General features: G+C 47.3%; 1 long non-coding RNA gene across 2 annotated transcripts; it reads right to left on the reverse strand.

Moving 5' to 3' along the window:
- Nucleotides 1–9,929: 9,929 nt before the first annotated feature.
- Nucleotides 9,930–44,509, reverse strand: LOC139317463 (uncharacterized). Of its 2 annotated transcripts, none has more exons than XR_011600456.1 (3): nt 44,427–44,509; nt 14,606–14,732; nt 9,930–10,204 (listed from the first exon to the last, which is right to left on the reverse strand). It is a non-coding gene; the product is annotated as an uncharacterized lncRNA (long non-coding RNA). The 2 variants fall into 2 exon arrangements; XR_011600457.1 differs by lacking the exon at nt 44,427–44,509 and adding an exon at nt 44,189–44,298.
- Between the last annotated feature and the right edge of the window lie 27,580 nt (nt 44,510–72,089).

Here is a 72,089-nt window from a genome sequence, read left to right on the forward strand (position 1 = left end):
GAGAAAGTCAGTGGCATTTTTGTCTAAAATGTTAGATCCTGCCTGTTAAGGATTTCCAGTTTGTGTTCAAGCAGTGGCAGCTATGGCAGTGTTAATGAAGGAAAGCAGAAAGTTGACTTTTGGAGGAGCCCTAGTGCTCCTAGTTAATTTGTTTATAGATGGGAAGAGAAAGTGGTAGCAGGTAAGAGAAGACATTTAAGTAAGTTGGTTTGCACAGGCTTGTGAAATCAAGCTTTGAATTTATTTGAAGCTTGGAAGCCAGGAGGGCAGCGGCAGAAAGAACTGAATGTTTAGTGTTAGGTGAGAAGTACTAGTTAAAGAAAATGTGAGCAGTAGAAAGAGAAGGTAGGGCTACTTTAGTGTGAGACCATTTCAATGCATTTGAGTTGATTTCATTAGACTAACTTAAGTGGGGAGACTTAGATATTTATTGGTGATAGTGGGTCACTTGACTGGATGGGTTGAGGCTTATCCAGCCATGAGAGCCACTCAGCAGTAGTCACCAAAATTAACAGATAATACCTATATTATACCTATACCTATATATACCTATATAGTAGAAGTAGAAGCTATAGACAGCAACCAAGAGACTCATTTTATTGCAAAAGTGCTTCAATTAATAATGGAGGCAGTGGGAATGTCATGTTCCATGGAATGCAAAATCATCTCTGCTGTGAACCAAATCTTTACCCTTGCCTTGCCTTGCCAAATGATGTTTGGATTACCACGTTTGGACAGAATGGGGGAAATTCCACAATATGAAACTAAAGACATGTTTGTAAAGAACTGTATACTTGGCCTCTATTCTTCTTTATCTTACCTCAGAATCAAAGGACTCCTAGCTCAAACCCTACCTCTCGATTTTGCTGTTCATAAGTTCCAGCCTGGTGATTGGGTCCTGATAAAACCTGATGTGAGGACAAACTTAGCCAAGCCTGGGACAGGTCCTACCAAGTCCTGCTGACTACTGAAACAGCAGTCCAACCTAAAGACAAAGGGTGGACCGTGTAAAAGGACCAGTGGAAGAACTTAAAGAGTGGCAAATGATTCCTGAAGAAGACCTGCTGAGAATAAACTTTTCCAAAAACTGCTGTGGTCATTGTGGTATGAATGGGTTTTGTTTGTGATTTTTCTTGTTGCAGGAGTAGCAACTTTTTGGACTTTCCAGCCTGAGTGGTGGCCTCTCTTATTCCGTCTGAAGATCCCAACAGCAGCTGTGCAACTTCACTCTCCAGATTGTGTTGGTCCCGTGATTGTAACTGTATCACTGAATGTTATTGTTACTCTTGTTGTAATTGTGAACTTATACACACCTGTGGGGAATAATAGGACACTGTGCTTATGTAAATGTGCAAGGGATTGCTCCCCATAGAAACTCTATTCTTATGTATATATCTATCCTACACTGGAGAATTGAGACATTGAATCAGGTCAATCTGACTTGAACACAGTAGTCCTAGGAGATAGTGATATCATGATCCCTGAAGATATAGATATCAATTCTATATTTGATTTAATGCAATGGTTCAATATTTGGGACTAATTTTCTTATGCATAGGACTAATATGAGGAGAATATAATGCAATGATCAGTGTGAAAAATCATTTTACATGTAAGGGTGTTTTCTTTGCTTATTGTTACTTTTCAGTCTGGAATTAACCTGACACAACCTAGTAACCCATTTGAAAATATACCTAGACTGAGTGGGTTATGGACGGATGTGGTAACTCTTAATTGGCATGCTCCAGATGGCTTATATTGGATAAATGGAAAATTTGCCTATGTGCAATTGCCTAGCCGATGGTATGAAGCATGTGTATTAGGAACTGTGAAATCTATTTTTCTTCCTTTTTCTACTGACAATACAACAAGGTGAAAAACTGGGTATACCTATTTATGTGGATGTAGGCCATAGAAAGATGAGTGGCCTCCAGAAATAATAGTTCAGGTATACGGACCAGCCACCTGGGCAAAAGATGGTATAGAACTCCCTTTATATGCTGAATAGAATTGTAAGGTTACAGCCAATGACTGCAATGATACCTAATACAACTGCTAGTGCTCTAAATTTCTTAGTTAAACAGCACTCTCTGTTTAAAACAACACTCTGTTGAAAACAGCAATATCCCAGAATAGACTTGCTGTTCACTATTTCTTAGCAAAAGTAGGTGTGTAAGGAAAAATTATTTCCACAAATTTTGTTTGCAAAATTGATGATTGTTAATCCTTGGAGGTTTCCTTCTTCTCCCTTGTCTCATTCCTTTAATCCAAAGAATAGTCACATGATTCCCGCGATGGAAAGCATTCCATCATTTAAATAAAAAGTGTGGAATGAAGGGAAACAATAATAAGGATATGATATACTGGTATACTAGATTCTGTAACCATTAGGTTCTTGTAATACACATATGCCTTTGTATTTGTATCACATATATTATGCCTTTATATTTGTATCTCCTGTAACAAACATATTCTGTTATTAGGCCTGTAATGTATCTGGTATTTGTCAGACATATGTCCCTGCCATTTGACCTGAACCCATATTAATCTTCTCCCTGTTTCTTCCTTGTGCCATCTAAGAGCATGGTACTATCTCAGTCTTAATTTATGTTGATCTGGATAGACTCCTACTTTCCAGGGCCAGGGGGCCTAAGTGGCCAATTGAGTAAACAAAGAAATGCTCAAGATGACTAATTGGGAAGTTTCTATTCCCCCTTGCAGGGCAACAAGGAATGCATGGGCCTGGATTGGGAGGCCAGAGTTGGGTACTAAGCTGACGTCTCTGAGGGTATAAAAGGACACCATACCTTCCCCAAGGTGTGGCTATCTCCTCGCATGCATTGTATCTGTATGTTCTGGATATAGTCCCACCCAGTATTTTGTTTTTGGCCATAAATAAAATCTGTTTTTTTTGCAAGCCTCGTCTTGAGTCTCTCTCTTTGGCATTCTGGTGACTCAAGTGTATTTTGGGACCTTACAATTCTTTATCACTTTTTTTTGGTATATGTTTTATTTGTAGTTTTCCTTTAGCAACCAACATATTTTGTGGACAGTGTAATGACTGGGTCGATACATTTTTTACACAGTGCTAACAGTAATAATTACCGTATTTTTCAGAGTATAAGACGCACCGAAGTATCTTAATTTTGGGGGAGGAAAACAAGAAAAAAAGAATTCTACCTCTGCCTACCAGCATTTAAGGTGGCGCTGTTTTACGCCGCCCTCCTCCTCCTCCTCCTGCAAGAAAGAGGTGCCTCAGAGACTCTCTGGGAAAGAGGGCGTCGATTACTGAGAAGTTCTTTTCCGGAAAACTTATCGGGGTGCTCCTGCGAACCGCAGGGACTACTCACTATCTCCGAAGAGACCCCTCGCATGCTCTGGGGGGAGGGTCGGGGCACAGCCTGAGGAACGAGCCTCTTTGGGATGGTCTGGGGGAGGGGGAATCTGCCCAGCGGCTTTGGCGAACAAGGCAGGCCCCATGGTTCGCGGCTGGTCCCCCCCTGGCTGCTCAGCAGGCAGCTCAGGGCAGACAATGGCCACAATGACTTCACTCCCCAGCAATGTGAGGAGCTGCCACCGCCGCCACCACCTAAGCCCTCTCCGTGCCCAGGAGCCCCTAAAGCAAAACGTCCCTCCAGGCACCACCGCCCATTGGCCCAATGCAATTCACAGAGCTGCATTTCAGGTGGGGGCCAGTTCCCCTGCAATGTGCTTTGGGGAACCAGGGAGGAAAGCATTTTCAGGTGGCAGCGCCAGCCGCACACCATGTTTGTAGATTCGGGGAGGAAAGTGCTTTGCATAGCAGGGAATGGGAGTGGGGGGTTGATCGGTTGTTTGAAGGGGAGGGGGAAGATGCATGCTCTTAACTTTGCACATGACGTGGTCAGTGTTGGAGGAGGAGAGGTGGAGGAGCTGGGGGGGCTGATGCTCTGCCCCTCTGCCCCCCCCTCAGGCTGCCCCGGATAAGATCTCCACCATCAAGCGGGTCTCAGAGTACGTAGCCGACTACTTCTACAAGGAATCCCCAATGGGGATTCCTCGGGTTGCACCCCTATGACTTTGTCTCATTTGTCAGTTTCATCCCTCCTCCTTTCTGTGTTTTCCTCGCACCTTCCCCAGCACTGTTTTTGGAGCTGCCTCTGGAGAGGCGAGGTGCGACCCGAGGAATCCCCATTGGCAGTCGGATGGCAGACACTCCCCCCTTGCCGAACAGCCAAGGAGGGGGCCCTGCCGCTGCCTTTCAGCCTCCCGGCATCCTTCCCCTTCCTCAGTGAAAGCCCTCTGCAAGGACTGCGTGGTGGAGAGGTGCCGGGTGCTTCAGCTGAAGAGCAGGCTTAGTGAGTACTACAAAGCCGTCTGCAACCTCCTCAAAGCAGCGGTCAAGGGGTGAGCGGCTCCCGCATGCCCCATTTTTGGATTGGGGGAGGGGAAAAGCCTGCCTCATCCAGGATGGACCCCCCCCACCTGTCAGCCTGGGTCCTCCCCAGTATCTCTTGTAGAAGTAGTCAGCTACGACCTCCGAGACCTGGTGATCTTATTCGGGGCAGCTTGAGAGTGGGGGGGGGGGGGGGGGGCAGAGGGCCAGATCATCAGCACCCCCAGCTCCTCCACCTCTCCTCCTGCAACACCGACCACGGCGCGTGCAAAGTTAAGAGCGTGCATCTTCCCCCTCCCTTTCAAACGACCAATCAACCCCCCACTCCCATTCCCTGCTATGCAAAGCACTTTCCTCCCCGAATCAACAAACACAGCGTGCGGCTGGCGCTGCTACCTGAAAATGCTTTCCTCCCTGGTTCCCTGAAGCACTCTCTCAGCCTGTCAGAGCTGACTTGGCTGGAACTTTGGGGGTCGTTTTGAAGATCCTCGACCCCAGGACCTGTCAGGGGAGCTCCCGGCCAGCACGGAGAGGGTTTTCTTTCCCTCCGTGACTGAGCCGAGGGGAAGGGGCGATGCGTGGAGCGCCAGGCTGATCAGCTGGGCGTCGGCAGCGTCGGCAGCGTTTTTTCACAGCCGGAGCCATCAATTAGTGGGAGCGGCGCTGTGCCGGGGGGCGCCCGCCGCGCGGCAAGTTTCGAAGCCCGGGGGGGTTGCCCGAAGTGCTACACGATGTGTCGGGCACCCCCTGAAGACCTCTGGGACGTCGCCAGGCTCTTTGGGGGCTGGCAACGATGGCGCGGTGGTGGCGGCGATGGCGGTTGCTGTGGAGGCTAGCTGGCGGTCAGACGGCGCTGGGGACCCCCCCCCCTTTTGGAGTAGGAGCTGGGGGGGCAACAAACCAACAGGTCTGGGAGACCTGCAACCACGGTTGGGCGGAAAAGACCCGGAGCGATTTTCTGGGCCTCGGGAGGCCTCAATTTGTGGTTGTGCGGGGGGCGGGGGGCTTGAGAAAGCCGCCCCATTTCTGCCCCATTTCTCTCTCCTCCAGCGTTCCCTTTTAGAACTGGGCCCACCTGGACCAACTGTCAGCCTGTGGGACTCATTGGCGCTATGCCCTATTATTATTACTATTCTGAATCCCCCTGACTCTGGAGAGGGCTATTTCCATCTGAACGGGAGACCGGTACATGGCTGCATCCCGTCAGCTGAGGGGGCTAGACATTTGCCTGACCACCGTGAGAGGGTGGCCAGGTGTCAGAGCCCCTGGGGGCTGAACCGGGATGCTTTCTACATATATGCACTTTACCAGCTTTCTACACATATGCACTTTACCAGCGAGGGGACTTTACCAGCGAGGGGACTTTACCATCGGTCTTTACCACCGGACAAAACGCCGTGAGAGGGCGATTTTTGGACCTGACCCCCGGACGCTGTCTATATGCATCGGTTCATTGCTGCCACCCCACCACAAGAGGGGGTTGCCCAGCTGACCTAACCACCGTGAGAGGGTGGTTAGATCTATTTCTCCCTTGGAACTGTGGTCGTCCTGGCTTTGGACTATGTCCTCTGTTGTGAGGGGACAGGGGACCTGGTCCTATAAATATGTCTCTGAGACCCCCCATTCCTTTGTCTTCTCCTCGGTCCTTTATATACACCCTCAGGATATGGTCATGTTACCCATTATGATTAATGTACTCAGCAGCGGAGCTTCTTGGTCTGCGAGACACCCCCCTCTCATAGGCTTGGCCCTCCATTCTATCGAGGGCCAATCTCGATGACGGGCTCTGGAGTCCCGAGAGGTGACATGCCGCAAAGAGGGGGCTGCGGGGTTTTTTAAAATTGTCCTTGTTTAAACTTTTAAGGGGTTCTGGGAGGGGGGAGGGGGGTGGGATTGGAATTAGGATTGTGGGTTTGGGGGATAACCCACTAGGGGGAGAGTCGGGCTTGGCCAGGACGTTCGGCGGGGGGTGGTGGGGGATCCGGAGGGGGTCGAGCTGGTCCAGACTATGCTTTCACCATCGGTACTGTGTGTGGGAGGGGTAGATATGGCGGGAGCAGGGGGCCATATCATGTCAAGGGAGCACGCACCCGCTGTCTTCAAGCGGTAGAGTGCTCCGGCCCCCAAGGCTCCACCCGTTCTCCAGGTAGTACAGACCTTCAGGGCCCGGGCCTTCGTCTGATGTTGTGCAACGCCAGGTCTGTAGTAAATAAAGCCCCCCTCATCTGTGATCTTGTTTACGAGGGGGGAGCGGACCTGGCGGGTATTACGGAGACCTGGTTGGGCCCAGAGGGAGGGGTCCCTCTGGTAGAAATGTGTCCACCAGGTTTCCACGCATTCCATCAGCCAAGGTCACAGGGGAGGGGCGGGGGAGTAGCGGTTATTATTAGAGAAGGCCTTAGGCCGAGGGAGACCACTGTACCTCAGACAGCTGGTTGTGAGTCCCTCCTTGTGAAGTGGGGCCACGGGGTTCAGATGGGTTTGCTGATCACGTACCTGGCTCCCTGCCACGTGGCGGCAGCCCTGCCCGAGCTACTCAACGTTATTGCCGCGGTGGCGGTTGATACCCCCAGACTTATGGTCATGGGGGATTTCAACCTGCCATCCGTGGGTGAGGCGTCTGAGGTGGCTCGGGAGTTCATGGCTTCCATGACGGCCATGGACCTGACCCAACTAATTCATGGCCCTACGCACACTGGGGGAAACACACTGGACTTGGTTTTTGTCTCTGGACAGTGGTTGAGTGATCTCGAGATAGGGGATATAGTCATCGAGCCCTTGTCATGGTCAGATCACTCGCTCCTTCGCCTTGACCTTCGAACCGCAGCACCCCGCCGCAGGGAGGCGGAACCGGTAAGATGGTACCGCCCCAGGCGCCTGATGGAACCTGATAGGTTCCAGATGGAGCTTGGGCCAATCCCGGAGGTTCTGGCTCACGCCTCATCTGGGGACCTAGTGGCCGCCTGGGATAGGGCGGCTGCTGGAGCCCTGGATCGAGTCGTGCCTTTGCGGCCTCTGACCCGGCGCCGATCTCGCCTGGCTCCTTGGTTTACCGAGGAGCTGAGGGAGATGAAGCGCCGGAAAAGACGCCTAGAGAGCTGTTGGAGGGCTAGTCTTTCTGAATCTGACCGAACACTGGTAAGATCTCATATTAGGAGTTACCTAGTGGCGATAAAAGCAGCAAAATGTACTCATTTTACTGCTCTTATTGCATCATCAGATAATCGCCCGGCCACCCTGTTTAGGGTGACCCGCTCCCTGCTCCACCAGGAAGTGCGGGAGGACCCCTTGGAGGGAAGAGCCGAGGATTTTGTTCAGTATCTGTATGACAAAATCACTCAGATTCGGGCAGGTCTGGACTCTGACGGGATAGATCCAGCGAGGGTGACGGAGACAGGTCTTGAGACTGTTATCTGGGATGAGTTTGATCCTGTGACCCCAGATGATGTGGACAGGATTCTGGGTAGATTGAACGCGACCACATGTTTGTTGGACCCGTGTCCCTCCTGGTTAGTGCTGGCTTCCCGGGAGGTGACGCGAGGCTGGCTCCAGGGGATTATAAATGCTTCGTTGGGTGAGGGTGTCTTTCCCGCCGCCTTGAAAGAGGCGGTGGTAAGGCCTCTCCTCAAGAAGCCTTCCCTGGACCCGGCAGTATTGGCTAATTATCGTCCAGTCTCCAACCTTTGCTTCGTTGCAAAGGTTGTTGAGAGTGTGGTTGCGCGACAGCTACCCCAGTACCTGGATGAAGCGTCGTATCTAGATCCGTTCCAGTCGGGCTTCAGGCCTGGGTACAGCACGGAAACGGCATTGGTCGCGTTGGTTGATGATCTCTGGAGGGCTCGGGACAGGGGTTGTTCCTCTGTCCTGGTCCTGTTAGACCTCTCAGCGGCTTTTGATACCATCGACCATGGTATCATGCTGCACCGGCTGGAAGGGTTGGGGGTGGGAGGCACCGTTTTACGGTGGTTCTCCTCCTTTCTCTCTGACCGGTCGCAGTCTGTGTTGACAGGGGGGCAGAGATCGACCCCGAGGCCCCTTATATGTGGGGTGCCGCAGGGATCAGTTCTCTCGCCCCTTCTGTTCAACATTTATGTAAAGCCGCTGGGCGAGATCATCCGTGGTTTCGGGGTGAAGTACCATCTGTACGCTGATGACACCCAGCTGTACATCTCCACCCCGGACCACCCCAACGATGCCCTTGAAGTGATGTCCCAGTGCCTGGAGGCCGTACGGATCTGGATGGGGAGAAACGGGCTCAGGCTCAACCCATCCAAGACCGAGTGGCTGTGGTTCCCGACGTCCCGATATAGTCAGCTGGCGCCATCGCTGGCTATTGGGGGCGAATCATTGGCCCCCACGGAAAGGGCTCGTAACTTTTTTTTTTTTTTTTTTTAATTTGATTTATATGACGCCCTTCTCCGGAGACTCAGGGCGGCTTACAATGCTTTAAGCAATAGCCTTCATTCTTTTGTATATTTTATACAAAGTCAGCTTATTGCCCCCACAAACTGGGTCCTCATTTCACCTACCTTAGAAAGGATGGAAGGCTGAGTCAACCTTGAGCCTTGGAGAGATTCGAACCAGCAGAAATTGCAGGCAGCTGTGTTAATAACAGGGTGCACTAAACCCTTGTACTATCAAGGCTCTTGTACTTGGGCGTCCTCCTGGACTCTGTCCTCCTGGACGGCTGTCTTTAGAAGAGCACTTGACGGCTGTGACCGGGAGGATTTTTCATCAGGTTCGCCTGATTCGCCAGTTGCGTCCCTTTCTAGATCGGGACTCGTTACGCACAGTCACTCATGCCCTCGTCACCTCTCGTCTGGACTATTGTAATGCTCTCTACATGGGGTTCCCCTTGAGGTGCACCCGGAGGCTCCAACTGGCGCAGAGTGCGGCCGCGCGGGTGGTTATGGGAGCAACATGGAGCTCCCATGTAACACCACTCCTGCGCGAGCTGCACTGGCTCCCGGTGGTCTTCCGGGTGCGCTTCAAGGTTCTGGTTACCACCTTTAAAGCGCTCCATGGCTTGGGACCTGGTTACTTACGGGACCGCCTACTACCATCAACAGCCTCCCACCGACCAGTACGCTCCCACAGAGAGGGGCTCCTCCAGGTGCCGTCGGCCAAACAATGTCGGCTGTCGGCCCCTAGGGGGAGAGCCTTCTCTGTGGGGGCACCGACGATCTGGAATGAGCTCCCCCCAGAGATACGGAGGATTCCGGATCTGCGCACCTTCCGCCGTGAGTTGAAGACACTTTTATTTCATCAAGCTGGCCTCGCCTAAATCTTCTCCCTTTTAAGTGTAAATTCTAAATTTTTAATGGATTTTAAAATATGGGTATTTTAAATTATGGGTATTAATTCAGCCAAATTTATTTAATTCATTTTATTCGATTTTAAATTTTGTATATCTATGTGTTTTATTTCATGGCTGTGCACCGCCCTGAGTCCTCCGGGAGTAGGGCGGTATAGAAATTCAATAATAAATAAAATAAATAAATAAAATAAAATAAAACTACAATAAAGCCAACACTACACAACCACAATGGTAGCTGGAGCTGTGTCTTTATTTCATCCGTTACAGGCAAGCCACAGAACTCGGTGAAAATGCAAAAGACATGTGAAGTCAGTGCTGGGAGCAGCCGCCAGTGTTCAGCCAAGAGGTGTATGGGCTCTTTGGCGTCTCCCACATTCCAGGACATGTGCTGGTAGGTCACACCTCTGCCAGGTATTGCTGCCTTTGCCTCCGCTACTCCTGCGTTGTCCCCCCAATTGTGGCGAGCCTGAGGACTGGCCTCGATAGGCGGCTCCCCTCTACCAGGGATCCACCTGGAAGACAGAACAAAGATACATTAGCCCACGTGCACTGGCACGTGCCCTGTGCCCCCCCCGGCTTGTCTGGATGACAGCGGTGGAATCGCCGTAAACGTCTGTTGGTGTTCACATCCCTGCCGGGTACCCAGGATGCATCAGTGACTGGGTACCCCTTCCACTGGACCAGATACTGCAGTTTGCCCTGATGCAATCGCAAATCGAGAATGCCATCTATCTCATAGTGATCCCCTCCCACGGCTCTGGGAAGGCTTGGTATGGGTCTCATTTTATGAGATTCTATGGGCTTCAGCAAACTGCTATGAAATACAGGGTGTATGCGGCCCAGAAGGGATGGGAGCTTCAATTTTACTGTTACAGGGTTGATTACTCGAATAATCGGGAATGGGCCCAGGTATTTTGGTCCTAATTTTTTGCAGGGCACCCTTAATTTGATATATTTGGTTGAGAGGTATACCATATCCCCGACCTTAAAGGGTTTTGGCATTACCCGTTTTTTGTCGGCTTGTTTGTTATACATTTCAACTGCTTTCTGTAATGCCTTTTTGACTGAACCCCAGACATCAGGTATTGTGTCAGCCCACTCCTCGGGGTTTTGGGGGTCATTGCTCCACTCAGATATGGCTACGAATTCAATCCCGTTAACTACCCGAAAGGGGGTGAATCCAGTACTCCCATGAACCACATTATTATATGCCACCTCCGCAAAGGGAAGGAGGCAAGCCCAGGTTTTCTGTTGGTAGTCGACGTAGCATCTCAAGTAGCGTTCAATCATGGCGTTAGCTCTTTCAACCACTCCATTGGTGCTAGGATGGAATGCAGAGCTTAGCCCCTGGGAGGAGCCAATCAGCTGGATGAAATCACGCCAAAATCTGGTGGTAAATTGAACCCCTCTGAGATGATACGTCGAGGTATACAAGGACCCCCCAGTATAGGTGTTCATGCAGCACCTCATTGATGAGCTGCATGAACACCGCCGGGGCCCCTTGCAGCCCAAACAGCATCACCTGGAACTGGTGGCTCCCTAACGGACAGTTGAACGTGGTTTTCCACTCATCACCCGGTCGGATTCTGACCCGATAATACACCTCCCGTAAGTCTAACTTGGTAAAAAACTGGCCCTTCGCAAGGGTCGCTAACAGGTCTTTCATCAATGGTAAGGGGTAGAGATGTTCCACACAAACGCCATTGAGACCATGGAAATCAACACAAAGACGTAACCCGCCATCTTTTTTTCCCCAAAACAGTACAGGTGCGGCTAATCAGGACCTACTGGGCTTAATAAAACCCCTCGCCAGGTTCTTATCTATATACCTCCTTAACTCGGTCATTTCTTGTAGCGTCATCAAATACATCCAGGGTTTTGGTAACCTTGCCCCAAGTATCAACTCAATGGTGCAGTATGTGGGCCTATGAGGGGGCAAGTTCTTGCATTCTGCCTCACTGAATACATCCACCAGATCAGCATAAACCTGAGGGAATGTGAGGTCCTGGGTGGCTTGACACACAGGCTTATCACAGGTTACAGACCCCTCCGCCCACCCCCGTTTGTGTGGTGGTGGATTGGGGCCAGTGGCTATCCGTTGTTTCCAGAACACCCCCCCCCCCCCACCATATCGTGGGACCCCATTTGTCCATCCATGCTAAGCCTAATATCAGGGATTCATTCATTGTGGCTACTACAATGAATCTATTTATTTATTTATTTATTCAACTTGTATGCCGCCTTTCTCCGAAGACTCAAGGCGGCTTACAATGCATTTAAAAACCATATATAAAAACATTAAAAATTAAAACATTAAAAACAATTAAAACCCATTCACACCATTCATGGCCGGATCTCACCAGATCACAACAGCGAGATCAACAGGCCCAGGCCTGCAGGAAAAGCCGGATGAGTTCGCAAGAATTGGATGAGTTCCCAATGTTCCCCTATCTCTAGCCGGACCGGCTCCATGACATGGGTAGCTGGCGCCCCCCCCCCAAAGAATTGAGCCGTCTACCTGCTCAAATCTAATGGGCCTCGCCAGTCTTCTTACCCCTATACCCAGCTCATCCACTATCTTTTGATTGATGAGACACCGAGTACACCTTGAGTCAAGTAACGCCCCGTATCGGGCCCCTTTTTGTGTGTGTAACTCCCTTATCATAACTGGGATGGTGAAAGGCTGAATTCGTTTGGTTACCATTGGATCCTCGGATTCATCGTCATCACTGTTGTATGCCACCAGTGGTGCCTTTGCCGTTGCTGGGGAACCCTCCTGCTGGGTCATTGGGATGGTGTTCACTGGCGTTGTGTGAACTACCCCTCGAGTCCATTTGGGAGATTGAACCCGAACTCTTCACAAGCGTTCCTGCAGGCGCAGGGGGTTTTGATAGCTGTTGTGGACCCGGCATTGTACATTCCGCCGCCCTATGACCCAAGAGGTTGCACCGAAAGCAATGTAACGATGGCCGGCTGGGCTGTGCCGTGGAAGTCGAGGTGCCAGGACCTGGACAGGCCATGCTCTGGGTCACGGGCCGGTCAGTGGCCTTCCGCGGTCCAGGACCCACCTCCCCTCTGGGCTGGAATTCCCGCAACTCAGTGTCCAAGTCCACGGCCGCGTGAAACCAGTCTTGTAGTCGATGCGGGAGACCCCAGTATACGCAAGCCTGCTGGATATCGCGGTCCGGGCCACGTTGAAATTGCTGCACCAGCATACATTCTGGCCAAGTGCGCAGTCTACTGGCGAGTTGACGGAATTCACAAACATATTCCCTCGCTGGCCAGCCCCGTTGCCTCACTGCCATTAACTCCCCCTCTACTTGTTGGGTACGGGAGCCATCCTCGAAATGGGCCCTCAATGCCTCCAGGAATAGGCCCGGGTCTGCTAACTCCTTGGCGTGTTCTGAGTGGAGGTCAGCTACCCATTCTGCAGCTTCGCCCTCCAGCACAGCTGTCACCATAACCACCATCACCCATTGTGATGGATATAGTCGGGCGTAATAGTCTAGGTGGCTAATGGCTTGACTGATGAATAATACCACCCGGTCCAGGTCGCCATCGAAAGATCCCTGCAGAGGTGGGGGCCCCCATGCCACTTGTAGAGGGACCCAACCAGGACCCCAAGCAGGCCCTGGGACTGCAGGTCTCTGGCCTATAACTAGAGGAGGGGGATCTGGTTGTTGAAATCCTGGCTGAAGTCTCTGCCCCTGGGACCTTGTGGGCCCAACTGTGGTAGCCACATGGGTTGCCCTTTCAGGGGGTCCCATAAGGTCAGCCAAGGATGCCCCCAGTGCCCACAGTCCCGACTGAGCTGGGCCGTGGGAGAGCCTGGCTGCATTGTCCAATCTCAGCTTCGGGCTTGCCAGATGGAAACGTGTCTCTGCATGTGCTCCCGGCTTCTGAGTTGGCCATGATTGCACCTGCTCTTGTCCTGCCTCCCATGGTTGCCATGCAGGGGCGTCTCTGAAGTTAGCCTCCCTGAACCTCTCACGCAACACATCCATGGTGGTGCTGCCAGGGGCAGTGGAATAACTCCACTCGCCATCTTCATTCCCCATTAATCACCTCTCCATTCATGCGAGTGGCCCTTTGGGCGTGGTGGTGTTGGAGCTCCTCCCAGGGGCTAAGCTCTGCATTCCATCCTAGCACCAATGGAGTGGTTGAAAGAGCTAACGCCATGATTGAACGCTACTTGAGATGCTACGTCGACTACCAACAGAAAACCTGGGCTTGCCTCCTTCCCTTTGCAGAGGTGGCATATAATAATGCGGTTCATGGGAGTACTGGATTCACCCCCTTTCGGGTAGTTAACGGGATTGAATTCGTAGCCATATCTGAGTGGAGCAATGACCCCCAAAACCCCGAGGAGTGGGCTGACACAATACCTGATGTCTGGGGTTCAGTCAAAAAGGCATTACAGAAAGCAGTTGAAATGTATAACAAACAAGCCGACAAAAAACGGGTAATGCCAAAACCCTTTAAGGTCGGGGATATGGTATACCTCTCAACCAAATATATCAAATTAAGGGTGCCCTGCAAAAAATTAGGACCAAAATACCTGGGCCCATTCCCGATTATTCAAGTAATCAACCCTGTAACAGTAAAATTGAAGCTCCCATCCCTTCTGGGCCGCATACACCCTGTATTTCATAGCAGTTTGCTGAAGCCCGTAGAATCTCATAACTCCACTCGCCATCTTCATCCCCCGTTTTCACATCTCCCTCCATTCATGCGAGTGGCCCTTTGGGCGTGGTGGTGTTGGAGGCTTCGTCGCAGAAGTCCCAGTAACTGCAGAACTGTGCCACCATTCCCCTTGTCCCGAGCCAGCCCATCTGGGCCTCCGCTGGCTGCCCTCTAGCCTGGGCTTCTCTCACTTTCGGCTGCACCACAGGCTGCACACACTCCCCCGGTACCTCAGGCATCGGTCCTGTGGTCTCCTCCTCCGTCACCATCTTGGGTACCTCCAGCACAGTGCCCTCCACCATTACAGACTCCAGTCGTCCCTTCCAGAAAGGAACAGCAAGCAGCGAGCAGAGGGAACTGTTGAAAAGAAATGCAACGCTGACTTTCTCTCAGCCTGTCAGGGCTGACCTGTCTGGAACTACAATAAAGCCAACACTACACAACCACAATGGTAGCTGGAGCTGTGTCTTTATTTCATCCGTTACAGGCAAGCCACAGAACTCGGTAAAAATGCAAAAGACATGTGAAGTCAGTGCTGGGAGCAGCCGCCTTCCAGCGCTGTTTTTATCTCCCACTGTCCACCACTAATTATCCAGCTTTTTTCCTAATTATCCAATTACCCAACCATCAATTACCCAATTATCCTACAGCGTCCCCCCACCCCCACCCCAGCAGCTAACATCCTGCATAGATGACTAAGGAGTATGTCAGGCTATTTCCCCGGTGGCCTTCCAGGCCAGTGTTCAGCCAAGAGGTGCATGAGCTCTTCAGAGTCTCCCACATTCCAGGACACATGCTGGTAGGTCACACCTCTGCCAGGTATTGCTGCCTTCGCCTCCGCTACTCCCGCATTGTCCCCCCCAATTGGGCTCGACAGTTATCTCAGAATGTGGCAATATGGCGGCAGTCAATACCTCCTTCAGGTCTTTCATTACCCCATTTTGAAAAATCAAATTGTCCTTCAAGCCTATGAAATTCTACATAGTTGCAGTGGTGTTTGAAGCCTTACATATGTAGTGTATGTTTATGGGAAAACCTATTTGTGTATAGTTTTTACATCTTATCTCACCAATGAGGCTTTTTTAACAAGTCTTGCTACTAAAACAGTTGGCATCCAATACAGCTTTCTCCACTATTGGACCCATATTATGGCATAAATTTCCTATGGAATTGAGGCAAGCCATCTCCTTAGTCTGGGCCTCAAATGTATTTTCTCTGTCCTTGCAATGCTACTGCTTTAAGTTGTAATTTTATATGTTTTGTTTTAATATGAATTATTTTAATGAGCACCTTTACTACATTTTGTAAAGTACTTAGAGCCCTTAAAGGGAGTAGGGTGCAGATACAGACTATAAATAATAGGGACTTTCTCCTTTACCTATTATAGTTATTATGCTGTGGGAAGTATACCCCAAAAGGACAGTGCCAGAAACCTCACAGCACCAGAAACCTCAGAAAACAGTGTCAAGAGACTCAAGCCAGCACTTCCCCTTTATTACATAACTATAATACATAAATTCTGTGATGAAAACTTAAGAGTCTTTACTTATCAACTGTAAACCATTCTACTCTCCAAGTGAGTTCTCCTCATTTCTTCTAATTGCTGTGTATGTACCTCCACAAGCCTGTGTAAACAAAGCATTACGAACTCTAGTTGACCAGATTATGGAGACTGAAGCCAAATACCCAGATTCACTGGCCATTATTTTAGGTCGGGGTGGGCAACTGTGGCCCTTTTACAACCTGTGGACTTCAACTCCCAGAATTCCTGAGACAACCAAGCTGTCTCAGGAATTCTGGGAGTTGAAGTCCACAGGTTGTAAAAGGGCCACAGTTGCCCACCCCTGTTTTAGGTGATTTCAACAAAGGTAACTTAATGAAAGAGCTTTCAAAATATTTTCAGCATGTCAATTGTCCCACTAGAGGCAAGAATAATTTAGGCCATTGCTACACAACACTAAAAGATGCTTATCGGTCCTTACCACAAGCAGCTGTGGGACACTCTGATCATTGCATGATTCACCTTGTACCTGCTTACAGACAAAGACTTAAAACCATGAAACCAACAATTAAATCAGTGAAGACTTGGACGGAGGAGGCAAAGTTAAAGCTACAGGCCAGCCTTGACTGCACTGATTGGAATGCTTTTGAAAATACCTCTGCAGACTTAGATGAACTCACAGATACTGTAACATCATATGTCAGCTTCTGTGAAGACTTATGTGTACCGACCAGGAACTTGCGAATACACAGTAACAATAAACCTTGGTTCACAGCTAAACTTAAGCAGCTACATCGTACCAAAGAGGAAGCTTACAGAAAAGGTGATAGAATGCTGTACAATCAGGCCAGAAACGTATTAACAAGGGAGATCAGAGCAGCAAAAAGAAGCTACTCCGAAAAGCTAAGAAATCAGTTCTCAACAAACGAACCAGCAAACATGTGGAAAACTCTTAAAAATATCACCGGTTATGGAAAACCTCCTTCCCAGGCTGAAGGAAAGGATAGGCCTGACCTATCCTTACTACAACGGATCCGCTCCCGTGAACTCCGTGCAGAACTCAAAAGACACCAAGACCAAGGCAACACAAATCTATACATCGACTACCGTGCTGACTGTATAAAAAGACCCACAATCAATCCCCCAACATACAACCCTCCATCACCCAAAACATCCAACCATCCATCATCCAAAACATCCACCCAACCATCACCCAAAACTAGGTACGCATGCACCTTACTTCAATACCAAACACTACTGACCTTAAATGCAAAATACCAACCACTACTGACCTCAAATGCAAACTAATAAACGCAAGAAGCATCGTAAACAAAATGCCCGAACTCCTCCTCTTATTAAATACTGCTACATTTGACATCATATTTGTCTGCGAAACATGGCTGAACGTATCCCTCCCTGACTCCATTATTACAGTAAGAGACTATCACATTTACCGGTCTGATCATGAAACCCACAGAGGGGGTGGAGTAGCTATCCTCTACAAAAAGTCACTAAACTTAAAAAATATTCAAGTTGCACATGAACTCGCTCTTCTGGAAACTATCATCTGTGAACTGTCCTTAAACACCACACTTCGCTTCTTACTATGTTACAGAGCCCCTGACTACAATATCGCACATGCGAACAAGTTAACTTCACTACTAACATGGGCGGCGTCCTGCCCATACCCTCTCATCTTTCTTGGTGACCTCAACCTACCTCTTATTAATTGGACAATAAACAAATGTACAACTGAACCCATCCATACAACCCTATACAATGCTGTTACAAATCTAGGTCTAGATCAACTAGTAACTAACAACACTAGACTCAACAACTGCCTCGACCTCATCTTTTGCAACAGCTTAAACTCAATTTATGGACTACAAATAAAAGAACCCTTTTACAACAGTGATCACAGCATGATTGACTTTTGTCTCAATATACGCCCTTACAAAAAACACCAAAATAATGGGATACCCAACTACAACTTCAAAAAAGCCAACTATGATCTCATGGACACCGACCTGTCATCTCTTGATTGGCAAATTCTATTCTCTGGCTGTAACACTGCCGAAGACCATTATAACATTTTCTTGCTTGAAATCAATAGAGTTATTAAACTATATGTACCACTAATCACCACCAAAACCAGGAAAAACAAATTACCCATATCAATAAGAAAGCTCCAATCCCAAAAAAAAATCCCTCTGGCAAAAAAACAAAAACAAAACTGGCTATGTAGCTAACTTTAAAAGCCACTACAAAAATATATGCCTCCAAATAAAGACTGAAAGCACCAATTGCCACACCAAATAAGAAGAGAACCTCCGTATGAAATCCAACTGCACCGTCTATAATTTTGTAAACAACAAATTTAAAGACTCAAGATCCATCCCACTCCTAAAAGGACCTAACGGTAAAGAATGCAATGATGAAGCAGTTAAAGCAAACCTCTTCAACACATTCTTCAGCTCAGTCTTTGTAAACAACAATGGCTCATGCCCAACATTCCCTAGTTGTTCCACAAATAATTACAATGATCTAACACAAATAGATTTCACAGAAGATAACGTTGAAAAGGCACTATGCAGACTAAAACCATCTCTATCTATCGGACCTGATGGACTATGTGCATACTTCTTAAAAAAGCTTTCCACTGCTATAGCAAAACCCCTAAGCATAATCTTTGAAAAATCCTTCAGAACCAGCTCCCTACCCAACCTATGGTCAATAGCCACAGTCATCCCTATCTTCAAAAAGGGAGACCCCAGCCTAGTTGAAAATTACAGACCAATCTCTTTATGCTGCATAACCTGCAAAGTCATGGAATCAATCATTGGGCCTGGTGACTCAGCAGACTAAAAGCATTGTGATTAACACCAGCTGTCTGCAATTACTGTAAGTTCGAATCTCACCAGGCTCAAGGTTGACTCAGCCTTCCATCCTTTCTAAGGTAGGTAAAATGAGGACCCAGTTTGTGGGGGCAATAAGCTGACTTTGTATAAATATACAAAAGTATGAAGGCTATTGCTTAATGCATTGTAAGCCGCCCTGAGTCTCCGAAGAAGGGCGGCATATAAATCAAATTAAAAAAAAAATCATTAACCAATCCATTACCCTCCACCTAGAAACAAACAAACTACTCTCTAATGAACAATTTGGTTTCAGAAAAAAATTATCCTGTAATCTACAACTTCTACACTGCAAAAACATATGGACTACAAATCTTGATCAGGGCAAAGCAATAGACGTAATTTACATAGACTTCTGTAAAGCCTTTGACTCAGTGGTACATGACAAACTACTTCTAAAACTAAAATCCTCCGGCATCTCCGGACCCCTACATAATTGGATAGCCACGTTCCTGTCAAACAGACAAGTGGTCAAAATAGGGAGCCCCCTATCAAATCCTACACCTGTTAATAACGGTGTCCCCCAAGGCAGCGTTCTAGGACCAACACTCTTCAAACTATACATAAATGACCTTGGCAATCATATTATAAACAACTGCATTCTCTTCACCGATGATGTTAAACTATTTAACACCACCGACAATGCTGCTACCCTTCAAAAAGACCTTCACTTTGTGTCGGAATGGTCAAACAATTGGCAACTCCAAATCTCAACCAACAAATGCTCTGTCTTACACATTGGCAAAAAGAACCAGAATACAAAATACAAGCTGAGCAGACACGACCTTGTAGATGACCCTCACTCTGTCAAGGACCTTGGAGTACTCATATCTAATGATCTAAGTGCCAAAGCCCACTGTAACATCGCCAAAAAGGCATTAAGAGTTGTAAACCTAATCTTGCGTAGCTTCTTCTCTGGTAATATCATACTACTAACCAGAGCATACAAAACATTTGCTAGACCAATTCTCGAATACAGCTCATCTGTCTGGAACCCGCACTACATATCAGACATTAATACAATTGAACGTGTCCAGAAATATTTCACAAGAAGAGTCCTCCACTCCTCTGCTTGCAACAAAATACCTTATGCTACCAGACTTGAAATTCTAGGCTTAGACAACTTAGAACTACACCGCCTTCGGTATGACCTAAGCATAGCTCATAAAATTATTTGCTACAATGTCCTACCTGTCAATGACTACTTCAGCTTCAACCACAACAATACACGAGCACACAACCGACACAAACTTAAAGTGAACTGCTCCAAACTCGATTGCAGAAAATATGACTTCAGCAACAGAGTGGTAAATGCCTGGAATGCACTACCTGACTCTGTAGTTTCATCCCCAAACCCCCAAAATTTTAACCTAAGACTGTCTACTGTTGACCTCACCCCATTCATAAGAGGTCTGTAAGGGGCGTGCATAAGAGCACAAGCATGCCTACTGTCCCTGTCCTAATGTTTCCTCTATTCGTATCTATTTTATGTATTCAATTCATGCTTATACTTATATATATTACCTAATACGTTCTTGACAAATAAAAAATAATAATAAAAAAATCAACAACTGGCAGATGACCTGAACCTATTTTACTGCAGGTTTGAAAGGAAACTACAACCACCTATCTCCACAACTCCCATCCCAAACACACAATCAACAGCCAAGCCTCCTGCAACTGACCCCATCCCATTGGGCTTACAACCCCCTGGTGATCACAGAAAAGGAAGAGCAAGATCTATTTCACAGACAAAAGCCAGGAAAAGCACCAGGTCTAGACAAGTTAACTCCTTCTTGCTTAAAAGTCTGTGCTGACCAATTGGCCCCCATCTTTACCCGAATCTTCAATAAATCACTAGAAATGTGCCATGTTCCTTGCTTCAAACGCTCCACTATCATCCCAGTGCCGAAGAAGCCCTCCATCGAGGAACTGAATGACTACAGACCATTTGCTCTAACATCTGTAGTTATGAAAACCTTTGAAAGGCTAGTGCTGTCCCACTTGAAAACCATCACGGATCCGCTGTTAGTCCCCCTGCAATTTGCATACCGAGCAAATAGATCGACAGATGATGCTGTTAATATGGCTCTGCACTACATCCTACAATGTCTTGAATCTCCAAAGACCTATGCAAGGGTCCTCTTTGTAGACTTTAGTTCAGCATTCAATACCATCATACCGGACATTCTTCTAACTAAACTAAATCAGCTAGTGGTACCTGAACACACTTGTAAGTGGATCACAAGCTTCCTAACAGACAGGAAGCAGCAGGTGAAACTAAGCAAAATCACATCAGATACCTGTACAATTAGCACAGCCCCCCCCCCCCCCCAGGATGTGTGCTTTCTCCACTTCTCTTTATATACCAATGACTGCATCTCAAATGATCCATCTGTTAAACTACTGAAGTTTGCAGATGATACAACATTGATTGGTCTCATTCGAGACAATGATGAATCCGCATACAGACGGGAGGTTGAACAACTAGCCTTGTAGTGCAACCAGAACAAACTGGAACTGAACACACTCAAAACCGTAGAAATGGTGGTAGACTTTAGGAGAAACCCTCCCATACTACCACCTCTTACAATACTAGACAACACAATATCAACAGTAGAGACCTTCAAATTTCTAGGTTCTATCATATCGCAAGACCTAAAATGGACACCTAACATCAAAAACATCATCAGAAAAGCACAACAGAGAATGTTCTTTCTGCGCCAACTCAGGAAGCTAAAATTGTCCAAGGAGCTGCTGATACAGTTCTACAGAGGAACTATTGAGTCTGTCATCTGCACCTCTATAACTGGTTTAGTTCTGCAACCCAACAAGATAGACACAGACTTCAGAGGATAATTAGAACTGCAGAAAAAACAATTGCTACCAACCTGCCTTCCATTGAGGACCTGTATGCTGCACGAGTCAAAAAGAGGGCTGTGAAAATATTTAGACTCCTCACATCCTGGACATAAATTGTTTCAACTCCTACCCTCAAAACGACGCTATAGAGCACTGCACAACAAGACAACTAGATACAAGAACAGTTTTTTCCTGAACGCCATCACTCTGCTAAACAAATAATTCCCTCAACACTGTCAAACTATTTACATTAGGCTGCGTTATTATTGCTATTGGTCTTCTCATCGTTCCTGTCGCCCATCTCCTCCCACTTGTGACTGCATGAATGTAACTTTGTTGCTTGTATCCTTGTGATTTATATTGCTATTGAATGTTTCCTAGTATGATTTGATGGTTTATTGTACTGTATGACTGTCACTGGGTGTTGTGCCCTGTGGTTTTTGATGAGTGTATCTTGTCTTTTTATGTACACTGAGAGCATATGCACCAAAGACAAATTCCTTGTGTATCCAATCACACTTGGCCAATCAAGAATTATATTCTATTCTATTAAGAAAACCCCAGGCAAAAGCACCAGCTGAAAGGAACACTTAAGTAGAGCCATTAAGATAAGGGGAATCAGGCTAAAAATAAACTCTCCAAGGTGAACCGAAACTCCCTTTTTCCTGCCTCCCTGACAGGATTAACTCCTAGGACAGGAAAAACAAAAGACCTGGGACCAAGATTAACCCAGGAAAACAAAACTCAGTACAATCAGAAACACATCAAAACCCATCAAGCTGCAGGAGCTTCAAAGGGGAATTAAGCATAAAAGGCTCAGTGTCACACTTCCAAGATTCCTTGCAAGCCAGGAACGTTCCAGATGTGTCACTACTTTCCTTGCCTTCCAGAATTAAAGGATCCCTTTTCTGGCAGCTGGTTCCATGTTTATTTCTTCTCAGCATCGGTGACTGCTTCCCAGCTGGGAACGAACCAGGGAAATTTCTTCCAATAATTTGGCGACCACGAAGGGTTAGTGTTAGGATTAGACCACGAAGGGGATCACTATGAGATAGACAGCATTCTCGATTTGCGATTGCATCGGGGCAAACTCCAGTATTTGGTCTGGTGGAAGGATACCCAGTCACCGACGCATCCTGGGTACCCGGCAAGGATGTGAACATCAACAGACTTTTACAGTGATTCCACCACCGTCATCCAAAGAAGCTGGGGGGGGGCACAGGGCATGTGGGCTAATGTATCTTTGTTCTGTCTTCCAGGTGGATCCCTGGTAGAGAGGAGCCGCCTATCGAGCCCAGTCCTCAGGCTCGCCACATTTGGGGGGGACAATGTGGGAGTAGCAGAGGCGAAGGCAGCAATACCTGGCAGAGGTGTGACCTACCAGCACGTGTCCTGGAACGTGGGAGACACCGAAGAGCCCATGCACCTCTTGGCTGAACACTGGCCTGGAAGGCCACCGGGGAAATAGCCTGACATACTCCTTAGTCCTCTATGCCAGATGTTAGCTGGGGGGGGGGGGGCTGCAGGATAATTGGGTAATTGATGGTTGGGTAATTGGATAATTATGAGAAAAGCCAGATAATTGGGGGTGGAGAGTGGGAGATAAAGACAGCGCTGGAAGGCGGCTGCTCCCAGCGCTGACTTCACATGTCTTTTGCATTTTCACCAAGTTCTGTGGCTTGCCTGTAACGGATGAAATAAAGACACAGCTCCAGCTACCATTGTGGTTGTGTAGTTTTTGCTTTATTGTAGTTCCAGCCAGGTCAGCCCTGACAGGCTGAGAATAACTCTAATTTGTGGATTGTCTTTAAGGGTCATCAACAAAATCTGTACTGTATATAATAGCCTTATGCATTCACTTGTATCCTCCAGATAATACATTTGTTTTATTGGTCAAATATGATAAAAATAACCTACTTGCCATTGTTGTCAGTCCTTTTATTTTATAAATTGGCTAGCAGAAGATAGCTCTGTTTTTTTACTTCAGTTGTGTTTGATTCTTGGAGACTGCCTGGACAAGTAACTGCAGTTGTCTTGACAAGATTTTTCAGAAGTGGTTTGCCATTACTTCCTTCCTAGTGTTGAGAGAAAGTGACTGACCCAAGGTCACCCAGCTGGCTTTGTGCCTAAGGCAGAACTAGAACTCACAATCTCCTGGTTTCTAAGCGGATGCCTTTATCAGAATAGAGCTGAAAGGGAACTTGCAGGTCTTCTAGTCCAACCCTCTGCTCAAGCAGGAGACGCTATACCAGGGGTCAGCAACCTGCAGCTCTGGAGCCGCATGTGGCTCTTTCACCCCTCTGCTGTGGCTCCCTGTCACTCAAATTATGCATCACAACGGCCAATGTGCGACACCCGCTAGCATGCAATTTATTGAGCTTTTCAACCCCCAGTAGGCCAACCATGGATAAATGCAAGAAAAGAAAAGTTTCAGAAGAAAACAGAATGTTTAATTCAACTACATATGTTAGTTTTGTGGTCGCTCAAGAAATAGTCAGGCACGGGAAGGGTTTTGTGGCTCACGGTGTTTTCTTTTCTGCAGGAAACGGGTCCAAATGGCTCTTTGTGTGTTTAAGGTTGCAGACCCCTGCGCTATACCATTTCAGACAAGTGACTGACCAGTCTCTTTTTTAAAACCTCCAGTGATGGAGCAACCACAGCTTCTGAAGGCAAGCTGTTGCACTGGTTAATTGTCCTCACTGTTAGGAAGTTTCTCCTTCATTCCAGGTTGCTTCTCTCCTTGATTAGTTTCCATCCATTGGTTCTTGTCCTGCCCTCTGGTGCTTTGGAAAATAAGTTGACTCCCTCCTCTTTGTGGCAGCCTCTCAAATTGTAAGCATTCCAGAAAACCCCCAACTCCCAGTAAACACACGGAAGCAGGCATTTTCCAAAGTTCTCTTTACTTGAATAGGTAAACTGGCACATCTGGGAAATCCCAAATCTGAAAAGCCCGGGCTTTCCTTCAGTAATTCAAAGCTCCCAAAACCATCCCCCTTCTCCCCTTTTGATCACATGCTCCAATCAACGTCCGTTCCACCTCGACTCAGCCCGTGACCTTGACCGATAGGAAGAATACTATTATGTCTACTAATTCCCCTCTCCTCAATCTCCCCTCCTACTTTCCCATACATGAGGTGGCGGCAGCATTGAAGCTTTCGGCTAATATGGCTTCCAAGGCTGACAGGCGTCTCCCCCTGCAGAAAGAACCACATCCTGAAAAGTAAAACAGACAAAACACAAAAGAAGGGTTTTTTGCTTAGCACCAATCCCTTTACCCCCCCCCACCCCCATCCCCCAGGAGGACCTTTTGGTTTGTCAGGAAATTTGTCATGAAACTGTTTCACGAGCGCATCAGCCTTCACATCCCAACTCTTAACCCAAGTAGCTTCAGCCAAAGGGTAGCCTTTCCAGTGCACCAAATATTGTAATCGACCCTTGTAGAGTCTAGAGTCCAGGATTTTCTTCACTTCATAATGAGTCTCCCCTTGTATTACTAAAGGAGGGGGCGGAGCAGCTGGCAAAGGTCTGAGGGTAGATTCTCTGACCGGTTTCAATAAGCTGCTGTGGAAAACGGGGTGTATTTTCCCCAATATGCGTGGGAGCCTAAGTTGGACAGTCACTGGGTTAATCACTTTCACTATAGGAAAGGGACCTATGAATTTGGGTTTAAACGTCTTGCTGGGCACCCTCAATCTTATGTACTTGGTTGACAAATAAACCTTATCCCCTATTCGGAAAGGTGGTTGGAGACCCCGGTGTTTGTCGGCCTGGGCCTTATATTTTTCCGCTGACTCCGCTAAAGCTTGTTTAGTATTCTCCCAACCCTTTTTCAATGAAGTCATCCAGTCCGTTAAGGACATGGAAGTTGGCGGCTCTCTAGGCAACTTTCTTTTTCTTTCTTTCTTTTATTAGATTTATATACCGCCCTACTCCGAAGGACTCAGGGCGGTGAACAGGCACAAAATAAAATACATAAATACAAAAGTTAAAAGATATAATTAAAACCAGATTTAGCCCAAGACAATTAAAAATCCCAAAATTTAAAACAAACTAAAATTTTGATGTAAAATAATTTTAAAACAGGGGAGAAAATTAGGCCAGGCCGGCTTGCTGGAATAGGAGAATCTTAAGAGCACGGCGGAAAGTGCATAGATCCGGGATCCTCCGTATCTCTGGGGGGAGCTCGTTCCAGATAGTGGGTGCCCCCACAGAGAAGGCCCTCCCCCTGGGGGCCGCCAGTCGACATTGTTTAGCTGACGGCACCCGGAGGAGCCCCTCTCTATGAGAGCGTACCGGCCGGTGGGAGACTGCTTGTGGTAGTAGGCGGTCCCGTAAATAACCAGGTCCTAAGCCATGGAGCGCTCTAAAGGTGGTAACCAGAACCTTGAAGCGCACCCGGAAGACCACCGGAAGCCAGTGCAGCTCGCGCAGGAGAGGTGTTACATGGGAGCGCCATGTTGCTCCCATAACCACCCGCGCGGCCGCACTCTGCGCCAGATGGAGCCTCAGGGTGCTCCTCAAGGGGAGCCCCACGAAGAGAGCGTTGCAGTAGTCCAGGCGGGAAGTGACGAGGGCATGAGTGACTGTGTGTAGGGAGTCCCGATCCAGAAAGGGACGCAACTGGTGAATCAGGCGAACCTGATGAAAAATCCTCCTGGTCACGGCCATCAAGTGCTCTTCTAAAGACAGCCGTGAATCCAGGAGGACACCCAAGTTGCGAGCCCTCTCCGTGGGGGCCAGCGATTCGCCCCCAATAGTCAGTGATGGCGTCAACTGACTATATCGGGACGTCGGAAACCACAGCCACTCGGTCTTGGATGGGTTGAGCCTGAGCCTGTTCCTCCCCATCCAGATCCGCACGGCCTCCAGACACCGGGACATCACTTCAAGGGCATCGTTGGGGTGGTCCGGGGTGGAGATGTACAGCTGAGTATCATCAGCGTACTGATGGTAGTTCACCCCGAAACCACGGATGATCTCGCCCAGCGGCTTTACATAAATGTTGAACAAAAGGGGCGAGAGGACCGACCCTTGTGGCACCTCACATATGAGGGGCCTCGGGGTCGACCTCTGCCCCCCTGCCAACACAGACTGCAACCGGTCGGTGAGAAAGGAGGAGAACCACCTTAATACAGTGCCCCCCACCCCTAACTCTTCCAACCGGTGCAGCATGATACCATGGTCGATGGTATCAAAAGCCGCTGAGAGGTCTAATAGGACCAGGACAGAGGAGCAGCCCCTGTCCCGAGCCCTCCAGAGATCATCAACCAACGCAACCAATGCCGTTTCCGTGCTGTACCCAGGCCTGAAGCCCGACTGGAATGGATCCAGATACGTCGTTTCATCCAGGTACTGGGGGAGCTGTCACGCAAGCACACTCTCAACAACCTTCACAACAAAGCGAAGGTTGGAGACCAGACGATAGTTAGCCAACACTGCCGGGTCCAGGGAAGGCTTCTTTAGGAGAGGCCTCACCACCGCTTCTTTCAAGGTGGCGGGGAAGTCACCCTCACCCAACGAAGCATTTATAATCCCCTGGAGCCAGCCTCGCGTCACCTCCCGGGAAGCCAGCACTAACCAGGAGGGGCACGGGTCCAATAAACATGTGGTCGCGTTCAGTCCACCCAGAATCCTGTCCACGTCGTCAGGGGTCACAGGATCAAACTCATCCCAGAAAACATTCTCAAGACCTGCCTCAGTCAACCCCCCTGGAACTACCCAGTCGGAGTCCAGATCTTCCCGAATCTGAGTGATTTTGTCATGCAGATATTGAACAAAATCCTCGGCTCTACCCTCCAAGGGGTTCTCCCGCGCTTCCTGGTGGAGCAGGGAGCGGGTCACCCTAAACAGAGTGGCCGGGCGATTATCTGATGATGCAATAAGAGCAGCAAAATATGTACATTTTGCTGCTTCTTTTGCCACTAGGTAATTCTTAATATGAGATCTTACCAGTGTCCGGTCGGATTCAGAAAGACTGGCCCTCCAACTACTCTCTAGGCGTCTTTTCCGGCGCTTCATCTCCCTCAGCTCCTCAGAGAACCAAGGAGCTAGGCGAGATTGGCGCCGGGTCAGAGGCCGCAAAGGCACAACCTGATCCAGAGCTCCAGCGGCCGCCCTATCCCAGGCGGCCACTAGGTCCCTAGTCGAGGCGTGTGCCAGAGCCTCAGGAAATGGCCCAAGCTCCATCTGGAACCTATTAGGTTCCATCAGGTGCCTGGGGCGGAACCATCTTACCGGCTCCACCTCCCTGCGACGGGGTATAGCGGTTCGAAGGTCAAGGCGAAGGAGAGAGTGATCCGACCATGACAAGGGCTTGGTGACTATATCCCCTATCTCAAGATCACTCAACCACTGTCCAGAGACAAAAATCAGGTCCAGCGTGTTTCCCCCTGTGTGGGTAGGGCCATGAATTAACTGGGTCAGGTCCATAGCTGTCATGGAAGCCATGAACTCCTGAGCCACCTCCGACGTCTCACCCACAGATGGCAGGTTGAAATCCCCCATGACCATAAGTCTGGGGGTATCAACCGCCACTGCGGCGATAACGTCAAGGAGGTCGGGCAGGGCTGCTGCCACGTGGCAGGGAACTCAGGCATGGACACAAAATCCATGCCCGTAGTTATTTGAAAAGGGGTCAACCCAGTACTGCTGTGTAATGCATTATTATAAGCGACTTCTGCGAACGGTAGCAAGTCCGCCCAGTTCTCCTGTTGATAATTTACATAACACCTAATGTACTGTTCCACCATTGTGTTCAATTTTTCAGCCGATCCGTTAGTCGAGGGGTGAAAAGCCGAGCTAAGTCCCTGGGACAACCCAATGGATCGTAGAAATTCCCTCCAGAACGTAGCGGTAAACTGGACCCCGCGGTCCGATATTATTCTCCTTGGGACTCCATGTAGCCTGTAGATGTGTTTCACAAACAGCTTTGCCAGTTTTTTAGCCGAGGGTAGTCCGCTGCAGGCAGTGAAGTGGGCTTGCTTGGAGAATAAATCAATGACAGTCCAAATGACTCGGTTACCCCCACTGTCAGGGAGCTCAACTATGAAGTCCATTGCAATCTCCTCCCAGGGCTTGGTGGGTTTGGCCACAGCCTGGAGAAGTCCAGGGGGCTTCCCTGGTCAGTATTTCATGGTGGCGCAAGTGGCACAGCTCCTCACATAGTCTTCCACTTCAGTTTTTATATTTGGCCACCAGAATTGTCTCCTAGTCAAATGGAGGGTTTTTAAAAACCCAAAGTGGCCCCCTAGGCGAGAATCATGACTTCTCTTCAGTACCAGGAGCCGCAGGCTGAGGGGCACGTAAAGTTTATTCCCCTTCCACGCCAACCCGTCCCTTAGAGTGAGGTCCGCCTGGTGTTCTTTGAACCAGGAATCATTAGAGAGCACTGCTTTTAGCTCCGTTGTCAACTTGTCTTCGGGGAGGTTGGAACCTTCGTGCGTTTGTGCTCTGGTGCGAGCTTGGGCGGCTGGCTGAGTCTGTGAAATCATGGCATGAACTATCTCTTCCCATCGGCTGTCAAATTGGGGTTTGCGGGAGAGAGCGTCAGCCAGAAGTTTCTTACCCCCCGGGATATATTTCAGGTTAAAGTTAAAGCGTTTGAAATATTGAGCCCAACGAACCTGCTTGGGAGAAAGCTTCCTTGGGGTCTTCAGTGCCTCGAGATTCTTGTGGTCAGTCCAAACCTCAAAAGGCTCCTCCACCCCCTCCAGGAAGGGTCTCCAGGACAGGAGAGCCCATTGCACCGCAAACGCCTCCTTTTCCCATACCGCCCATCTGTGCTCACTGTCCGTTAACTTCCTTGATACGTAAGCACATGGCATTAGATTGTTCTGGGGGTCCCTTTGTAGTAGAACAGCCACCACCGCCACATCATTTGTGTCCGCCTGAACCACGAAGGGCTTGTTCAGGTCAGGATGCTATAGGATTGGCTCCACCGCAAATAGGCATTTTAACCGTTCAAAGGATTTTTGGCAGTCCATTGTCCAAGCTAAGGGCTGGCTAGGTTTTGGCTTGGTGGGAGACGGGCCAGTTTTTAGCATTTCGGTCAAAGGGAGTGCGACCTCAGTGAAGGAAGGGATGAATTGTCTGTAAAAGTTTGCAAACCCCAGGAAGCTCTGGAGTTGCTTATGGGTGAGTGAGGGCTGCCAGTCCAATAGTGCCCTCACCTTCTCTGGGTCCATTTCAATCCCCTTATTCGACACTCTGTATCCCAAGTAGTCAAGGGCTTCCTTATGGAACTCGCATTTGGACAATTTTGCATAAAGTTTGGCTGCTAGGAGTTTTTTCAGCACTTGTCTGACCAATTTGACATGGTCTTCCATATTTTCGCTGAATATAAGAATGTCATCGAGATAAACAAGAACCCCGTGATATAAATGCTCATGCAAAATTTCGTTGATCAATTGCATGAAGACCCCTGGGGCCTCCTGGAGTCCCAAAAGGCATGACCCGGAATTGGAACCTGCCCAAGGGGCAATTAAAAGCAGTCTTCCATTCGTCTCCCTCCTTTATGCGAACTCGGTAGTAAGCTTCTCTTAGATCTAGCTTGGTGAAAATTTTTCCTTTCGATAGGTGGTTCAGTAAGTCTTTCATCAGTGGGAGGGGGTAAGTATTTTGTATGCAAATGCCGCTGATGGACCGAAAACCGACACATAATCTTAAGGAACCATCTTTTTTTTCTTTAAACAGTACTGGGGCGGCCATGCTGGATTTCGCAGGCTCGATGAACCCTCTGGCTAGGTTGGTGTCAATGTACTTCCTCAATTCAGTCATCTCAGCAGGTGTCATGGAGTACATTCTAGGCTTTGGCAATTTAGCCCTTGTCTCAGCCCCTCTGGAAACGGCAGTGCTTTGCCGGGCGATGTAGCAGACACACACGCACGAGTAAGTGGAGCCAAAACCTGGTTTAATGATAGCTACACAGCGACTTACAGTAGGCACTGAACTGGTTAATCAGAAACAAAGTCGGAGACGCCTGTGCTCTCCTCCAGCACAATTTTATAGGGAGTGGGAGTGTTTAACTATCAGGTAATCTGCAACAGCTGCTGGAATCAAATCTGCCGCTCGGTTCTCCTGTCTTTGGGCGCAGATCTCTGACGTCATCCTCAGCTTTGTTTACAATCTGCTACACAAACCCCCCTCCTTTCCTTCTTCGTGTATCGCACCCCCTCTTCTTTGTGTTCCGTCCATCACCTGCTATCACCCGTGCATACAGTCCTAATCGCAACACCCCCCCCCCACCATGCTGTCGCTGGATTTCGTTCTGGGTCGTCCGGAGGGGATTCCCCCTCCTTCCTGGTCTCCCATGCTGATGTGGTAACGCAGTGTCGAGGGGTATTTGACACTCGACATGTGGCCCCCCTACCAGGTGTCTTTCTGCAGAGGTAAGAACAAAACTGGTTAGTGAACGCAGTCATTGGAGATAACTACCAGGTTTGTGTGGGTGTGCTTTATGGAACTGCTTCAGCAATCGTGGGGCATTGAGATCTTTCACTCGTACCCACGTTGCATCAGTATCAGGGTATCCCTTCGAACGTACTAGGTATCTAAGTGTACCGTGGTATAATTTCGAGTCGAGTATCTTTTCTACTTCGTACAGGTTTCCTGCCACGGGCCACGGACATGTGTCAGGGGACCTCATGCCGATGGCCGGTTTCAGGAGGGTGCTGTGGAATACATGATGTATCCTACTGAGCAGGGGTGGAAGCCTCAATGATACCGTTACGGGATTTATGACTCTGGTAATGGTAAAGGGGCCTATATATTTCAGGCCTAGCTTCTTGCTTGGTATCCGCAATTTGATGTACTTAGTAGACAAGTACACCTTCTCCCCTACCTTGAAGGGTGGGGTATCGCTCCTCCTCTTATCAGCCTGCTGTTTGTATGCTTTGGCGGCCTTGGTTAAAGTGTTTTTTACATGTGGCCAAACCCTATTTATTTTCTTTGTTCCCACTGGAACGGGACCTTCTTCCGAAGGAGCTGGGTCAACGGCAAGGTCAGGGTGGCGAAGCCCGGGATGAAGGTCCGATAGTAGTTGGCGAATCCCAACAGACGCTGGACGTCCTTCACCCGACGCGGGGGTTCCCAACTGCGCAAGGCCTCCACCTTGCGCGGGTCCATCGCGATGCCCTCGGGGGTGATGATGTGCCCGAGGAACTCTATGGAAGTCTGGAAGAAGTAGCATTTCTCCAACTTCGCATAGAGCTGGTGCTCCCGCAGGCGCTGCAGGACCTGGCGGACATGCTGGAGGTGACTTTCCGGGGTCCGGGAATAGATCAAAATGTCATCCAAGTAGATCACCACGAACCGATCCAGCATGTCCCGGAACACGTCGTTCATCAAGTGCTGGAAGACCGCGGGGGCGTTGGTCAATCCGAACGGCATGACGGTATACTCAAAGTGTCCGTACCGAGTGCCGAACGCCGTCTTCCACTCGTCCCCCTCTCTCACGCGCACCAGGTTGTAGGCCCCTCGGAGATCGAGCTTAGTGAAGATCGAGGCCTCCCGCAACCTCTCCATCAGCTCCGGGATCAGCGGCAGGGGGTAGCGATTTCGCATTGTGATGGCGTTCAAGCGCCGGTAGTCGCAACACAGGCGCAAGTCCCCCGTCTTCTTTTTAACGAAGAGGACCGGGGCCGAGAGCGGGGAGGTCGAAGGCCGGATGAACCCACGGGCCAGGTTCTTTTCCAGGAAGTCCCGTAAGGCGGCCAGCTCGGGCTCCGACATGGAGTACAGGCGTCCCGAGGGCAGGGGCGCGTTGGGCATTAGGTCCACCGCACAGTCGTAGGGTCGGTGCGGGGGCAAGCGGTCCGCCTCCTTCTCGCTGAACACGTTGGCGAAGGGCGTCAGCTCCGGAGGCAAGGAGACGTTTGGGGCAGAGACGTCCTGGCCGGCGCAGGTGTGGCGAAGGTGGTCGACACACTGCAGGCTCGGGAACGAGATGGCGTTTCTCGACCACGCCACCTGAGGGTCATGCGCCCGAAGCCAGGCCATCCCCAGGACCAAGGGAAAGTGCAGATCCGCCGTTACGTAAAACTGGATCGCCTCCTCGTGGTTCCCAATGGCGAGGCGCAAGGGCTGGGTAGCGGATTTGATGGGCCCCGCCACGAGTTCCCGCCCATCTATAGTTTCGACCCTCAACGGAGGGTCCACTGGAACCAAGGGGACTTTGTAATGGGCCACAAAGGCCTGGTCCATAAAGTTCGTGGTGGCCCCCGAGTCCACCAGCGCGTGCGCCTGGAGCCCCTCCGACCGGTTAGCCAACAACACCCGGGTGTTCAAAATCAGGTGCCGAGGGGGCTCACAGTCCACAGCCGCCGACTCCGGCGGGGCATGGTCACGTGCCTGACCCAGAGTTTCCCCTAGGCCAGGCCTGGCCCGTTTTCCGGCTGGTCACGCCGAGACTCTGGAACAGGCTTGAGCGGTCCACTCCACTTCCGGGGACACGAGGCGGCAAAATGTCCCGCCTCACCGCAATAGGGGGGGTGCGGACCTGGCAGGTATTACAGAGACCTGGCTGGGCCAAGGGGGGGGGTCCCCCTCGTAGAGATGTGCCCACCAGGTTTCCGCGCATTCCATCAGCCAAGGGCCCAGGGCAGGGGTGGGGGGGTGGCGGTCGTTATAAAGGAAGGTCTTGATCCGAGGGAGGCCACTGTACCTCAGATAGCCGGATGTGAGTCTCTCCTGGTGAAGTGGGGCCATGGGATGCAGGTGGGCCTGCTGATCGCGTACCTGGCTCCCTGCCACGTGACAGAGGCCCTGCCCGAGCTTCTCAACGTTATTGCCGGGGTGGCGGTTGATACCCCCAGACTTTTGGTCATGGGGGATTTCAACCTGCCATCTACCGGTGAGGCGTCTGGGATGGCTCGGGAGTTTATGGCTTCCATGACAGCCGTGGACCTGACACAATTAATTCATGGCCCCACTCACGTGGGAGGACACACTCTGGACTTGGTTTTTATCTCTGGTCAGTGGCGGAGTGGTCTGGATATAGGGGATATAGTTATTGAACCCCTGTCATGGTCGGACCATTCTCTCCTGAGACTGGACCTTTCGACCCCTGCACCCCACTGCAGGGAGGCGGAACCGAACAGGTGGTTCCGCCCCAGGCGCCTGATGGATCCTGATAGGTTCCAGAGGGAGCTTGGGCCAGTTCCTGAAACTCTGGCTCATGACTCGGCTGAAGATCTGGTGGCTGCCTGGGATAGGACAGCTGCCGGAGCTCTGGACCGAGTCGTGCCTTTGCGGCCTCTGACCCGACGCCGAACCTGCCCGGCCCCTTGGTTTTCCGAGGAGCTGAGGAAGATGAAGCGTCGGAAAAGACGCCTAGAGAGTGGTTGGAGGGCTAGTCGCTCCGAATCCGACCGAACACTAGTTAGGTCTCATATTAAGACCTATCTAGTGGCGATAAAAGCGGCAAAGCGTAACCACTTTTCCGCTCTTATTGCATCGGCAGATAACCGCCCAGCCGCCTTGTTTAGGGTGACTCGCTCCCTCCTACATCAGGGAGCGCGGGAAGACCCCTTGCAAGGGCAGGCTGAGGATTTTGCACAGTATCTGCACGATAAAATCGCTCAGATTCGGGAAGGCTTGGACTCTGACTGGGTAGATCCCGGCGGGGTGACTGAGGCTGGTCTTGAGAATGTTACCTGGGATGAGTTCGACCCTGTGACTCCTGAGGACGTGGACAGGATCCTGGGGAGGTTAAACGCAACCACATGTTTATTGGACCCGTGCCCCTCCTGGCTGGTACTGGCCACCCGGGAGGTAACACGAGGCTGGCTCCAGAGGATCATAAATGCTTCTCTGAGAGAGGGTTTCTTGCCTCCCGCCTTGAAAGAGGCGGTGGTGAGGCCCCTCCTCAAGAAGCCTTCTCTGGACCCGGCCGTTTTGGCAAACTATCGTCCGGTCTCCAACCTTCGCTTTGTTGCGAAGGTTGTGGAGAGTGTGGTTGCGCGACAGCTCCCACAGTTCCTGGATGAAACCGTCTATCTAGATCCGTGCCAGTCCGGCTTCAGGCCTGGGTACAGCACGGAGACGGCATTGGTCGCATTGGTGGATGATCTCTGGAGGGCTCGGGACAGGGGTTGTTCCTGTGTTCTGGTCCTGTTAGACCTCTCAGTGGCTTTTGATGCCATCGACCATGGTATCATGCTGCGCCGGCTGGAGGGACTGGGGGTGGGAGGCACCGTGCTGCGGTGGTTCTCCTCCTATCTCTCTGACCGGTCGCAGTCTGTGTTGGCAGGGGGGCAGAGGTCGACCTCGAGGCGCCTTGCTTGCGGGGTGCCGCAAGGGTCGGTCCTCTCACCGCTCCTGTTCAACATTTATGTGAAGCCGCTGGGTGAGATCATCCGTGGTTTTGGGGTGCGATGCCATCTGTACGCTGATGACACTCAGCTGTACATTTCCACCCCAGACCACCCCAATGATGCCCTCGAAGTGATGTCCCATTGTCTGGAGGCCGTGCGGGTCTGGATGGGGAGGAACAGGCTTCGGCTCAACCCTTCCAAGACTGAGTGGCTGTGGATGCCGGCGTCCCGGTATAGCCAGCTGGTGCCATCGCTGGCTATTGGGGGTGAGTCACTGACCCCCACAGAGGGGACTCGCAACTTGGGCGTCCTTCTGGACACACGGCTGTCTTTAGAAGAGCATATGACGGCCGTGGCCAGGGGGGCTTTTTATCAGGTTCGCCTGATACGCCAGTTGCGCCCCTTTCTGGATCGGGACTCCTTGTGCACAGTCACTCATGCCTTGGTTACGTCACGCCTGGACTACTGTAACACTCTCTACATGGGGCTCCCCCTGAGGAGCACCCGGAGGCTCCAACTGGTGCAGAATGCAGCCGCGCGGGTGATTATGGGAGCGACGTGACGCTCCCACGTAACACCTCTCCTGCGCGAGCTGCATTGGCTCCCGGTGGTCTTCCGGGTGCGCTTTAAGGTGTTGGTTCTCATCTTTAAAGCGCTCCATGGCTTAGGGCCAGGGTATTTGCGAGACCGCCTGCTGCTACCGATAACCTCCCACCGGCCAATACGCTCTCACAGAGAGGGCCTCCTCGGGGTGCCGTCGGTCAGGCAATGTCGGCTGGCGGCCCCCAGGGGGCGAGCCTTCTCTGTGGGGGCACCCGCCCTGTGGAATGAGCTGCCTCCTGGAATACGATTGATCCCGGACCTCCGGACCTTCCGTAAAGCCCTGAAGACGTTTTTATTTCATCAAGCCAGCCTAGCCTAAATGGTTTTTAATTGGGATTTTAAATTTTACGGATTTGGGGTTTTAAATTGGGTAGCCAATGATTTAATTCTTTTAATTATCTTAACTTTTGCATTTTTATGTTTTTTAATTTTGGCTGTTCAGCGCCCTGAGTCCCTTCTGGGAGAAGGGCGGTATACAAATTAAATAAATAAATAAATAAATAAATAAAATAAATAGAGGCACAACCCCCCTTGACGTCTCCGCATCCGCTCCTGGGCCGTCAGTTGAGGTCTGGCTGCTCCGAGCTCCATGGGCTCCTCAGCCGTCGCCACAAAACGCTGTGCGGTCCGGAGCGCTGTCGGTGCGAAACGCGGGGGTGCCGACGCTGTCGGTAGTTCCGGAAGAGCCCGACGGGGCCGTCGCCGTTGCAGGCGTGCGTCGATGCGCAGGCATTGGGTCACCAGCGCGTCGAGGGTCGGTGGCGCCTCCACACGAACCAGCTCGTCCTGCAACTCGTCGGAAAGGCCGTCCTGGAAGGCGTCCATCAGCGCCACCTCATTCCAAGCCGAATCCTGGCCTAGCAGTCGGAACTCTGCAATATAGTCCTGCAGGGGGCGCTTGCCTTGGCGGAGGTCCTTGATGCGCCTCGCTGCCGTCTGCACCCGGAGGGGGTCCTCAAACATGGTGCGCAGGTGTTGTAAAAAGCCCTGAAAGTCCAGGAGCAAGGGGCTATCTTGCAACAACAGGGGCGTGGCCCATCGGGCGGCAGTGCCAGAGAGGGAGCTGATAACAAATGCCACTCGAGCCCGGTCATCCGGAAAATCCTCTGGCCTCATCGCCATGAACAGTTGGCATTGTCCCAAGAAGGCCAGAAACATCTCCTGCTGCCCAGAAAACCTATCTGGCACGTTCACTGGGCATCTCGGACGGGGAGGGGGAGGAGGTGGAGCTGCAGGAGCATTCCCCAAGGCAAGTTGGGCAGTTAGCTGTGCTACTTGCTGTTGCAGAAGCTGATTGGCTTCCAGCATCTGCTGTATCTGCTGCTGCAGCTGTTGGTCCATCGTGGGTTAACGATGGAGTATGTGGTGACAAACAAGATGTTCTGTCCCCGTACCCACACACACACAAACACAGCCAGCCGAGGGTTAAGGAAACACTTTGGAACGCACCCAGTTTCTTTATCTCCCACTTGGCAGCGATAGACACACCGTCTGCCAAGTGCCTTTATTTTCACAGTAAAACAGAAAGATTAAATACTCAAGAGTCCAAATGTCCGACAACAAGAAATCTTTCTCAGCAATTCCGGACGAGGCTTTAGTGACTATCCAAGGTTTGCTTTGTTCGTCACAAGGATCCCTGACCACCACCCTCTATTATATAGTCTCTGGGGTGTGGTCCAGTGACTCAGTTCTAATCCCTAGCACGCCTCCTAAGCTGCTGCAAACGTTTATCACGCCTTCGGAGGCGTGTGTCCAGGAATGATGTTTCTTCGTCACTCTGATCCGACTCACCTGTCTCCCTACTGATCTCCTCTCCCTCGGCTGGCACCTGAGACAATGCCAGAGGGGAGGGGCCTGGAGAGGGAGGCCTGGCTGACTCCTCTACCTCATGCTCGGAGCTTTCTTCCTCCGATGGGACAGGCTCAGAGGGCGGGGCCACAACAGTCTCGTCCTCGGTGATCCCCGACTCTTCTGGTACCCGAGCCTTTCCAGGACGACAATGGCTCTTGTTAGGATATGGTGCATGCCTAACAGGTTGTCCAGGCAATATATAAGCTAACATGATGAATATGTATTCTATGACTTTAAGAAGTACTGCTGAGTCATTGTAATGCTGAGTCATTGTATCCTGATTGGATAAGCTCTGTTGTAACTGTATTTAAGGAGAGCTTGCATGTAGTCATTGTGGACATGCCACCATTGTGACCTGTTATCAGCGTGAACTTGCTACTATTTATTACCTACTGCTGTTTTGTAATTTCTATTTGATCTCTTACATGGTCTAATGTGATCATGGTTTATTTATTCTGTTTTTAAGAACTATTTATATTGTTCCTGTTTGATCCTTTTACTACAAACTGGTAAGAAGAATTTTGTATCTCTGGACTGATTATGACTGGCTAAGACTTGGATTGATTAAAGACTATGAGATTGTTTTTTCACTACAAAGTAAAAACTTTGATAAGCCAGTTTATATGTATTTTATTCATTGTTGCTCTCAGCACCGTTTCCATGTGCTCTATGCTCTGCTGGTTGTTAACACAACAATATCCTTAACAGCTCTCATCATGTATACTGAGGTTGCTATCTGTTGACTGAGTCGCTATGCGTGAGCGTTCCGATGTCACTTGGGAATGTGGTCTGGATCTACCGCCAGGAATTGATGTTTGTGGCATTGATGACACCCGGAGTGGTGAAAGCGGACATTCGATGGCTCGGTGTCCTTCTTGATCACATCTGTAGCATCGGTGCGGACGTCTTGGGGGAACGGCAGCCCTGGTTCCTGTAGGTACGTTCGGTCTCCCAACTCCTCGCCCCACCGGCGGTCTCTCCAACATCCAACGTGGTTGGCCCAGTCCCTCCCCTCATGGGCAAAACTCCTTCAAACCTATATCCAACTCTACGGTTGCTTTATACCACTCCGCTATACGAGGACCAAGTCCCCTATAAACAGAGGCTTGACATAAGTCTCTGTCCAGCCCCATGTGGAACTGGTGCACAAGTAAACGTTCAGGCCACCCTCTCAATCGTCCTGCCAGTTTTCAAAACTCCTGTACAGAATCTTTGGCCGCTCGGCCCCGTTGCCTCAATGATACCAGATCACTTTCGGCGGCCACCTGGGCACTCGCATCGTCCTCGAACCTGCAACGCAGGGCTTCCAGGAAAAGACCCAAGTTTGCGAGCTCCCGGGCATGCATATTGTGTAAACCAGCCACCCAATCAGCTGCATCACCTGTTAAGACCATGGTAACAGCTACTACTCTTGCCCATTGAGAGGGATAGAAATGCCCATAGGCATCCATGTAACTGATCACCTGGCTCAAAAATAGAGCCACACGATCCGGAGTACCATCAAATGTGGCCTGCAATGGAGGAGGCCCCCACGGGATTTACTGCGGCCATATGCCTGGTGGCCACATGGGTACTGGATCCCTACCTCGTCCAGAGCCTTCACTGCCTTGGTGGCCCCTCCGCGCTTCTGTCTGCTGATGCCTGACAGCCGGTTCTCCTTCTCTTTCCCGTGGGACCCTCCCATGAGTTTGGGCCGCTCCACGCAGCGCCCCACCCAATGAGGACATAACTTCAGGGTTGGTGGGTTCCTCCCCCCTCCTCCCATACCTCTCTTTGTCCACCCTCAATTTAGGACTGGCCAGACAAAATCTGCTCTCAGACGCTCCTACTGATGGTGGTCCACCTCCTCCCTGCCAAGAAGCCCACAGGTCCACCGCCGGTGCCCATGGCTGCCAGGAAGGAGCATCCCTAAAGCTGGCCTCCCCAAACCTCTCCCTCAACAAGTCCATTGTAGTCACCCCCGGGCCAGTGGAGTAACTCCAGTCTCCTCCTTCCTCGTCGGCCCATTGTCGCTCTCTCCAGCCTTGATATTGAGGGCCGGGGGAGGAGGGAGTTGGTGCCTGAAACCCCAGTTTCCCCAACAGGGCTGAACTATGCCACCAATGTCCTGAGGAGGGTTGGGCATTCCCTGTGGCCATGGAGTCTTGACTATCCTGCATCTCCTCTGTTCGGACCGCTTTCTGTTTGGGGCGTACCACCGGCTGTTCACATTCCTTTTCTTCCGTTCCTTCTTCTGTACCGTCAGGCCCCGCCAAATCCAGCACAGCAGTCCCCTCCTCTGTCCCTTCCGCCATCGTCCCTGAGTTCCACTCACTGTTCCTTGAAGAGGATAAGAAGTGTCTCCGACTTTCTCTCAGCCCCTCTGGAAACGCCAGTGCTTTGCTGGGCGATGTAGCACACACACACACGAGTAAGTGGAGCCAAAACCCAGTTTAATGATAGCTACACAGCGACTTACAGTAGGCAGTGAACTGGTTAATCAAAAACAAAGTCGGAGACGCCTGTGCTTACCTCCTGCGCGGTTTTATAGGGAGTGGGAGTATTTAACTATCAGGTAATCTGCAACAGCTGCTGGAATCAAATCTGCCGCTCGGTTCTCCTGTCTTTGGGCGCAGATCTCTGATGTCATCCTCAGCTTTGTTTACAATCTGCTACACAAACCCCCCTCCTTTCCTTCTTCGTGTATCGCACCCCCTCTTCTTTGTGTTCCGTCTGTCACCTGCTATCATCCGTGCATACAGTCCTAATCGCAACACACACACCCTCCACCGTGCTCTGTCTCTGGATTTCGTTCTGGGTCATCCGGAGGGGATTCCCCCCCTTCCTGGTCTCCCATGCTGACGTGGTAATGTGGTGTCGAGGGGTATTTGACACCCGACACCCTGGTTGTAATTCGATGGCGCAGTCTGTGGGCCGATGAGGGGGGAGGAGGTTACATTCTTCCTCACTGAAAGCTTCGGCTAAGTCTGCATACACTTTAGGGATCTGGTTTCCGCCTGGAGGTCTGTCTGAACAAGCTGCTGCTGTCTCTGGCCGTTGGCTGTTATGGGTAGGTTGCTGTTTGGGAGGAGGGGTAGGGGGTGATGGGCCAACTGCTATTCTGATTTTTCGGAATCCATCTTCCCATGTGATGGTGGGGCCCCATTTGTCTAGCCAAGCCAGGCCCAGTATGATAGATTCTGACGTCTTTGGGGTTACTATAAATCGTATAAGTTCATGATGTTTCCCCATCTCTAATTTAATCAGTTCAGTAATATGGGTGGTAGGGACTCCCCCAATCAACGTCCCATCCACCTGGTGAAATTTAATCGGGTGCTTTAAGGGTGTTGTTCTGATCGTATTTCTCACCATACTGATCCACGTGAGCCCAGACCCTGCTGAGGAAATAAGCTAGCTTGACTGGTGTGCCGTCAAAGGTTTCTCTGAAACGGGGTGGTGCTGGCCTCACAGGTGGAGGGGCAGTGGCCGCCGCTGGTTGGGGTAGAACATGCTGCGGGGCTGCTCCTGGTTGTTGCATTCCAACAGGCTGTTGCAAAGTTTGCTGGGCTGGGGGGGGCAAAAGCGTCGGCTGTTGGGGGAGGGGGCCTGACTGCTGAGCTGCTTGCTGCGCTGGAGGGGGGGCACTCTAGCCGGCTGCTGGATTAGTCCCCCCTGCGGTGCCAGGATCATTTGGCCATAGGAGGGGGGCCAGGGGGATCCTTGGAAGCTTGGAACATATGGCGTGGGATACCACTGGCACTGGATCCATCCGTAGCCGGGACAGAAAGCCCATCCGGGCGGTATGCTCTCTGCAGGAGGTAATGCTAACACAGGCTGGCGAGGAGCCCAAAAGGGGGGTTTTTGCCTTCCGTATGTTGGCTGAGCCTGTTGCCCCATTGCTGCAGGATTGGAATGTTGCGCTAATACTGTTGTTTGGCCTCTGGGCGGGTAAGGTGGGGGGTCTGCGTCCTATGAATCCCCCCCATGTCCCGGATCAGGGAGGGCGAATGTTGGTTTTGCTAGCATCCAGTTCACCTCCAGGGGTTGGGAAGGGGGGGGTGAAGCTCCCCAGTTCCATCTGCTCGAAACTCTCCCAGGAATCTGACGCCTCGGCCCAAGCCCCAAGTCTAAGGGCTTCCTCTGCAGCCTCCATGGCTCGTCCCCTCTCATCAGAAAAAGCAGGCAAGGGATCGGCAATTCCTTGAGCATCCGGGGCCCTGGCAGGCCTCCCTCTGTTTTCTCCTTTCTCCTCCATCTTCACTGAGTCTTTGCATCACCCGGCGTTTTAGGTCGATGCTGGGGCTCAGTACCCCTGACAGCCCCCTTATGGGGTGCTGTTAGGTTTTAAGGAGATTCGGGATAATGTCAGCATTCCAGAAAACCCCCAACTCCCAGTAAACACGCGGAAGCAGGCATTTTCCAAAGTTCTCTTTACTAGAATAGGTAAACTGGCATATCTGGGAAATCCTGAATCTGAAAAGCCCGGGCTTTCCTTCAGTAATTCAAAGCTCCCAAAACCATCCCCCTTCTCCCCTTTCGATCACATGCTCCAATCAACATCCGTTCCACCTCGACCCAGCCCCTGACCTTGACCGATAGGAAAAATGCTATTATGTCTACTAATTCCCCGCTCCTCAATCCCCCTTCCTACTTTCCCACACATGAGGTGGTGGCAGCATTGAAGCTTCCGGCCTAATATGGCTTCCAAGGCTGACACAAATACTGGAATACTACTATCACGTCCCCCTTAGTCCTTCTTTTCTCTAGACTAGCCAAACCCAACTCCTGCAACCGTTCTTCATATGTTTTAGTCTCCAGGCCTTTAATCATCTTAGTTGCTCTTCTTTGCACTTTTTCCAAAGTCTCAACATCCTTTTTGTAATGTGGTATCCTTTTATAATGTGGTGTGGTGTCCTTTTGTAATGTCCTTGTAATGTGAGGGTGGAAACTTACTGTAAGGTTTTCTTTCTTGCCTCATTTATGTTGTAATCAGTTAAATGGATTCATGGAGGGATGGCATTTGGGAGTGGTTGGCACAACAAGTCGTGAACACCTTGGACATTTGTCTGGTGGGAGGAAAATTTGTCCAGGAAGTTTGTATTGCCTGTCTTGTAGAAGAAGCTGCACACCCACACCATTCAAAACAACACAGAGGCTATCCCTTTCACCTACCTCCACATAAAGCTTCCCCTAGACTGGTTCTTGCTCTGTGGCACTAAGGCCCAAGTAATCATACCTCCCTGCCAATTCCATGGGGGAGGGGGCATGCCCCCCCCCGGCAATTCCCTCACTGAAGAGGTAGCAGAAAAGAGATGTCCAAACCCCAGGCCCTGATTGTGACTCACAAATGATGCTGACCAGTTGCCCAGTAAAGCAGGATATGTTGCACTGGTGGTCTCATTAGGAGTCCCAGGGCTCATTGTGTGTAATTTTAAAAATACTAAATAGCCTGGATTGCACAATGGCTAACCTCAATTTGGCCTCAGAAAACTAAGAGCTAGGGCAGGTTTAGTAACCATCCCTTGGAAATTGGCAGCCTGTAATTTAAAGGAAAACCATGGCTGTGAAGAATTTTGGGACTTGTGCTTGCTTGAAACCTGACTGGAAGCTCACAGAAAGTGATATCTGACATCTGAAAATAATTGGCATAGAAAATTGGATACTGTAAATTTCTTTCCAGAACTTTTGCCCTGGCTGCCAGACCTTCATGGTTGAAAGCTCTCCTTTTGGGAGCCACTGAAGGAATCCCATTCTGCTGCCTCTATCAATGCCTTCCCCTTTGCATCAGAAAAATTAAAAGCACCCATCAAGTCTCCCTGATCTGATCAATTTTTAATCTTTTGCCAATAACATGTGTGTTCCAACCACATATTTTGGCAAAAAGGTGGGGTTGTAGAAAGTTAGCACCCACCCTTCTCCTAGAAAAATGAAATATTCTAGGAAATATTAAAAAGGTAGAATATTTCCCCTAAAAGGGAAATAGAAATCTTAAAGGGACACAGAAACTCAGCCCCAGCAGATATTTTGGTGCCAGCTTATCTACAAGACAAAAGACCTTCAAGCTCCAGGGTGATAGGATTAGCCCTCACTCAAGATCCAAACCAGGACAAAGCCATTAAGCCATAATAGGAATTGCCCAAAGCTCCTTCATTACATCACCCAGCAAAATTCAACCAAGCTTGGGACTCAAGACAACCTACAAAGTTACCCCTGCATGGCCCCATGGGAGTTTGACAACCAATCAGAATACATTTCTTTCACAGGAACAGGAAGCAAGTTCAAAGCCCAAGAGAGGGTATAAATCTCTATCACCCATGTGGTTGATTGCTCAGGACCTCAAATCATGTGGTCCTGTCCACCATTAAACCATCTTTCCAATCAGCCTCCATGTTTCCAGTGTCTTTCTTCCCACTTGGAACTGAACCCAGATGGACATTTCTTCCAACAACGCTTACAACAACCCGTGTTATTGTTGCTGAAATGTCACTTAACCCTCGCTGATGAACTCTAATGATGGCAATAGCTTATCACTCCCCCTGGCTGTCTCCTACTTAAACAAGCTGTGGCTTCGTTATTAAAGAAATAAAATCAAGGTTGCACAGGCAAACTTTGAAACATGTCAGTTTCACACGTTAAAAGATCTCACGCTGAGTTCCAGTCATCGTATGCAAAGGGTTCTCGGCGCACTCCAACAGCTACGCTTTCTGAACACACCACTCCATCTAAAAAGATATTCCCTAAAACGGCGCAGCTGTTGATGAGTCGCATCCCGCGTCCTAGAACTAAGGTTACCTTATAAACCCGCAGATCCACTAGAAGACAGCAAAACGAAAGAGGAAAGTCTGCCCCGTTGCTGCATCCCACAGGTCTTCCGGGAGTTCCAGCACAGGTAAGATACTCCAATCACCATCACCAACATATCACCCACTCCCGCCCCCCCCCATCATATAGTGCGTGCGTGTTTTCTATTGGCTTTTCAGGTAATTATTTGGTACTTGACCAATGAAATTTCTCTGCAAAGGAATCCCACCTTTTTTATTAAGCTCTGCATTTCTGTTTGTTTTTCGTCTTCTTCTCAAAAGTTCTTTTCTATCAATAGGCGTGACCCTACCCTGAACATCAATTGGTGAGACTCAAGTCAATTTGTGATTCCGTGCAAGCGATTGGGCTTTCCATTGATGTCCGTCATTGTCAAAACCGCTCATTTCTATTGGCTTAAACGGGACACTTCAGCAGACGAGAAAGATTAGTAAGAACAGATGCCAATCATCCAGAGGCGGTTATCTGAGCGAACAACGTGCATTTTGATTGATCAAAAGGTATAATCCTTGAACGGTGATTGGCTGCTTCTCTGTTGAAGTGGGGGGGGTTACAGGGCGGTGCCTGGTCGGCTGAAGAGGAGGAGGGAGGAGGAAGAGGAAGAGGAAGATGTCACCGTGAGGGGTGTCCGGATCGTTGCCGACTCCATTCTTGCAGGCGAGTAAGCTCGGTGGAGCGGGTTTGGGCTCGGGGAGAAATGGGACGAAAAACCAAGAGATGGGAGTGGGGTGATAAATGGAGGAAGAAGTGAGGTCTGTAAACCGAGTAGGGGGCCTTCGTGGGAGGGGACCCTGAGCGTACGAATGGGGCTGAAGAAACTGGGACCAGAAGAAGGCGGGGCTATGGTGAGAGCCCGAATCCTCGGGAACCCATAAGAAAAACAGGCATGGGTAACGGGAGAGAATGAGAATGTCCATTCATTCTTGTGTTCGGAGAGCGGAAGGCGGGAAGGTGACGGGGATAGATTGATAGTTTGTCGTTGTTGCTTGATTTCTTTTTAATGGCGATATACCTGTACTTTTAACAGTAACCTGAAAGCAAGCAAGTGGACCTTTGTGTAATACTATTGCCTCAAATATATTTTGTTTTATTTTTTTCCTAGTGTCATGCTATTTTGAACGGTATAGGGATATATTACGAAAGTGGCATAAGAATGGAGAATTAAAAGAGCTGGAGGATGGGCAGGGACAGTCCTGTCAATTACAGTAGAGAATGTGTGCATAAAAATAGTTGAAATAGTCACCTAAGGCAGATGACAATGAAAAGTGGTTATAGGGCATTGGGGCAACCTAGGAACCATTCAGAATTAGGATGGTGGGTGCTTGGAACCAGGGAACAGAAAATAGATATGGGATTCTAAAGAAAAAAATGGACTGAGCTGCTGCTGCCTCTCTAATCATGGGGTAGATGTTCAGAGCAAAGGTACAGGATACAGATGTAGTAGTTGAGTATACTGTAAGTGATGGAAGAGGAATTAAATTCACAAGGCTATCAAGTAGCCAACCATGGTTTAGGTCAGTGTTTTCTGCAGACCCAGTCAATGGGGTTGCGGGAGAAATTGTCCATGAAGTCCTAAAGATGATTTGTTCAGAACAACTTGGAGGCGATACCTTTCATTGAAGGTGTAGCACAGATCATGGGGCTAAATGCTTGGTCTACTGAGCCAGAAGGCTTTATTTACTCTTCAGTGATCAGCAGAAAAAGACTTACTAGAGATGGTGAGTGGAGTGGGGCTGATAGAAAGTTAAATGTAATGAAAAAGAATGGATCCTCTGGAAGGGCATGGTGACACTCCTCCCCCTCAAAATGCATACTACTCTAGTGTATTTTAAATAATGTGGAAAAAAGTTACTGAAGTCATCTGATTATATTCTGCTTGCTTCCCTGCACACACACACACAAACACACACACACACACACACACACGCACCTGGTGTGACTATATCCAAATGTTAGAATAAAATGGTGAATACTGTACTGAGGCTACAGTATAGGTTGTGTTAATTCCTATTTGTTTTTAAGGAAGATGAGTTCAACAGTCAATAATACTGCTCTCCAGGACTTGAAGATCTTGGAAAGTTGTGATGGAAACTGATTCCTCCAGTTAAAACAGGAGGGGCTTTAGCATACAATATAAATATTTTAAGTTTTAAAAATGACATTAGAAATACTTGGTTACTTAATTGTGACTGGGATTTTTTTCTCTTTGAGTTTAAGCTTTTAAGTCTTTGAATTCTTCCTTGCTGCTTGAATGATAATATAACCTCCATCTTGCAAATAAGAATTTGCCATATTAAGAGTTTCTGGTGTGGGTTTCCACCACATCATACTCTGAACTGTGAAAGCCATCATGAATAGAAAATTCTGCCAAAACAAGTGGTCATAAAATTATCTTGATTCCATCATAACTTGTCTTTTTGAAAACTTATGAACCATCTTTTCTATTTGTCATATGATCATTATTGGTGTTGCGAACTTCCCAGAGTTGTTTAAGAGAGGCAGCCATACACATCTTTTAAATAAATATACATAGAAACCTAATTACCAAAAGTAATGATAGAAGTGGTAGATTTTTCTCTTTTTTAAAAATATTTTTTTAAAAAAATTTTTTAATACAAACATTCCATCTTACATTAAACTGTGTCATCTGGGTATAAAATTCTTTGTGTCTTGACAATTAAACTTACCACCATATTCATTTCTTACATTCATTCTTATATTAATACTAAATAATAATAATAAAATAACATATACCTAACATTTCTCTTCTTTACTTATCTATTTTTACAATACATTGCTTTCATATTATCTAACCATTGATAAAATAACTCCCATATATTATAATAATCTGATTCTTCCTTTTCTTGAATTGCAAGTGTTAATCTGTTCATTTCTGCACATTCTAATATTTTCTTAATCACTTTTTCATCTATAGGGATCTCTTTGCTTTTCCAATTTTGTGCAAATACAATTCTAGATGCAGTTATTACATGAATAATCAAATATACAGTTTCTTTACTATAAATTCCCAGTAAAATCTCCAACAGGAACAATTCTGGTTTTAAATCAATATGTTGTTGCATCATCTTCTCCAGCCACATACACATTTTTGCCCAGTATCTTTTTGCTTCCCTGCATGTCCACCACATATGGTAATACTACCCCAGTGTCTGTTGGCATTTGCAACATTTACTTGATTTATCTTTAAACATTTTTGCCAGTCTTACAGGTGCTAAGTGCCATCTGTAAAACATCCTTGTTTTCCTTGTATGCAGTTGACAATGTTAATTTGTAATTCCTATCCCATAGTTGCTGCCATTTATCTAGCTCTATCGTGTGACCAAAGTTTTTCACCCATGCTATCATTGTTTCTTTGACTTGTTCTTCTAATTTAATGCTCAATAAATAACTGTACAATTTTTTTATCATTCTCTTCTATTCCTGTCAATATCTTATCCAATTCTGTCAGTTCCATATAAAAACCATAAAGTTTAGCATCCTTTTCATATCTAGATTGTATTTGCAACTGTGTATACCAATCCATATCAATCCCCTGCTTTTCCAGTTCACATTTCATTTTAAGTTCCCCCTTTTCCGACAAAATATCTTTGTATCTAACAATATTTCCCATATTAATATTATTTGGATGTATAAGTGCTTCCATCATCGAAAGCCAGACTGGTATCTTCAAGTAGTGTTGCTCTCTAATTTTTTCCCATACTAATAACAAAGCATTTCTTATATAGTGTCTTCGGAAGTAACCATGTATCTTATTTTTCCCATACCATACAAAAGCACGCCAACCTAATTGCAGGTCACATCCCTCCAATGTCAATAACCTTGTATTTCTCAATATCCATTCCTTCATCCAAGTTAGCGCTGCTGCCTGGTAATATAATTCCCAGTTCAGTAGTCCAAACCCTCCCCTAACTCTTACATCTTGTAACATTTTTAGATTGATTCTCGCTTTTTTCCCCTGCCATATATATTTCACTATTATCTTATTGAGCTCTTCAAAATATTTTTTCTCCAATTTTATCAGTATTGTTTGGAATAAAAACAATACTCTCAGTAATATGTTCATTTTAATTGTAGCAATTCTTCCTATTAACGATAATTGCAGGTTTTTCGATCTATCCAAATCGACCTCAATTTGCTTTTTTAGCTTATAGTAGTCTTCCTTAATCATTACACATCTTGCTGTTAATTGTATCCCTAAATATTTTACTTTCTTCGTAATCTGGATATCTAATCTCTTCATCAAGAGATCTCTGTAATGGTAGTTTAATACTCTGACGATGTCAGCAGATGGCTGACGAAAGCTTAGTAAAATAAAATTTTAATTCTTTTAAAATTTTTAAATCTTAAGTTCCGGAGTTCGCAGTATGTCTGCTTCTTTTTTTACATACACACACACACACACACACACACACACACACACACACACACACACACACACATGAAATGGAGGACAAGAGCCTTATTCCAAAATGCCAGTGTGTCAGCGTTCCAGAAAAACCCCAACTCCAAGTAAAGACGTGGAAGCAAGCATTTTCCAAAGTCCTCTTTACTAGAATAGGCAAACTGGCACATCTGGGGAAACCCGAATCTGAAAAGCCCGGGTTTTCCTTCAGTAAGTCAAAGCTCCCAAAACCATCCCCTTTTCCATCCAGTCGGTCACATGCTCCAATCAACATCCGTTCCATCCCGATCCAGCCCCTGACCACTCCTCCAGAGGCTGGATCGCCCTGACCTTGACCAACAGGAAGAATGCTATTATGTCTACTAACCCCCTCTCCTACTTTCCCACAAATGAGAAGGTGGCAGTATTGGAGCTTCCGGCCTAATATGGCTTCCAAAGCTGACAGGCATCCCCCCCTGCAAAAAGAACCACCTCCTCCAGGGAAAACACAAAAGAAGGGGTTAACGCCTAGCACCAATCCCTTTAACCCCCTCTCCCCCCCCCAGGAGGACCTTTCGGTTTGTCAGGAAATTTCTCGTGAAACTGTTTCATGAGCGCATCAGCATTTACATCCCAACTCTTAACCCAAGTAGCTTCAGCCAAAGGGTAGCCTTTCCAATGCACCAAATATTGTAAGCGACCCCTGTAGAGTCTAGAGTCTAGGATTTTCTTCACCTCATAATGAGTCTCCCCTTGTACTAGCAAAGGAGGGGGTGGAGCAGCTGGCAAGGGTCTTAGGTTATATTCTCTGACCGGTCTCAATAAGCTACTGTGGAAAACGGGGTGTACTTTCTCTAAGATGCAAGGGAGGCTAAGTTGGACAGTCACTGGGTTAATAACTTTCACTATAGGGAAAGGACCTATGAATTTGGATTCAAACTTCTTGCTGGGTACCCTCAATCTTAGGTACTTGGTTGACAAAAACACCTTATCCCCTATTCGGAATGGTGGTTGGAGGGACCGGTGTTTGTCGGCCTGGGCCTTATATCGTTCCGCTGACTCCGCTAAAGCTTTTTTTTGTATTCTCCCAACCCTTTTTCAACGAGGTCATCCGCTCCGTTAGGGACATGGAAGTAGGCGGCTCTCTAGGCAACTCAGGCATCGGCACAAAATCCATGCCCGTAGTTATTTGAAAAGGGGTCAACCCAGTACTGCTGTGTACTGCATTATTATAAGCGACTTCTGTGAACGATAGCAAGTCCGCCCAGTTCTCCTGTTGATAATTCACATAACACTTAATGTACTGTTCCACCATTGTGTTCAATTTTTCAGCCGATCCGTTAGTCGAGGGGTGAAAAGCCGAGCTAAGTCCCTTGGACAACCCAATGGATCGTAGAAATTCCTTCCAGAACGTAGCGGTAAACTGGACCCCGCGGTCTGATATTATTCTCCTTGGGACTCCATGTAGCTTGTAGATGTGTTTCACAAACAGCTTTGCCAGTTTTTTAGCCGAGGGTAGTCCGCTGCAGGCAGTGAAGTGGGCTTGCTTGGAGAATAAATCAATGACAGTCCAAATGACTCGGTTACCCCCACTGTCAGGGAGCTCAACTATGAAGTCCATCGCAATCTCCTCCCAGGGCTTGGTGGGTTCGGCCACAGCCTGGAGAAGTCCAGGGGGCTTCCCTGGTCGGTATTTCATGGTGGCGCAGGTGGCGCAGCTCCTCACATAGTCTTCCACCTCAGCTTTCATCTTTGGCCACCAGAATTGTCTCTGCGCTATACCATTTCAGACAAGTGACTGACCAGTCTCTTTTTTAAAACCTCCAGTGATGGAGCACCCACAGCTTCTGAAGGCAAGCTGTTGCACTGGTTAATTGTCCTCACTGTTAGGAAGTTTCTCCTTCATTCCAGGTTGCTTCTCTCCTTTATTTATTTATTTATTTATTTATTTATTTATTTTTAAATTTGTATACCGCCCTTCTCCCTGAGGACTCAGGGTGGTGAACAGCCAAATAAAAACATAAACGACAAACATTAAAATACAATTAAAAAGATATATATAAATTTGGCCCCATGATTAAAAACAATAACAATTAAAAACATTTTAAAAAGTGTTAGGCCAGCCCGGCTTGCTGGAAAAAGAAGGTTTTAAGGGCACGGCAGAAGGCACCGAGGTCTTGGATTCTCCTTATCTCTGGGGGCAGCTGATTCTAGAGGGTAGGTGCCCCCACAGAGAAGGTCCTCCCCCTGGGGGTCGCCAGCCTACATTGTTTGGCTGATGGCACCCCGAGGAGGCCCTCTCTGTGGGAGCGCACAGGTCGATGGAAGGCCGTCGGTAGCAGCAGGCGGTCTCGAAGATAACTAGGTCCTATGCCATGGAGCACTTTAAAGGTGATAACCAACACCTTGAAGCGCACCCGGAAGACCACTGGGAGCCAGTGCAGCTCACGCAGGAGAGGTGTTGTATGGGAGCGCCCCCCCCGCGGGGCCGCATTCTGGACCAGTTGGAGCCTCCGGGTGCTCTTCAAGGGGAGCCCCATGTAGAGAGCATTGCAATAGTCCAGGCGAGAGGTGACAAGGGCATGGGTGACTGTGCACAGGGAATCCCGATCAAGAAAGGGCCGCAACTGGCGGATCAGGCGAACCTGACCAAAAGTCCCCCTGGCAACAGCCGTCAGATGTTCCTCCAAGGACAGCTGCGTATTCAGGAGGACTCCCAGATTGCGAGCCCTCTCCAAGGGGGCCAAAGACTCACCCCCAATAGTCAGTGATGGAGTCAACTGACTATATCGGGATGCTGGGAACCACAGCCACTCAGTCTTGGAAGGGTTGAGCTTGAGCCTGTGTCTCCCCATCCAGATCCGCACAGCCTCCAGGCACCGGGACATCACTTCAAGGGCATTGTTGGGGTAGCCTGGGGTGGAGATGTACAGCTGGGTGTCATCAGCGTACTGATGGTACTTCACCCCAAAGCCACGGATGATCTCGCCCAGCGGCTTCACATAAATGTTGAACAGAAGGGGCGAGAGGACCGACCCCTGAGGCACTCCACATATAAGAGGCCTCGAGGTCGACCTCTGCCCCCTGCCAACACGAACTGCGACCGGTCTGAGAGAAAGGAGGAGAACCACCGTAACACGGTGCCCACCATCCCCAACTCTTCCAACCGGTGCAGCATGATACCATGGTCGATGGTATCAAAAGCCGCTGAGAGGTCTAACAGGGTCAGAACAGAGGAGCAACCCCTGTCCCGAGCCCTCCAGAGATCATCTACCAATGCGACCAATGCCGTTTCTGTGCTGTGCCCGGCCCTGAAACCCGACTGGAAGGGATCTAGATAAGACGTTTCCTCTAGGTACTGCGGAAACTGTCGTGCGACCACACTCTTTTTTTTTTTTTTTATTGCAAAAGTTTTACAATTACATTTTCACCCCTTTTTTCACCCCCCCACCTCCCTCCCCAAACTTCCCATCCTCCCTAACCCTCCCTAACCTTCCCCCCCCCAGACTTCCCTATTATGTATTCATAACTAATAACACTGATATATAAGCTTGAACCCATCCCTCCCCCTGTATAATTTTTCCTCTTTATCTCTTTACATTAAAATATTTCTAATACATTATGTTCAAATAAAAGCTATTTGATACTTTCTAGTTTGGTATTTGTTCTGGACATATTCTATCCAGCTTTTCCATTCCCATTCATAAGTCTCTTGTGAACAGTCTTTTAAATATGCTGAAATCTTCGCCATCTCTGCAAAACTAGCCATCTTCAATATCCATTCCTCGATAGTAGGCAAAGCTTCATTCTTCCAATATTTACCTATCAACAATCTTGCTGCTGTTATCATATACAATATCAGTTTTATTTCACCCCGTGTAAAACCCTTAACTATACCCAATAAAAACAACTGTGGAGAAAATTGAATTTTTTTCCTCAAAACATTCTGCATGACCCACCAAATTTTTATCCAAAAAGCCTTAACCTTCCTGCAGGTCCACCAAACATGATAATACGTAGCATCTAAACATTCACATCTCCAACATTTTGGCTGAACATTAGGGTACATACATGACAACTTTTTAGGATCTAAATGCCATCTATAAAACATTTTATAAAAATTTTCTCTCAGGTTTTGCGACTGTGTAAATTTAACATTCTGGACCCAAATTTTTTCCCAAGTTTCCAGCATCACTGGTTCTTCAAAATTCTGTGCCCATTTAATCATACAATCTTTAACTAATTCCGTTTCTGAATCTCTTTCTAACAAAACATTATAAAGCCTTTTAATATGCATTGGTCCTTTCTCTCTTATATGTCTAACCAATTCTTCCTCATGCAACATAATGCCAGTTTTTTGGTCCTCTTTCCATCTCAGTTGTAATTGATTATATTGTAACCAAGTTAAATTAAACCCTTCATCCAACAGTGTCTGTAATGTCTTCAGCTGCCATCTGCCCGCATCTGTAAAAAGAACCTCTTTATATAAAACCCCCCCGAGTGACATTATATTTGTATTCCACAAAGTATGACCAAGATCCAACCATAGCGGTATTTTATAATCCCATTTGAGTCGGTGCTTCTTCCAAACTCTCATCAAAGAGTCTCTAAGTATATGACTTTTAAATACTTTATCTACTTTGTCGTCATAAAATAAATAAGCATGCCATCCAAATTCAAGATCAAAACTTTCTGCATTCAATATTCCAGTCTTTTTACTTCCAAACCAATCACTTGTTAAAGTTAAAGCTGCTGCATCATAATATAACTGTAGGTTTGGGAGTTTAAGACCTCCTCTTTCTGGAACATCTTGCATAATTTTCAATTTCACTCTTAGCTTCTTCTCGTTCCAGACAAACTTATTCACACCAGACTGCCAAACTTTCAGTTGTTTATCACTTTTAAGCACCGGAATCATTTGAAACAAAAACAGAAATCTTGGCAAAATGTTCATCTTAACTGCTGCTATTCTTCCAAGTAGAGACAGTTGCAGCTTTTTCCAAGTCTCCATGTCTTTCTGAACCTCTCGCCACAACACCTCATAATTATTTTGAAACAATTTCATGTTTGATTCTGCAACCTGAACTCCAAGATATTTTACCTTAGGTACAATTTCAAAACCTGCCCTCCTTTCAAGCTCATGTTTACAATCTTGTGTCATATTTTTAACTATCATTTTAGTCTTTTTTGAATTCAGTCTAAAACCCGAAACTCTACCATAGTCTTGTATAATGTCCTTCATCAAGATTGTTGATTCCATAGGTTGTGATAGGGTAACAACCAGATCATCTGCAAATGCCTTTATTCTATAATCCTCTTGCCTTATCATTATACCTTTCAAAATTTTAGAGTCCCGTATTGTATTTAACAAGACTTCCAATGTTAAAATAAATAAAAGTGGGGACAACGGACATCCCTGTCTTGTTCCTTTTTCAATTTTAAACTCTGTCGTCAAACTTCCATTAATAATAATCTGTGCCTTTTGCTCTTGATAAATTGCTGAAATCGCCTGTATAAATCGGTCCCCAAAGTCCATCTTTTTTAAAGTCTTTAGTAGAAAATTCCAATCCACTCTATCAAAGGCCTTCTCTGCATCCAAAAAAACCAGCACTGCAGGAATCTGTTTATTCTTATCAAGATATTCCAATAAATCTATTACTTGCCTTACATTATCCTTCATATATCTGCCCTCAATAAATCCCGCTTGATCCTCATGAATCACCTTTTGAATTACTGGCATCAACCTGTTGGCTAATACTTTCGCATAAATTTTATAGTCTGTATTCAAAAGAGATATTGGTCTATAATTCTCTGGTTTTTTAGGACCAACTTGTTCTTTTGGTATCAACGATATATAAGCAGTTGTCCATGATGGGGGTATTTTACCCCCTTGTTGAATATTGCAAAATAAATCTCTAAGTTGTCCCACCATTTCAGCTTGTAAAGTTTTGTAATACACTGCAGTCAAACCATCCGTGCCAGGAGCTTTAGCTGTTTTTAACTGTTTAATTGCTACTGTTATCTCCTCCTCTGTTATAGGATAATTCATTCTTTCCTTTTGTTGATCAGTAATTTTTGTAACTCTCTTATCATTTAAATATTTTTCTATAAGTCCATTCTGCACCTCCTCTTTGGCATATAGTTTGGTATAATAGTCCACAAAAGCTTCTTTAATTAATTTTTGTTGAAAAATTTCTTTCCCTCCAGTTTCAATACTATCAATAGTCCGTATACTTTGTTTTTTCCTCAATGTGTAAGCCAGCCATCTGCCCGGTTTATTAGCGTTGCAAAATATATTATGCTTCGCATATTGTAAGTTTGTTGCAACTTGTTCCGCCATAAGCATTTGAAATTGGTCTTTCAAAAGTTTTATAGCACTTCGTATTCTTTCATCTGTTGGGTTTTTAATAAGTAACTGTTCTTTATTCTTTATTTCCGTTTCCAATTCAGATCTTTTCTTTTGTCGGAACAGTCTATGTTTAGAGTTCATGTAGATAAGTACCCCTCTCATATAAGCTTTACTTGCGTCCCAAACAATTTCAATTGGGGTACCTTTATTCAAATTTATTTCAAAAAATTCTTTCAAATGCTTTTTAAGTTCTATTGTATTTTTTTCATATCTAAACAAGTTCTCATTTAATCTCCAAGAACGTCTCTCAGCCTTATCCATCTCAATTTCAATCCATACAGGGCTGTGGTCAGTCAAAATTCTTGGAAAAATCTTTGTTCTTTTTGTCTTAACAAGTAGATCATTTGACAACAGGATAAAATCAATCCTAGAAAAGGATCTATGTCTATCAGAAAAGAAAGTGTAGTCCAATTCATTTGGGTTATGTATTCTCCAAACATCTTTTAGTTCCATATCTTCTTTCATATCAAAAAAAGTCTGTGGTAGTCTAATTCTAGACTTTGCCAAACTCTTTTTATCTAATTTAGAATCAATTACTCCGTTCCAGTCTCCCATAATTAAAATAGATCTATAGTCCCATTGCAATATTTTAGTATGTAACATCTTATAAAAATAGTCCTGTTGTTGATTGGGAGCATAAATTCCAATCAAAAGAATTTGGCCATTTGCTGTAAGCAATTCAATTGCTACAAACCTACCATCTTGATCTGCTTCTATAACTTTAGCTGTTAACTTTTTATTTACATAAATAACCACACCATTCTTTTTCTGCGAAGTTGAAGATATAAAGTGTGCTCCTAGTTTTGAATTTATCAAGTATTTTTGATCTTGAGTTGTGATATGCGTTTCTTGTAAACATATTATATCATTATTAAATTGTTTCAAATATGTAAATAGTTTCTTCCTTTTTTGTGCTGAATTCAACCCATTGACATTCCAAGATAAACACTTAAAGGTCATCAGCCTCTTTCTGGAGCACAGAGCAAAATACTTGAAGTTCATCCGAGAGCTTCGATCTCGCTCCTCCCATAGCTCCACTCTCTTGTACAGTACTCTTAACTGCCTTCTTGTCTTGTCTTTCCTGTTGTTGTTGTTGCTTTTGTTTAAGTAGCTTAGATTGAGCTCTAGTTATACGTTGATCTTTAACTTCAGTCAACTGAATCAAATCCAAAATTGGAGAAGAATCAAACAAGGGCTCACTCAGAAAACCTCCTTCTGCACCTTGCACTACTTCTAATTCCTGCTTAGACTGTTCTTGCAATTGCCTCTCTTCACTCTCTTTAATCTCCAAAACTGTAGATGTACGTGGAGATGGTGTTCTTTCCTTAAGAATAGTAGTGTAAAAGTGTTGTGCCTTCTCCACGGTATTCAACCGATATCCTTCTCCCTTATATCTAAAAATTATCCCAGCTGGTGCATCCCACCGGAAGGGTATCTGTAAGTTTTTCAATTCCTTAACAAGAAAACCAAATTCTTTTCTGGCTTTCAGCATTTTAGGAGGTAACTCTTTAAAGATTTCAAGTCGTGAACCCCCCACTTGTACAGAAGTATGAAAAGATTTTTGCAGGATATCATTTCTAATTTCTCTATCTGTAAAGTATATGACCACATCTCTAGGCAGTTGTCTTTGTCTGGCCACCCAAGAGTTCACTCTGTAAATTTTATCTATTTTGTGAAATACCACATCAGGATTAACTTGTAAAATCTTGGCCAAGGCTTCAGAGCAAATTTGTCTCAAATCCTGTCTCTCCTCCTCTCGAATTCCCCGAAGCCGTATGGCGAATTCCATCGCCTGAAATTGTATCATAACAATCTCATCTTCAATTCTCTGCATTTTATTATCAACTTCATCAATTTTATAATCATTGTCTTTCATCTTGACATTAACTTCTGATTTAAATTCTTCAACTTTAAAATCAACTTTCCCAATAAATTCTGCCAGGCCAGACGCCACTTCTGATATTTTTTTGGTCACCTTATTTTGATTCTGTTTCACCATATCTTTAACTTCATTAATTTCCTGCATGAATTCCTGATGTGATTTTTGAAGTTTATCATCTATCTCCTGTTGAGATTTTAGAAATTTATCATCCAAAGTTTTAGAAATAAATTGTTTTAAATCTCCCACATCAAATTCTTTTTTCTGGGTTTGTAACTGCTGTGCAGAGGGAAGCTGCGTTTCTTGTTTATGTGTGGGGGATCCCCCCCCTGCTGCCTTCCCTTCCTGCTTCTTTGAAGCCATCCTGCTGCGTAGTCTGGATTTTCTAAAAAGGGAGGTTCCTTTTCCTTTCCCTCCTGCACAAAGACTTCTAAAAAAATCCCCCAGATTTGATCAATTAAAAGCTAAAGTAAAACAAAGTCCAATATTAGAAAGGGAGAAATTTTCCACTTGCTTCTCTTATAGCAAACAAGGCAACTTTGCAACAACTTGAAAACTTGTAGCACAAAATAACTTCACCAATCCACACTCATTGGCTCGTTAACTTTAAGGCTAAGCGCCATGTTTTTTTTCAAAGCACTTTCACTCACTCAAATTTGTCTCAGTTTGAAAAATCAACAAAGCGCTGATACTTGCATTTCCAAATTTGAGGGTTCCGATAGGTTCACTGTTTGTTAAAACTGATTCTTTTCAAATTACGTTTCCTGCAGCCGGCTTGTTTTGCGAAAGCAAAGTCGTCCCACGTCGCCCGGAGTTTCCGCAGGTTGGAAGGGAGCCCCACCCGTTCTCTCCCCAGAAACAATTCCCTGGGGGACAACGGGGGCTCAACCTGTACCCTGCGATCTCTACTTCTTCAATCCTTAGGATTTTGAAGCTTTCAAGCCGCTTCTGAGTAGCGAAGCGGCTCTACGGGCGGCGGGGCTGGCGGAGCTCCGAAAGGCACCGCCGTCGCCGAAGGCAGAGAAACCGGAAGTGTGCGACCACACTCTTGACAACCTTCGCCACAAAGCGAAGGTTGGAGACAGGACGATAGTTGGGTAATACTGCCGGGTCCAGGGAAGGCTTCTTGAGGAGAGGCCTCACCACCGCCTCTTTTAAGTCCGTGGGGAAGTAACCCTCACTCAACGAAGCGTTAATAATTCCCTGGAGCCAGCCTCGTGTAACCTCCCGGGAAGCCAGTACTAACCAGGAGGGACACGGATCCAGTAAACATGTGGCCGCACTAAGTTTCCCCAGAATCCTGTCCACGTCGTCAGGGGTCACAGAGTCAAACTCTTCCCAGATAACGTTCTCAAGACTATTCCTCGCCACCCTGCCCAAATCTACCCAGTCAGAGTCCAAATCCCCCTGGATCTGAGCGATTTTGTCATACAGATATTGTCTGAAATCCTCGGCCCTGCCTTCCAGGGGGTCGTCCCGCGCTCCCGGGTGGAGCAGGGAGCGGGTCACCCTGAACAGGGCGGCTGGACGATTCTCTGATGACGCAATAAGAGCGGAAAAGTAATTAAACTTTGCCGCTTTTATCGCCACTAAGTAGGTTTTTTTTTATTGAAAAGTTTTATAAAAGATACAAACATTTTCTCCACCCCTCCCACCCCTCCACCCTCACCCCCTCCCACCCCCTTACCCACCCATCCACCCTTTCCCCCTCCCCCTTCCCCCCACCCCCCTCCCTAGACTTTCCAGAACAAGCACAGGGTATAGCATTCACAAACATAAAACTAAAATATGCTAACAATTTGTTGACTTCAAATTCTCCCTAGGTCTTTAACTCCTTATAACTCAAAACACTATAAACATAAATTAAAAAGTTAAGAATGTTTCATTCATAAGACATATGAAACTACTTAGTCTGATACTTGTTTTGAATATAGTCAATCCATCTTTTCCATTCCAATATATATCTTTCGTTTGAGTGGTCTTTGAGATATGATGAAATTTTTGCCATCTCTGCCAGATGCACAACTTTTAATGTCCATTCCTCAATAGTAGGTGGATCTTCCTTCTTCCAATACTGTGCCACCAGTAACCTGGCTGCTGTTATTAAATTTAAAACCAACTTAGTCTCTATTACAGTACAATCCGTAACTATTCCCAACAAAAAAAACTGTGGTGTAAATTTAATCTTTTTCTTTAAAATATTTTGAATAATCCACCATATTTTTATCCAAAAAGCCTTAATTTTTTTACATGTCCACCATATATGAAAATACGTAGCATCTTCACACTCACATCGCCAACATTTAGGTTGTAAATTTGGATACATACATGCTAGTTTTTTTGGCTCTAAATGCCATCTATAAAACATTTTATAAAAGTTCTCTCTTAAATTTTGGGCTTGTGTAAATCTTACATTTCTAACCCATATCTTTTCCCATGTTTCCATCATTATTGGTTCTCTTATATTTTGTGCCCATTTTATCATACAATCCTTAACTAGCTCTGTTTCTGAATCTATTTCCACTAATACATTATACAACCTTTTTATATGCATTTGACTTTTGTCTCTTATTTGTTTTATCAAATTCTCATCCTGTTGCAAAATACCAGTTTTTTGATCTTCTCTCCATCAGGCCTGCAGCTGTCCATATTGAAATCAAGTTCTAATTATTCCTTCTCTTAATTGTTCCATAGATTTTAATTGTAATCTCTCTCCTTCTTTATAGAGGAGTTCCTTGTATGTAATCCTATCTTGTTTCTGCTCCACATTTATATTCTCTATCGCGTGTTTGGGTACTGTCCATATTGGTAACTTATCGTTTAATTTGTATTGATACTTTTTCCAGACACGCAATAAAGCATTCCTGAATATATGACTTTTAAAAGTCTTATCTACTTTCTTATCATACAATAAATAAGCATGCCAGCCATAGACCAGACCATATCCTTCAATATTTAATATCCTTTCCTCCGTTAAATCTATCCAGTCAGTAACTGCTGAGAGGACAGCGGCTTCGTAATACAATCTTAGATTGGGCATTTTAAGACCTCCTCTTTCTCGTGTATCTTGCATTATCTTTTGATTTACTCGTGGTTTCTTCCCGGCCCAAACAAACTTATTTATGCCCTTCTGCCATTCCTTCAAGTTTTCATCTTTTTAAAGTATAGGCATCATTTGAAAAAGAAATAAAAACCTTGGTAAGACATTCATTTTTACTGCAGCTATCCTTCCCAGCAGAGACAGTTGTAATTTTCTCCAGTTTTCCATCTCTTTCTGTATTTTTTGCCACAACGGTTCATAATTATGCTGATATAGTTTCATATTTGTAGTCATAATATAAACCCCTAAATATTTAACCTTCTTTACTATCTCAAATCCTGTTACCCTTTCTATCTCTTCTCTTTGGCTTCTAGTCATGTTTTTAGCTATTATCTTTGTTTTGGCTGTATTTATTTTAAAACCAGATACTTGTCCATATGGATTAATTATATTCATCAAGGCTGTAATCGATTGTGCTGGTTGGGCTAGGGTAACAACCAGGTCATCCGCAAATGCTCGTAGCTTATACTCATGCTGTCTAATTTTAATTCCCTTTACTGTATCTGTCCCACGTATTTTACTCAGTAAGATTTCCAGCGTCAAAGTAAACAATAATGGAGACAAGGGACAACCTTGCCTTGTTCCTTTTTCTATATTAAAAATATCTGTTAAACCACCATTAATTATTATTTGTGCTGTTTGTTTCTGATATATTGCCTTAATAGATTGTATAAAATATTCTCCAAGTTGCATCCTTTCTGTTAATTTCAATAAAAAATGCCAATTCAATCTATCAAAGGCTTTCTCAGCATCCAAAAATACTAGCACTGCGGGGACCTGGTTGTTCCTCCCCAAATACTCTAGTAAATTAACAATTTGCCTTACATTACTTTTCATTTGTCTACCATTTATAAAACCAGTTTGATCGTGATGAATCATTTGCTGCATAACTGTCATTAATCTATTTGCTAATATTTTAGCAAAAATCTTGTAATCTGTATTTAAAAGTGAAATTGGCCTATAGTTTTTTGGATCTGTATGATCTTGACCCTCTTTTGGGATCAAAAAAATAAAAGCTGTCTTCCAAGTTGGAGGTACCTCTCCTCCCTGTTGTATATTGTTAAATAATTCCTTCATTGGTTCCACCATTTCCTCCTGTAAACTTTTATAATAAATAGCTGTCAAACCGTCCGTCCCAGGAGCTTTACCCACTTTCAACTGCTTAATTGCAAACAGAATTTCCTCGGAAGTTATCAATTGATTTAAACTATCCCTCTGCTCTTTTGAAGTCGTATAAATATTCTCTTTCTGCAAATATCTATCTATATCTGTGTCTTGAATTTTATCACCAGTATACAGCCTTGAGTAAAACTCTAAAAAAGATTTTTTGATCAATTCTTGCTCATAAACCTCTTTACCCTTGTATTTTATTTTCTCTATAGTCCTTGATTTCTGCTTTTTCCTTAACAAATATGCTAACCACCTGCCAGGTTTCTTAGCATTACAAAAAGTATTATGTTTAGCATATTTTAAATTAGTTGCCACTTGATCTGCTATTAACATATTAGATTGACCTTTCAGTAAATTAATTGCCTCTTTAATTTTCTTATCTGTTGGATTAACTATCAAAGCTCTTTCTTGTTTTTTAATCTCTTCTTCTAATTCCTTTCTTTTTTCCCCGTTTCTGTATTTATTATTCAAATATATCAAAATACCTCACATATATGCTTTATTTGCATCCCACACCATTTCCATTGATGTACCCTTTTGCATATTCATAACAAAAAATTATTTCATAATTTTTTTACATTCTTTTACATTTTCTTCATATCTAAACAAATTATCATTTAACCTCCAGGACCTCCTAAGCCCCTTTCCATACTCCAGTTCCATCCAGACTGGACTATGGTCTGTCAATGTTCTTGAACAAATCTTTGTACTCTTCACTCTAGAAAAGAGATCATTAGTAATTAGTATAAAATCAATCCTTGAAAAGGATTGATGTCTATCCGAAAAGAAAGTAAAGTCTTTTTCTTCTGGGTTTCTTTCACGCCAAATGTCCCTCAACTCCCAATCATCTATTATTTCCAAAAACGATTTGGGCAATCTTGCTCTTGTTAAAACATTTTGCTTAGGTCCCTTCTTGTCGTTTTTAACATCTAAAACACCATTCCAATCACCCAGTAGGATACAAGTTTTGTATCCCCATTGTGTCAACTTTGAATGTAAAAGATTATAAAACTTTTCCTGTTGTTGGTTCGGGGCATATACTCCAATTAAAAGTAATTTTTCTCCTTTTATTAAAAGTTCAATTGCTAAAAATCAGAAGAATTTAAGAAGCATTTGGAGCATTCGCTGATGATCTTGCCTCATTTGACCTTTAGGTCTGGCTCCTCCCACTGCTTCTGTTTTTGTAGTTCCTTGAGTTGCCATCTGAAGTTGTTGCAGTCTTAATTCTTCCTTACGTTTAGCTGTTGCTGCTCTGGTCTGTCTTTGATCCTTTGGTTCTTCTGATGTATCAGTTAAATCCAAATCTTGAACAGCAATCTGAATTTGTAGCAAATCTTCTTGACTGGTCGAAGCTCCCCCTTGAACTATTGTCATCAGCTCTTCTCTCTCTCCTTCCATTACTTCCTTCTTTCTTTTAACTTCTGGTGATTTTGGTGGTCCAGCCTTTAACACATTGGCATAAAAATCTCTTGCTTTCCATACTGTATTAAGCCAATATCTCTCACCTGAATAATTCACCACTAGGCCGGCTGGCACTTCCCATCTATACTGTATTTGACATTTTCTCAGTTCATCCACCAGAAAAGCATACTCCCTTCTGGCTCTCAACATTTTAGGGGGGATTTCTTTCATTGTCATCACCTCCTGGCCTTCCACTTGAAGCTTATTTTTAAAGGTAGCCTGTAAAATTTCATTGCGTAGTCTCCTTGTGGTAAAATATATTACAATGTCTCTTGGTAAATGTTTCTGTCTGGCCACCCACGAATTGACACGATATATCTTGTTAATCTGCCAGCCTAACTCCACTTTCTGCTCCCCCAACATCTGTGCCAATGCCTCTGACATCATCTCTTTCAAATTCTCTTGTTTGTTCTCCTTCACCCCTCTTATTCTTAGAGCAAATTCCATATCTCTGTATTGAATCATTGTTACATCCGCTTCAGCCCTTTCAATTTTATTCTGCGTCTCTCCTAATTTATTATCCAAAATTTCTGTAGATTGCTTAATTTCTTCAACTTTTATCATCCAAAATTTCAATATGACCTGCCAAACCTTTAAATGCCAGTATTATATCTTCCTTAATTTCCTGATTCTGAACTGCAATCTCATCTGAAACAGACTGTATTTTTTAATTAGTTTCATTAATTTTTTGATTAATCACAGTAACAATTTTATCCTGTGTAGCTTTTAGGGTTTCTTGTATCATTTCAAATGTTAAAGTCTGTGGATCTGTTGGGGGAACAGAGGCTTGCATTCTAGAAGTGTGGGCTGGAGAGCTTCCGGCACTCACAGTTCCTTTAATAGGAACAGTCTTTACAGGTTTTGAGGCCATTTTTCAGTTTAAGTTAATTTTTGTATTTTAATCAGAAGCCAAAAAGAAGAGTTCAACAAAGTCAGAAATTTTCCCAGTCTTAAATTAGTGTCTTAAAATCCTCCTTCTCTCAGTACAAAAGTTCTTTCAAGCAAGAGGCTACCAGCGAAATGAAACTTTCCTTTAACTTTCACTTTCCACGCCCTTTCAAGCCTCAATCGCCATCTTGTTACAAATTTGCTAAGTTGTTATTTCCGAAGGAGGTAAAAAACATTGGAGTTAAGTTCAGATACTTGCAGTCTGACTTCTCCTGGCTTGTTCTGCCTGCAGCAATTTAAGATGTTGGAAATCCCTTCATTTGTTATTGGCAGAATTGGTCGCGGCGTCTTGCTCCGCTAATTAGCAGAGTCGTCCCAGGTCCGGAGCAGATTGACAGGCTTCTAGGGAGCTCTCACCCTTCGCACCCCAGAATTTCTCCTAGGGCACTTGGGGAGCTCTACCTTCACCTGTCGGCTCTCCCCTTTGCCCGGGGAGAAAGTTTCCAAGCCGCCAGACAGCTGTTTTTCGGCTGTTCTGGCGGCTTTTACGATGCTGGGGATCGGGCGCTCACGGAGGAGCGTTTACGACGGACGTGGAGCCAACCGGAAGTCCGCCACTAAGTAGGTCTTAATATGCGACCTTACCAGTGTTGTCAGATTCAGCGAGACTGGCCCTCCAACCGCTCTCTAGGCGTCTTTTCCGGCTTTTCATCTCCCTCAGCTCCTCGGTGAACCAAGGAGCTGCGAGGGATCGACACCGGGTCAGAGGCCGTAAAGACACGACTCTATCCAAGGCCCCACCAGCCGCCCGATCCCAGGCAGCCACCAGGTCCTCGGCCGAGTCGTGTGCCAGATCTTCAGGAAATGGCCCAAGATCCACCTGGAACCTATCAGGATCCATCAGGCGCCTGGGGCGGACCCACCTAATTGGCTCCGCCTCCCTGCGGTGGGGTGTAGCTGTTCGAAGGTCCAGACGAAGGAGTGAGTGATCTGACCATGACAAGGGTTTCATGTCTATATCCCCTATAATAAGACCACTCAACCACTGGTCAGAGACAAAAATCAAGTCCAGAGTGTGTCCCCCCCCCCCCGTGAATGGGGCCATGAACTAACTGGGTCAGGTCCATGGCCGTCATGGAAGCCATGAACTCCCGAGCCATCTCCGACGTTTCACCAACGGACGGCAAGTTGAAATCACCCATGACCATAAGCCTGGCTGTATCAACTGCCACCGTGGCTATCACGAGTAGCTCGGGCAGGGCCGTTGCCACACAGCAGGGAGCCAGGTATGTAAGCAGCAAGCCCATCTGAACCCCATGACCCCATCTCGCAAAGAGGGACTCAAATCCGGCAATCTGTGACACAGTGGTCTCCCTTGGACCAAGACCTTCTTTAATAATAACCCCCACCCCCCCGCCCCTCCCCTGGGCCCTCGGCTGATGGAATGCTCTGAAGCCTGGTGGGCACATCTCAACCAGAGGGACCCCTCCCTCCGGGCCCAACCAGGTCTCCGTAATACCCGCCAGGTCCGCTCCCCCCTCTTGAATAAGATCGTAAATGAGGGGGGCCTTATTTACCACGGACCTGGTGTTGCACAGCATCAGCCGGAGGCCCAGGTCCTGAGTAACTGTGCCACCTAGTATCCGAGAGGAGCCTTGGGGACCGGGGCGTGCAATTGCTCTCAAGTAGCGAGTGCGCACCCCGACACATGATATGGTCCCCTGCTCCCACCATATCTGCCCCTCCCATCCATCGTGCTGATGGTACATCCCTCATTAAGATAGCCCGCCTTCCCCTCCCCAATCCCTCGTCCTGCACCCTCCAAACCGTTACCCCATGCCGGGCTCGGCCCCGACCTTGGTGGTTTACCCCCCCATCCCCCTTGGTCGCCCTCCCAGTTCCCCTTAAAAAATTATTAAAAACCCTAATTAAAAAACCCCTCAATCCCCGCTTTAAAACATGCCACCTCTCGGGGCTCCAAAGCCCGTCCTTAAGGTAGGCCTTTGATAAAGTGGAAGGCCATCGCCGCGAGAGGGGGGCATCTCGCAGCGCGTGCAGATCCACCGAGGTGTAAGCCATATAAGTATGACGAGGTAAGGGAGAGTAACTCTGGGTGTCAGCGATGGTCCTAGAGGTGCGAGATAGCAATACGGTTGGATCTGGGCAAAACTGGAGCCTCTCTCTTACAGCGATGGGGCGTCCAGGTCAGATAGCTGCAGTGCAAGCAAATGGCCACAGCCGTTCTCTCACAGCGGCTGGATGACATAAGGCCAGCAGAGTTCAACTCTTTTCCTGCAGATGGAGCAGCAGCCATTGTCCAGGACTCTCAGTTTCTCCTTCCAAACCTGCAATCTCCCTTCCCCCACGCCCAGGCCAGAAGGCAGTAATCGGGAGGCAGGGCTGAAACAAACAGCAGCAACGAGGAGATAGAGATCAAACGACACTAATTCAAAGAGGGTGGTAGTAAAGTCCCAGAGTCAGAGGTGATGGAAAAAATGACCTGACCACAAACAGAGAGTCCAGGCAGTAACAGGGGAAGGCCGTTTCACACAGGAGGGAGTGAATCCAAGGGGGAGACCAGCTGGTTATTCATCAATCCCCCTCTATCACCTCACCTCCTTTAGCTTTTCCGGGCCAATTTCCCCCCCCCCGAAGTCCTACCCGTCTTCTCAGGCAGACTGCCACGCTCTTCCCAGGTCCAGGTCTGTTTGGGGGGGATTTTAAGCCTCAGCAACAGTTGGGCCATACACCCCCCAATCCTCAGGACTGGGCTAAATGTCCGTTTGATGCGGCCTGAGAGCCTCCGGGCCGCAGAGTAATTGCCCGATCTCTGGGGCATCGCGGCTGCTGAGTCATCCTGGAGGCCGCCGCCGCCCTCCTCACGGTGCTCCGATCACAATCCTCATTGCAGCTCTGCCATCCATGAGCCGATCCCGCCGGGGGATGGCTCATCCGAACCGCCAGACCTTCGGCATGCTGAACATGGGGCCCAAGATCGTTAAATCAGCCTCCAACGTTCCCAAAGTCCTCCGTTCCCTCATCGGCCTCACCAGCGAGCCCCTTGGAGGTCCGCCATCTAGCGCATGCGCAGGTTAAGCCTTGATTAGTTTCCATCCATTGGTTGGAAACTAATCCATTGGAATCCATCCATTGGAAACTAATCCTTGATTAGTTTCCATCCATTGGTTCTTGTCCTGCCCTCTGGTGCTTTGGAAAATAAGTTGACTCCCTCCTCTTTGTGGCAGCCTCTCAAATTGTCAGCGTTCCAGAAAACCACCAACTCCCAGTAAAGACGCAGGCATTTTCCAAAGTTCTCTTTACTAGAATAGGTAAACTGGCACATCTGGGAAAGGAGCCCTGGTGGCGCAGCAGACTAAAGCACTGTTATTAACAGTTATTAACATCACCTGCCTGCAATTACTGCAAGTTCAAATCTCACCAGGCTCAAGGTTGACTCAGCCTTCCATCCTTTCTTTTTTTTTTTATTGAAAAGTTTTAAAAAGTTTACATATATATCCCCCCCCTTCCCTGTGGAGTAAATTTTATCCTCTTTTTAAGAATATTTTGAATAATCCACCAAATTTTTATCCAGAATGCTTTAACCTTTTACAAGTCCACCATACATGAAAATAAGTAGCGTCATCACAATCACATCTCCAACATTTAGATTGTAAATTCGGGTACATACAAGCTAACTTTTTGGGATCTAAATGCCATCTGTAAAACATTTTGTAAAAGTTTTCTCTCAAGTTTTGTGCTTGTGTAAATTTTACATTTCTTACCCATATCTTTTCCCATGTTTCCATCATTATTGGTTGTTCAAAGTTTTGTGCCCATTTTATCATGCAATCCTTAACTAACTCTGTTTCCGAGTCTGTTTCTATCAATATATTATACAACCTTTTTATATGCATTTGACTCTGGTCTCTAATTTGTTTTACCAAATTTTCTTCACTTTGTATGATACCAATGTTCTGATCTTTTCTCCATCTAGCTTGTAATTGTACATACTGAAATCAAGTTTGGATTACCCTTTCTTCCCTTAATACCCTCAAGGGCTTTAACTTTAATATACCTCTCTCTGTGTTAAGAATTTCTTTATATGTAATTACATCCTGTTTTTGTTCTATGCTTATATTCTCTATCGCGTGTCTGGGTACTGTCCATATAGGTATCTTGTCATTCTCCTATTGGCTGTCACGGCAGTCATGCATGGGTGTTGCTACGGTGCTGATTGGTAGGACCGAGCCCACTGAAACCTTAATCCCGCCTCCTCCTGCCTCTCCTCAGTTTTTCGGCTCGGTCTGTCAGACCCAGTCGTGTCTATAGAATCCTCTCAAATTATTATCTTCTCTTGGCCTTTGACTTGGAACGGACTGCTTATTTCTCTCTGGATTTCCCCCTGGCTTTGTTTGATTCGGTCTCAACTTGGGTGGCTAAACGGGCGCGAGCGCGAGTTTGCTCAGCCGCGCTCCCCGGCTTTCCCGCAGGCTAGCATTGCTGCGGAGAACTAATTACAGGCCTCGGATTCCATCGGGTCTGTTCCGGGCAAATTTATTGAGCCACAGGGAGCAGCGCGCAGCGTCGGAGCTCAGCCTGATAGCCCCTCGGCGCGATCCTCGGCCTTCCAGCAGGCTCCCGGCTCTCCCTCCTCAGCCACAAGTTGCGTTGTAGCCATCAGGCTAGCGACTAGTCTAGCGACCGATTACCATCGCGATCATCAACCGCAAGTACTGGGGTGATATCAAATCGTTGTATTGGGCCTATCAACCTCGTGGCTAACTTCTCAAAATGGTGGACGCAGCGAAACCGCGCCATTCCCGCCAGGGCCGTGATAAGGGGAAGAGACCCAGGGAGGAGGACCCTGAGGAAGGGACTTCGAGGGGTCAGCCCAGCAAATCCAGGGCTATTAGCGCCAAGTCTTCCTCCAAACCCCTCTCATCTAAATCATCACGAGAGGAGGAGAGGCGCCATAAGGCTATTGAACGGGCCTTTCACAAGGCCCAAGCAGCTGCTGGCCTACAGGGAACTCCTACACAGGCCGAGGCCCAGTCTAAAGATCCTCCCTCTGATAAGGCTTCTTCACCATCTACTCAGAGGCCTGCTCCATCCTTATCGCCTGATAGATCTGTCGTGGGGGACATTATTTGTGATTCAGAGGCGGCCTCTGTTTTCCCTGGTACTCATGAGGCATCTACTTCATCTGGAGCTGCCATCCAGGCTTGTCCAACGCCTCCTGTCCTGTCTTCTAATCAGGTCTCTCAGCCCATACCCGAGATTACCCCTGCATTGGCTGTTCTAATCTCTGAGGCCATCCGTCAAAGTATCTCCCAGGGCCTGCAGCAAAAATCTGCCCCACCTTCTGAGGCTTCTGTTCATTCCAGTCTGCAACAACACTCTGGCGCTCTTCCTTCTCAGGTTGATGTCGAGCCTATTTCTGAGGCTGGAGATCCGGATGAATCAGTTAGCCAAGATTCCCTTTCAGAAGGCGAGATCATGCCTGACCAGGACCTGTCGGATGATGATGGCCTTGAACCTGACCAACCTGCATTTATTGGCCTTTTCCGGCCACAGATGTTTCGTTCACTGCTTCACAAGGCCCAAATTGTTACTGGTCTTGGGTTATCGACTCCTTCTTCTTCCTCCTCTTTTGCAGGCGCTGCTGCTTCTACTTCTGGAGATCCAGCCAATGCCCTGTTCCAGGACCCTTCAGTCCAGAAGGAAATGGTCCCTGCTCCAAAATTATTTTCCGATGTGGTGGTTAGACAATGGACTCTTCCAGGCTCTGGGCCTGCTCCCAATAATCTGGACAAACGCTTTTTCAATATGGCCCCTGAATTTTCTCACCTGTTGCAGGTACCTTCAATTGACCCACCTGTTTTGGCATTGTCTTCTTCCTCTCCTCTCACAGGTCCCCCTGAGGAATGCTTGCGGCCAGAAGAAAGGAAGGCTGAGCGAACCTTGATTAAAGGGCATCAGGCCTCGGCGTGGGCAGTGCAGGCTTCTTCAGCAGCATCATTTTTCAATAGAGCAACTATCCTCTGGCTCAGACAGTTGCAAGCCCGTCTGCCTACTTCAGATCATCGTTCTCATCAGGACCTGAATAAGATCTTAGCTGCCATAGAATTTTCTGCAGACGCCACTCTCAGCGCGGCCCGCTTTTCTGCCAAGGCCATAGGGTCCACAGTCACTTCCCGTCGCCTCTTGTGGCTTCGCAACTGGCAAGCGGACATCAGAAGCAAGTGGCGGTTGGCTTCTTCACCGTTCTCTGGCGAGAAGCTCTTTGGGTCTCAACTGGATCCACTCCTCGTGGAAACAAAGGATCACCGCAAGGTACTTCCTTCCCTGAACCGACGCCCAGACAACAGGGCTCAATCCTTTTTTCGTTCCTCCTCTTCCTTTCGCAACTCAGAACCCCCCTTCTCAACCCAGCGTTCTCAACGTACCTATTCCTCCAGGGGCCCTTCCCACCAGGACACCCAGATTAGACAGGGGTCCAGATTTGGCTTTAAGCGACCCTTCCGAGGGGGTAGGGGTCGGCCCTTCCGCAGAAACCGGTAGGTCTTCTCGAAATCCTCCAATAGGGGGCCAACTTTCCCGATTTGCTGACGTTTGGGACAGCACCGTCTCAGACGCTTGGGTTAGGTCCACTATTCGTTTCGGACTTTCCTTAGAGTTCCGTTCCACTCCCCCAAAATTTTTCTTGCGATGTCCTCCCTCCCGGGATCACATCAAGACTGCTTGCATCAATTCGGCTATCCAACACCTATTGGACATTGAGGCTATTGAGCCTGTTCCCCTCGCAGAGCGGTCGCAGGGTTTCTATTCCCGATTATTTCTGGTTCCCAAATCATCAGGGGGTTGGCGTGTCATTTTGGACCTAAAGTCCTTAAACCGGCACATTGTCTATCGCCGGTTTAAGATGCAGTCGCTGCAAACCATATTGCTGGGGATTAGATTGAGCGACTACATGGCATCCATAGACCTAACGGAGGCCTACCTCCACATTCCAATTAAACCAGATCACCGTAAATTCCTCTGTTTTTGTCACAATGGCCGTCATTTTCAATACACGGCTCTGCCCTTTGGGTTGTCATCCGCCCCTAGGGTATTCACCAAGGTAATGGCGGCCCTTATGGCCCATGTTTCCTCCATCCCGATCAGGGCCATGTTCTACCTGGATGATATCATCATCCTTTCCCGATCATCTGACCAAGCACGGGTAGATGTCGTTAATATTGTCCACATTTTACAATCACATGGCTTTTCCATTAATTGGGCTAAAAGCCACTTGACGCCCACTACCCGCATTCAACATTTAGGAGCGGTTATTGATTCAGCTGCTCTGGAGGTCTCCTTGTCCCGGGACCAGCAAGCCAGCCTGTCTTCCCTAGCTAACCGTATCCGCCGTCATAGGACAGCTTCCTTGGCGGATCTTTCCACCCTGCTAGGTAAAATGGTGTCCTCTTACGGGATCGTTCCTTGGTCTCGTCTCCACAGCAGAGAGCTCCAATGGCTGTTACTCCCATTTCAACGGAGCACTGTCACACTGCCCTCGCGGACGATCCAGCTCCCCTCTCCGGTGGTCACCTCCCTCCTTTGGTGGGACTCCCCAGCGATAGCCAAGGGCTGCAGATTCCACGAACCTCGAAGAGTAGTCTTAACGACCGACGCAAGTCTCATCGGCTGGGGGGCCCACCTCGAGTCTCTTTCAACGCAAGGTCTGTGGTCGACGAGCGAACGGGCGCTTTCCATCAATGTTCTCGAGCTGCGAGCGATCTTCCTGGCTCTTCGGCGGTTCCTTCCCCAAGTCCGAGGCCGGGATGTGTTGGGCCTCACGGACAACATCTCGGCCAAGGCTCACATCAACAGGCTGGGCGGAACTCGCTCACGGACGTTGATGAAGGAGGCTCTCCGTTTGGGCCTGTGGGCCGAAGTTCACCTGACTTCTCTCCGGGCAGACTACATCGCCGGGAAGGACAATACTCAGGCCGACTCCCTCAGTCGCTTCAAGGTCGACCACACAGAATGGAGCATTCCTCCTCATCTGTTCGAGAGGCTGGTCCTTCAGTTCGGCAGTCCTCAGGTAGACCTTTTTGCCTCCAACAGCAACCACCGTCTACCTCGCTTCTACTCCCGGTTTCCCTCGGAGGGAGCAGAAGCAGTGAACGCTCTTAGCAGTCCTTGGCCTCACGGTCTGCTCCTTTATGCGTTCCCTCCCTTCCCTCTGGTGGCCAAGGTGATTCGCAAGCTGCTACAAGAACGAGCGGAACTCATACTCCTGGCTCCTCACTGGCCCCGCAGACCATGGTTTGCGGACCTTGTGTCACTTTCGGTGGCACCTCCGTGGCAAATCCCGGACGATCAGATCGTGCTGCGACAGGGCGATCTCGTGCACCCGGAACCTCAGGCCTATCATCTAACCGCCTGGAGGTTGAGCGGCAACGTTTAATCAACGCCAACGTTTCCCCAGCGGCCATTCCTATCATCCTAGCAGCTCGCAGACCTTCAACCGCTCGTATTTATGATTCCACTTGGAAATCTTTTATCCGTTGGTGTGTCAAA

The sequence above is a fragment of the Pituophis catenifer genome, unplaced genomic scaffold (assembly GCF_029215685.1).
Source record: "Pituophis catenifer annectens isolate HBS135680 unplaced genomic scaffold, rPitCat1.0.hap2 SCAF_5, whole genome shotgun sequence".
Classification (NCBI taxonomy): Eukaryota; Metazoa; Chordata; class Lepidosauria; order Squamata; family Colubridae; genus Pituophis; species Pituophis catenifer.